The 71829-nt window shown below is 37.0% G+C and overlaps 5 protein-coding genes and 1 non-coding gene across 13 annotated transcripts in view; 2 read left to right on the forward strand and 4 right to left on the reverse strand.

Moving 5' to 3' along the window:
* Positions 1–1123, forward strand: part of LOC128536351 (dr1-associated corepressor) — a 2181-nt gene extending 1058 nt beyond the window's left edge. The window contains exons 4-6 of one of the 4 annotated variants that reach the window (XM_053510569.1): positions 1–77; positions 175–233; positions 355–1119. The exon at positions 1–77 is cut by the window's left edge and continues 107 nt beyond it. In XM_053510569.1, the coding sequence (XP_053366544.1) occupies positions 1–77; positions 175–216 (119 nt within the window). In that variant the 3' untranslated portion in view covers positions 217–233; positions 355–1119. Of the gene's footprint in view, positions 78–174; positions 234–354 lie in introns of all 4 variants that reach the window. The other 3 variants (XM_053510571.1, XM_053510572.1, XM_053510570.1) reach the window with 3 other exon arrangements.
* On the reverse strand, positions 1111–7946 carry ahsa1b (AHA1, activator of heat shock protein ATPase homolog 1b). The gene is made up of 9 exons (XM_053510568.1): positions 7750–7946; positions 6061–6251; positions 5363–5445; positions 5003–5120; positions 3796–3884; positions 3510–3635; positions 3281–3382; positions 2643–2694; positions 1111–2052 (listed from the first exon to the last, which is right to left on the reverse strand). The coding sequence occupies exons 1-9, from the start codon at positions 7827–7829 to the stop codon at positions 1880–1882; spliced, it is 1014 nt and encodes a 337-aa protein (XP_053366543.1). The 5' UTR covers positions 7830–7946; the 3' UTR covers positions 1111–1879.
* Positions 7947–9608: 1662 nt separating this feature from the next.
* Positions 9609–18585, forward strand: gpr132a (G protein-coupled receptor 132a). Of its 3 annotated transcripts, XM_053509932.1 has the most exons (3): positions 9633–9718; positions 12224–12475; positions 14691–18585. In XM_053509932.1, the coding sequence occupies exon 3, from the start codon at positions 14745–14747 to the stop codon at positions 15786–15788; it is 1044 nt and encodes a 347-aa protein (XP_053365907.1). In that variant the 5' UTR covers positions 9633–9718; positions 12224–12475; positions 14691–14744; the 3' UTR covers positions 15789–18585. The 3 variants fall into 3 exon arrangements, with proteins under 3 accessions (XP_053365906.1, XP_053365907.1, XP_053365905.1); XM_053509931.1 differs by lacking the exon at positions 12224–12475 and having other exon boundaries at positions 9609–9718; positions 14740–18585; XM_053509930.1 differs by lacking the exon at positions 12224–12475 and having other exon boundaries at positions 9647–9718.
* Positions 18586–18694: 109 nt separating this feature from the next.
* Positions 18695–26464, reverse strand: si:dkey-229e3.2 (uncharacterized). Of its 3 annotated transcripts, none has more exons than XM_053509934.1 (6): positions 26386–26464; positions 25148–25772; positions 23303–23454; positions 22525–22657; positions 22225–22293; positions 18695–21315 (listed from the first exon to the last, which is right to left on the reverse strand). In XM_053509934.1, the coding sequence occupies exons 2-6, from the start codon at positions 25349–25351 to the stop codon at positions 21196–21198; spliced, it is 678 nt and encodes a 225-aa protein (XP_053365909.1). In that variant the 5' UTR covers positions 25352–25772; positions 26386–26464; the 3' UTR covers positions 18695–21195. The 3 variants fall into 3 exon arrangements, with proteins under 3 accessions (XP_053365909.1, XP_053365910.1, XP_053365908.1); XM_053509935.1 differs by having other exon boundaries at positions 18695–21673; positions 25148–25819; XM_053509933.1 differs by having other exon boundaries at positions 25148–25819; positions 26386–26463.
* A 3637-nt stretch (positions 26465–30101) lies between these two features.
* eprs1 (glutamyl-prolyl-tRNA synthetase 1) lies at positions 30102–57295 on the reverse strand. Its single transcript, XM_053509830.1, has 35 exons — positions 57167–57295; positions 55095–55179; positions 54787–54886; positions 51975–52131; positions 51703–51845; positions 51384–51484; positions 51136–51262; positions 50790–50982; positions 50492–50663; positions 49453–49686; positions 49255–49339; positions 49111–49170; positions 46565–46675; positions 44461–44597; positions 44159–44366; positions 42588–42700; positions 42258–42375; positions 42029–42160; positions 41709–41921; positions 40487–40729; positions 39215–39454; positions 38723–38956; positions 37088–37356; positions 34935–34986; positions 34616–34825; positions 34444–34516; positions 34279–34358; positions 32285–32386; positions 32035–32190; positions 31694–31891; positions 31426–31599; positions 31159–31319; positions 30936–31014; positions 30769–30833; positions 30102–30675 (listed from the first exon to the last, which is right to left on the reverse strand). Exons 1-35 carry the CDS (start codon positions 57207–57209, stop codon positions 30525–30527), a joined length of 5019 nt encoding a protein of 1672 aa, XP_053365805.1. The 5' UTR covers positions 57210–57295; the 3' UTR covers positions 30102–30524.
* Positions 36827–36959, reverse strand: LOC128540272 (small nucleolar RNA SNORA47). Its single transcript, XR_008365451.1, has one exon. It is a non-coding gene; the product is annotated as a small nucleolar RNA SNORA47 (small nucleolar RNA).
* Positions 57296–71829: the final 14534 nt, after the last annotated feature.

Consider the following 71829-nt stretch of genomic DNA (forward strand, 5'->3'; position numbering starts at 1 on the left):
TGCAATTCCTTTTCCAAAACTATTTGTCAAGTATTGAGCTTTGTGCAACACAGTTACAACAACCCGTCTCTGCCACTGTGAGCTCGATGTTCCCATGTGCATAAGTTCTAATTCACAATTCAGTGCGAGTGCATTTTCATTTTTCTTATGCTTGATTCCGCTCCCATTTGCCAGGAGTCTGAGCTTGTCATCTGCTTGGAGACACAATCACCTTGATAACAGCTGCTAAAATAGTGAGTCTCACTTAAAATTCATTCATTCACTCGAAAGCTAAGAGGAGAAAATGGTCTAAAGATGCTTTACAATGCATTTTCTGTATTATTGTTCAAATGTCATTGTTGTTTACTCTTCCAGCTTGCTCTGTAGCTCACTTCAGTGGAAACTGCAGCAATATTTATGAAGATCCAACAAGTTTTTCTTTTATTATTTCCCTAAAAAAAATTTTAATTTGAATTTTTTTGTTTGCAAAAGCAGAATTAAAATTTAAAGATAGAAAACATGAAAGCTTAAAATTTAATAAAACAAAAGTCTATATATTTGTGGAAAATGTTAATGCAAATATTCTTGAGTAAGTTTTAAATCCTTATAAGGAAAATTACTTTGTGTTAATTCTATAAGAAGGAGATATATCTATTTTTTTTTCTATAAGCACTACTGCTACTTTTTCTGTTCCTCTGTTGGATTCATAACTGTTGAACCTGTGATTCCTAAAGTGCTAATGAACTATCAATTCTATCGACATACAACACTGTTCCTTAACCAGTTTTCACTTACTATTGATGTTATGTGAAAGGCTTTGTTAGAATGCACATAAGTAGAGGTATTTTATAGCTACAACAATAATGTTTTAAGGTTTTCACTAAAGATATTCTGTGGATGTTACATCATTTTTGAAAGCCATTTTGCTGTTTGTACTTAATATTTAACAAACATGCGTATACATGCAGGCAGAGGAAGAACAGCATTGAGTATTGGATGGTGATAAAATGTGTTTTTATGTTAAAAAGTGAATGAAACAGTTTAAAATTGTGATGCTAAGGTAAAATAAATAAAAATCAGATTTCTATAAACTGCACATTTCCTTATTTAAAACAAGACTTTTTCAATCAATTGACAATTTTTCTGTGGTTATCTTCTGCATGATGTCTCATTTAAATGACGTGAGATACATAGTACAGACAAAATCTTCTGGGAAAATTAATACAGTACTTAACTGAATACAAAAGCAGGGAAAAAAATGCCAACTTGCACATTCACACAAATTCTAATACATAGCCTGCTGTACATACAAGCCTCGGTCCTTTTCTGGGAATGAATGTCGGCAAATCCGTTTTTTTTTTATAATGGCATATATGTTGACAAACGTTTATAGAAATCAAGATATTTCTACTGTTTTTGTCATATCCAATCAAAAGATAGCAGATTAGTGGTTTGACAGTTTATTCTGCTTTTTTCAGTCCTACAAGACGCAAGTCTTTGCTGTAAATCCATAAATTAAACTCTTATTCCAAAGAAGGCACTAGTCAAGTCTGCCCCTGTCCAGACAAGGTCAGGAGGTGAGAGTGCCACATGTAGATCTTACTGCGCTACAATAAAAACATTTCTTATACACATATGCAGATGATACATGAAAAGCAGGACTTAACTTTCCCTTTTTCTTGCTCCAGGTCAATTATATAATATGCATTCATTTTCTTTTCTGATTTTTGGATTTTTTTTTTTTAAAACACAGATACCAAAACCAGAAAGGTAGAACGTGGTGCAATGTTAAGTCTGTTTTTCAGTAGAGTCACATTCCTGGTGCTCATTTGTACATATGGAAAAAGAAAAACAACAACAAAAGAAAATCTGCCAAAATAGTGATGGTTGAAGCTGCAGCTCAGCAGAGTCGTGCACCGAAGCCAAATGTCTGTTTGATGGCCTGGCAGTAGTACCTCTGCCAGCCTTCTCGTGTGCGGTCCTCTTCGCTTTCTGGCACGGCTCGACACTCGATTTTCAGCTCTGTCTCGTTGCCCTTGTCTATAAAGTTCAGAGTCACTGTCGCATAGTGCTCTACATCCCGGCGTAGATATGGACACACAAAAAAAAAGGTGAAATGAAAAAAGGCTTAACTCAAATTTGAATCACAACTGAAGCCCTATATTTAGGCTAATATCACAAAAAAGGAGATTAATAAACAGGCTGACTTACACATACAACAAAATACTTATTTAGGTAAAACAATTTGCATTTCTCTCATTGCACATAAAGCTGATTGTTAACGTAGAATTATTGCTAGCTGGGCAAAGACTTGCCCTTTTTTGGAACTGGTCAGCCAACAGGGACATAAACATGCCCTAACTTTTTCTTCAACACTTTCACAAAAGAATTAAAGAACAGATTGGATCTGAATAAAAGTACATTGTTTTTTCTTTCAACAAATTAAAAATTTGAGATAATAGGTTAGTATGTGCAATGCCAACCTCTGTCTTACAATTTTCAATATCTCCATTACCAAATTCAAGAAATCATTAAAATACATGATGAACCAGTGTTCTTTACTGATTTGACTAAATATTTATAAAAAAATATAAATGAATATAAATGGTACTATTGTAAGGAATGAACAGAATTTGTAAGTTTAGTTAAAATGTATCTCTTACCACTTGGCCACGTGTTGTACCTCCATTTCATGACTATTTTCTCCTCAGGAACCTGTGGAAACCCCAGATAGATATTATCCACCTATCCATTGTCTATACAGCTTACACTGTGTGGCATTGCAGGGAGCTTATAATATGTACCAGCCTACTGCAGGGCACATACACACCCCCCAGTCATACACTGTGGGCAATTTGGAAATGCCCATCATTCAGTTCATGCCTTTAGACTGTAGGAGGAAAATGGATTTTCTTAAAGAAAACTAAGCATAAGGAGAGCATGCAATCTCCAGGTACACCGAGAGAAGGAGGGATTCAGTCCACAAAGTAATCATGCCTTTTAGTCACTATCTATACATGGCTTTACATAGTTTCAAGATAGTAGATATAAAGCATGTGGCATTCTAATTAATGCTGTTTAAGTCTATCAAGCTAAAGATTTTCCACAAGAGTTCAGATTAACCAACACTAAGAAAATCTCACAAATGCATACATAATTGAATTGTACACTTTTAGGACTGATGCCACTCTAAGATTCAACCTTAAGCTTTCACAGTAGTTGAAACTATTAGCTTCTTCTCATCTTTAACCCATTTATTACTTAGTAGATGTACTTTTAATATGAATTAGCAGATTCTCACCAGCTCCTGGAACTCGCCGAATACATTTCCGTCTAACAGGCGGAACTTTCCTCCTTTCTCTGGGTCAACCACAGCTGCGGTGTGTGTAAACGCCTGCACCATCTACAGCCACAAACACACACGCCCAACCACGTGTTACTACTTTTTAGTGAATTCATTCACTGCATTATTATAAATAGAATATACTGAAGTGAGCACTTTGTGTGTTAAGATATGGGACTATACTGACCTCCTGGTTCAGGAAAACTCTGTAAAGCTCCTCTGGAGATGTAAGGAAAGTGTCTTTCAGCATGAACTTGCAAGTAGGGATCTTTACTCCTGTGCAGGAAGGAGGAGCTGTGTTTCTTGAGCCAATCTGTTTACAAAAAGGCGGACACAATTCATAAAAATTCAAGACCCTATCCTGCACAATCTTCTAGTTAAAAAAAATTAAAAACATTACTGAAAAATGAACTGGAATAACTAAATACAATTTGTACAATTAGTGTGTCCCATCAGCAAATATCCATGCCTACCCTGGTATCGTTCATCTTGACTTTTGATTGAGAGGTCGGCTGTTTGGTCACACCATTGGCTGTCGGTAAGATCATCCCCTGCGTGAACTCTGTGCAAATGAGAGGTTAGACAAATTAATCTCACAGCTACACAAATACTAATAAGATATTTATTTATGTGATATTTGTGGAGCAGGTCATTTCACCCTAAAAAATAAAGAAAAAAGTCTTCTTTTTTTCACAGTCCCTGTCTATTTTGTTTCTTATCGGCCCATTCCCTGACATTTCAGTTTATCACTACCTGGCCAAAAAGATTTCAAAATGATTATGATGATCTAACCATTTGAGTACTGGAATATGAGGTGATGACCTGGAAAAGCTCCATGGGTGTGACACACTTGTCATTTAGTATATGCAGGTCATCAGCTGACTTTATTTCCACATTACATTGAGTCTATGCCTGACCAACTGAAGAAACCACAGATAACACTGCTTCCAGGTTTGTACAGTGTCCAATAAGCATGATTAGTGAATCACTTTACAAACGTTTTACTCTGACATGCCCTTCACTGTAAAACAGGGTCAATTTTAACCTATCAGACCACATGACCTTCTTCCATGGCCTTAACATCAAATCTTTATGCTCCCTAGTAAATCAAAGGGTTGTTTTTGATTGATCTCAATACCTAGTGGTTTCCTTATAGACACATGGCTGTTTTGTCCCAATCCTGAGTTCTCTTCACATTGTGTGTGGAAATGCTCCTATTTCCTTTATTAAATACAGCTGTGATTTCTACTGTCAGTTTTCATAAAGCAAAATCAAATTTAAAGTGACATGTATAAGTTTAGCACCATCCTTCATTTTTTACATCCAGTTTCAGTCATTTAAAAAATTCCTTAGTTGTTTTATTTGCTTGATAAATAATTTGTTCCTTTTAAAATTTTCAACTTTTTCGCCCAGCCCATGCATAACATTCAAATCTAACTCTGCTTTTCCCTGCTGACCTCTAGTGTTTACTCTCTACAACTGCACCATACTACTGTCCAGCACTAACAGAAGCCAACTCTGAACCAGCATGCCACACCTTGTTTGAAGACCATTCATACATCTGTCATCAGATGTAATGCAGTTTTCTCTTGTAATAATTAAATTCAGGGTAATGGGTTGCTAGTACTTTTCTGGAATATTAAAAATCAGGCCGTCACAAGCTATGTAAGAATGTCTGACCTGTTTTGAGAAGCTCGATGTAGCTGCTCAGTGCCTCGCGGACTTTCTCTGCCCCTTCCTTTCTCATCAGAGTAAACAGTGGCGTGTCAGGCTCATCTTTGCAAAGGGACACACTGATCTGTATTTTCCCCACCAAGAAATAAATGGCAATTATTAAACAGTTTAATAAGAGACAGCATGCAAAAAAACAGTTAAGAACAGTAAGAATTATTTTAACTAATGGATATGAATAATGAAAATAATTAAGAGGGCAGGGTAAAAATCTTACACACATAACACACCCCACATGGATGCACACAATGTGCTCGTCAGGGGGCAAAAAAAAATGTGTAAATGTTTTTGGGCACTAGGATTACTTACATCAAGGTCCTCCTTATCATTTTCATCAGAAAGGTTTGGAACGTCAATTTCGCCTTTATATTTGATTCCTGATTTCGAGGTCCCTATAAAAAGAAGAATAAACATAAGGCTTAAACGGTGAAAAAAAAAAAAATGTAGTCTTCAAGGAGTTTTTCTAACCAGGCTGGAAAACACTGATACACAAAACATTGCTTTGAATAAATCCAAACTTTACTGATGAAAAACAAGATATTCCTTTATACCAGTTTTTAAAATGCTTAAAGATAGGTACTTATGTGCTTATCATTTAATTCATCACTACACAATTGCTTCACATTCATAAAAGCAAAGAATGGGAAAAACTGTTGCTTTCCCAAGGAGAAAATATGATATTATAAAATGTACAGTCTCAAATCAGCATCAGTTTGTCAATGATATTTAACTTTTTCCTAAATTCATTCTTTATCCACAGCTGTTCTTCATGTAGAATTCTTATTATTCTAATCTCTTATTTATATTAGCTCCAACATGAACCCAAAATAGCGTTCTGCTCCCTTAAAGCACTCACTACATAAGGAGATTTGATGACCAGAAAGCCAATTAAGGTTCAAGTAACTGACACCCTTGTGTTCATTATTCAAATATTTTAATTTGCCAAAATATCCCATAATAACTGTGACTACATGTCGGTGCATGCTTTATGATGAACGTGTCCTCACCTCTCCACTTGGCCTTTAGGTTCCACTCGTAAAAGAAGATGAGCTTCCCTTTCCGGTTGTTGATCGAAGCCTCTCCTTCCAACTTGCTGACCTCTGTAATTTCACACTTGCCTTCGTCATTTTCTACTTGCAAGCCCATCAGAAGCTCTTTCAACTTCTCAGATGACCAGTTTGTGGCATCCCTCTCCGTCCTAACAAAAAAAAACAAAAAAACATGTCAACTTGATGAAAAAACATCCAAAATCACACATATAGGGATTTAGCAAGATTTATATCAGGACTTTAAGTGTGGAGAACATCATCTGCAGTCCTCGAGAAAAATCACTTGCACACACTATCAAACATGCTGTTCCATTTTCTTTGTAGACAACAGACCTAATGCCAAATGAAAAAAAAAGAAAGAAAATAAACTGCAGGACTTTATTTAATTTAGCTCTTGCGTCCCTGGGTAATTTGTGTTATTGTTTGCGTTTCACCCGTGTGTATGATGTCCTTTAAATGTATTCCTCACACTCACAACAGGCTCCGGATCGACCATAAGTAATATTGTTAAAAGCATACATCATAATCGACCAAAGCAACCTCAGATACCAAATTTTGTTGCTGGTCGCGCCGAGGGCTTGCCACAGCGGACCATCTGATCCACACACAACCTGGAATGGTTTTACGCTGGATGCCCTTCCAGAAGCAACGGTCCCAATTTATCTGGACTTAGGACCGGCACTGCATCCAAATGCATGGCTAGGGTTTGGGCATTGGGTGGGAACTGAACCTGGGCCTTCCACATGGCCGGCAAAAAACCTCCCACTAAGTCACCAGTGCCCTATGCTGCAGGAGCCAAATGAGTTAACTTAATTTGAAATTGTAATTGTGGTATTCTTGTGGAAATGCAAGAGTGATTTAAAAACAGTTGTAAAACCAGTCCTAAGAGCCTCCATACAATGGGAACATTATTTAAGTATACTTAAGCGATTACATGCAGAACACAAGTATGTTAACACGAGTTTATCATAAGTGGAAGCAACGAATGCGTGTGTTTTTACTGAGAATCTGTATGTTTCAGGGAGGAAACAGCATGCTTATTGAATACAACATTAACATTTTATTAACGCGTTAATTTCCCGCAGTGTACGGAGACTTTTGGGAGAAAGTCTAAAAGTCTAGATTGTACAAGCAAGAGTCGTCACTGGTGTTTCAGTGTTCGAGGCGTTTCTGCTGCACTATCGCTGATTTTTTTCTAGACCATTCTCTCATGAGGAGAAAACGAGCAAAGACCAAACCAGATCAGAACAAAAAGCATCTGCCCAAAGGAAAGCACTTCTTTCTTTATAGGCAACATCTTGCCAGAACCCTTCGCATAGATATGGATATATTTTATTATCTCGAATGTGGTCTACACGATCAGAAGCTCTGGAGTGTCTATACCAACTAGCTAACACAGCAATGCTACACTGCTGAAGCTAACCACCGGCGTCTATCACAATATACCCTGATCTCTCAGCGACTAAAGCGCTGAAAACCCCGATGTTTTATATATAATGGTTGCGAATTGTTTAAATATTAAAGATATAAATGAGACGTTAATGACGTTAGCGCCAGTGATGTTACACAGGCTAAGTCACCATGCTTAGCAAAGATGGCCATCAGCAGCCACACGCCGGTCGGCTCAGCGTCCTTCTCACATCTTACCAGTGCCAATTGTTGACATTTGTAGCATCTGCTCTTTCCTCCACGATCCACCGAGGGTCTCCTTCTCCCCACTTTGCCATGTTTCTTTTAAGTACACGAGGAATTAGATCTGCGAGCGAGCGGGCGGACAGACGAGTTAAACAGTCGGTCGGCAAACGACTTTCTGGAACACTCTTCAGGCAAGCCTCCGATTTTGTTGCTCGTAGAAATTACTGGAAACGGAATTACGCATCACATTTAAAAAGGTCCGTGTGAGCAACAAGGCTGGTGGAATGGTTCCGGTTTCTCTTTGCCGTATGACATCTTGTTTTTAGTAATTTTAGATTAATATATATTCATAAACATATATTTTTTAAGTTTAAAAAAATGTACATAATTTAATTTGGTTACTTCTACTTTATTATTTGTCTTTGTTTTTTCTTCAAAGTTAAAAAGAATCTTCTTTAATATTAATATTCATTTATTCATATATTCACTTACGTGTTTTATTTATTATTCTTGAAATTATTTATTTATTACTTTGAGTACATTTATTTATTTATTCATTTGTTTGTTTCTAGGGTAGTAAAGCTGTTTAGCATGATCCGTTCTTATACAGTCTATGATTATTTACCTGTGCATTACGGCCCCTAGTGGGAAGTGCTAGTATTGCTATTTTTAACTGTCAGTTTATAGTTTACGTTGGTGCAGACAGTGATAATAAATCATTTTACCTGATTCACACATTATTTGGAAAAAATGGTTCCTTTCTTTCTTTATTTATTTTAAAGAAATAAATAATTCTCGTTTAAATTATTTCCATAAGTATTCTGCCCTCCACTTCATCAAAACAGCCCCTCTGTACAAGATGTGCACCTGCATGTCAACAAAGAAAAAGAAAGCAAAGGAAGAGAAAAGAAAGAGACAAGCAGTTAAAAGTTTTCCCACACAAGCAGTCTCACACCTGATTCAGATCAAGAAACATGGCAGTTCGTATACAGTCATAACACTCCCATCTAATCACTGACAGATTTCAAGATATAAGTGGTTGCTGTATATCATTTCCTGTGAGAAAAAGCCATAAAACGCTTCCCAAGTCTCAGCGGTATTGGAAGGTTTTCCTGTTGGAAAGGATACTAGCAATGAGTTAATCATTACATTAAATTCATATAATTATTCATTCTATTAATTATTTATATATAATTATGACTGGTTATTTAAATGCCTACATTTTAAGTAGTTTGTGCATTTAATCAAACTTATATTTCTTACAGTTCAGTCAACCTGTATACTAAAAGCATTTACATTGCCTGGAAACAAAAAAGTGCATACTGAACTGCAATAATCTCCTTTTTTGTTTCTTTGACCAATATTTTGACCCTTCAAAAAAAAATTAAACACAAAGTGTTTTTTTAATCTTAGGGGGCAAAAAATATTGCAATTTTTATTATTTTTTTATTTATTAATTTATTTTTTGCTTATTTCTTTTATTAATGTAATTTATGGTTAGTATACATTCTATTTTTTTAAAAACTTTTTTTAAAGAGAAGTAAAGACCAGTACAAAAGCAAATGTGGTTGTACATTAGATATGATAAAAGGGGGCTTATTGGTTGACTGCCACATAGTCATGAGAAAGTGACAAAAAAGTGACATAGGACACGTTCTGTTCCTCTGCTGAGTTTAAAGACCAATGGAATAGATTTTATCCAACTTAAGCCTGTCTTATTTGTTCAACTGAAGTGATTTAGATTATTTTTATACGCCTTAGCTGACAAATGTTATCTGTACAGTAAGTGTTGATCATATTAGTGAGTAATCCAGCCTCTATCTCAGCCACTGCAAAGGAGGAGGGCGTAATGTGTTGCAGTGTGACGAATATGGAACTCAAAAACCACAGTTGTTCCTGGTTGTTGGTTTTTTTATTTAAAAAGCAGAGCAGACTATGTTTCGCAGCATGTGGTTAATTTTTCTGCGCTTGTTTTAGGCATGTAAGTATTATCATTATTTTTATCCATATCAGGCATATTAAAAAAAGCCAACCAAAAGGTAAACCTGATTGTTTAAATTCATGTGTGGTTTAAGACCTTTGTTAATGTTCATGCCTTAATAGGGCATGAAACGTTGAGTAGCATGCGTTAAGCAGTTCTTAACAATAACTTTACTACTACTGTAGGCTTAGTTACAAAATGGGCATCATACTTATTTTTTGTTAATCAAATTAAATTAAAGTTAGACAGGTTTTTCTTAACCTACATTCACCTGCACAAGAGGCAGATTTATGCTTTAGGCGACAGGGGCACCCACCCAGGGCGGCATCCTGTCGGGGGCGGCCCTGAGCGCGGGAAAAAGTAATACTATTTCAGAATGGTTATAAGATTTAGACAACCTGTTTTCTGTCGCTCGTCTGTACGTTCACCGTGTGGAACCATTAACCAAACAGGCGGGCTGATTCTAGTGTGTGAGCGGGGGAGGGTACTGACTGGGAGGGTCTCTCACTCAGAGATACTGGACAAGCTGAGAAGAGAGGCACATCATCTCAGGTCTCCGAGGGCAGGAGGAAAACGCGCTCATCAAACTTTGTACAGAAATGCAATAGGTCAAATCAATCACACTGCGAAATGCTACTAAACAAACAAAACATGCATTTCATCCATAATACTGTACTGTACCAGGGTCGATTCTAGGATCAGAGCACTAATAGGGCTTAGCCCCTAATGAGTCTGCCAAATGCCAGTGCTAATGTGTTTCTATTAAAAGCAAATAAAATTTTATAAGTAATAACATTTCGTTATTTTAATATATTCTCGACACATTTTGATTAAAACCAATAATCAAAATAGTTAACATGATAAATAGATAAATAAATATTATAATTAACATTAGTTTTGTGCCACATTTTTTTTCTTGGGTTATCTTGCTTACTTTCTGTTCCTTCGCTCGTTCTCTCTCTCTTTGTGCGGCCAAAAAACAACCAATACAGAATTAATAATTAATAAAATGTATTCATGCAATTGGTCCATATCTATTCCTTTTTTTTTTTTTTATTATTATTATTATTATTATTATTATTATTTTCTATTTGGAAATTGCATTAATCTAGCCAATATAGAGAAGTAACATAAATTTAAACCTTAGTTTTCTCACCTGACCTGATCCTGGTTTTCTCCCCAAAATCTTTTGCAACCTTGTAATAATTACTTCTTCTTCTCCATAAACTATTAGCGTTAAGTACAGTGGGGCAAAAAGGTATTTAGTCAGCCACCAATTGTCAAGTTCAAGACGCCTGTAATTTTCATCATAGGGAGACAAAATAAGCAAAAAAACAAAAATCACAGAAAATCACAGGATTTTAAAAGAATTTGTTTGCAAATTAGGGTGAAAAATAAGTATTTGGTCAATAACAAAATTTCATCTCAATACTTGTTATATACCCTTTGTTGGCAATGACAGAGGTCTTCCATTTTCTAATAATTGCTCCCACAGTTGATTTCTTCACACTAAGCTGCTTACCTATTGCAGATTCAGTCTTCTTGGCCTGGTGCAGGTCTATAATTTTGTTTCTGGTGTCCTTTGACAGCTCTTTGGTCTTGGCCATAGTGGAGTTTGGAGTGTGACTGTTTGAGGTTGTAGACAGGTAACTTTTATACTGAGAACAGATGCCATTAATACAGGTAACGAGTGGAGGACAAGGGAGCCTCTTAAAGAAGTTGTTACAGGCCAGAAATCTTGCTTTGTAGGTGACCAAATCCTTATTTTCCACCATAATTTGCAAATAAACTCTTAAAACATCCTACAATGTGATTTTCTGAATTTTTATTTTGTCTCTCATAGTTGAGGTATACCTGTGATAAAAAATTACAGGCCTTTCTCATCCTTTTTAAGTGGGAGAACTTGCACAATTTAGGGTTGGCTAAATACTTTTTTCCCCACTGTAACTATTCCACCACTTACTATATCAGAGCATAACATCACTCCATCAAGAAAACTGGACATTAAACCCATAGCTAAACCTGTAACCTGTAATTAAACCTGTAACAGGAAAGAGAAGGGGAAAAAAGGAAAAAGATAAACATATGCAGCTATGTTAAAACTATATGTATAATACATTGCCTGGCCAAAAAGGTCATTATTTTAGGGTAGTCAAATTATTAGGCTACATCAAGCAAAGAAAACAACTAAGGTGATTAGTTTATTCATTTTTAATTGACTAAACTGTGTTGAGAACCCTTCAACAAATGATCAAAACCTGGAAGGATAGTGCTGAACCATCAACTTTGGTCAAGGAATGAGATTTAAAAAGATCATGAATAGAGATCACGTAAACACTTGGTGAAGCTGCAGGGTAAAAAAACCTCAACAATAAAAACCGTAGCTATATTTAATAGTGAAAGTTTCCATTTACACAGCATGTGAAGGGAACTCACAGCACTAAACAGTTGTGTGGCCATTAAAAAACACATGTTAATGAGACTAATCAGAAAATGTTTTTTTAGAGCGCATAAAGAAGCTTTGGAGCAATCGTAAAAGGTCTTGTGGATAGAGAGATGGGTGCATCAGGGTGAGAATGTAAGTACATGACGCAGGGCATTCTGCACGATAAGTGCATTGCTCTATGCACTTCCTTTCTTACCCTGGCACACCCAAGGAAGAAGTGTTACGATCAGGGTTGCTTCAGTTGGTCATGTCTAAGTTCAGCAACATTATGTAACAATAAAATTAAGTAAGCTAATGTACAGAATGACCAGGTAAATACATCAATGGAGTTTTTTCCCCTGAAGGCGTTGCCACATCTTAGTACCCAATTTGTAAAAGGGTGGTTCTGGGAGCATGATCAATCATTTTTACATATACTGTAAACTGACAACCACATTGCATGTTGTAATCAAAGCTTAATGTGATGTGATGGTCAGGCAGTATATAATGAATGTAATAAAATTGGCTAGTATAACACTTGTTAACCTATCTACCTACCACTGGATATAATTTTGCACTTATGGTAATACAATATCTATAGTAAAGCCATTGCAACCTAACTAGAGTACTGACTTGGATAACTTTCACTGAAATGACCTCATAAAAGTTTTGTGTGATAGTATTGAAGTCCTTGGCTCAGTCAGAGGTACGATATATGACTGTTCTGGGTTGAGAGCTGACTTTCCGTAGAAGTGGGGGTTTATTATTTAGCACGGACAGAAAGGGTCCTAATAGACAATTAGCATGTTTTTTTAAACCACATGTTGTTAATGGCACTAAATTTATACACTCAACAAAAATATAAACGCAACACCTTTGTTTCTGCTCCGATTTTTCATGAGATGGACTTAAAGATCTAAAATTCATTCCAGATACACAATATTACCATTTCTCTCAAACATTGTTCACAAATCAGTCTAAATGTGTGATAGTGAGCACTTCTGCTTTCCTGAGATAATCCATCCCACCTCACAGGTGTGCCACATCAAGATGCTGATCTGACATCATGAGTAGTGCACAGGTGTACCTTATACTGCCCACAATAAAAGGCCACCCTGGAATGTGCATTTTTTTGCTTTATTGGGGTCTGGGGACTCAGAACCGGTCAGTATCTGGTGTGACCACCATTTGCCTCATGCAGTGCAACACCCCTTTCTTCGCATAGAGTTTATCAGATTGTCAATTGTGGCCTGTGGAATGTTGGTCCACTCCTCTTCAATGGCTGTGCGAAGTTGTTGGATATTAGTGGGATCTGGTACACGCTGTCGTATACGCCGGTCAAGCACATCCCAAACATGCTCAACGGGTGACATGTCCGGTGAGTATGCTGGCCATGCAAGAACTGGGACATTTTCAGCTTCCAAGAACTGTGTACAGATCCTTGCAACATGGGGCCGTGCATTATCTTGCTGAAACATGAGGTGATGTTCATGGATGTATGGCACAACAATGGGCCTCAGGATCTCATCACGGTATCTCTGCGCATTCAAAATGCCATCAACAAAATGTACCTGTGTTCTTCGTCCATAATAGATGCCTGCCCATACCATAACCCCACCACCACCATGGGCCACTCGATCCACAACATTGACATCAGCAAAGCGCTCACCCACATGAAGCCACACACGCTGCCACACACGCTGCCATCTGCCCTGAACAATGTAAACCGAGATTCATCCGTGAAGAGAACACCTCTCCAACGTGCCAGACGCCATAGAATGTGAGCATTTGGCCACTCAAGTCTGTTACGGCGACGAGCTGGAGTCAGGTCAAGACCCCGGTGAGGACGACGAGCATGCAGTTGAGCTTCCCTGAGACAGTTTCTGACAGTTTGTTTGGTTATGCAAACCAATTGTTTCAGCAGCTGTCTGAGTGCCTGGTCTCAGACGATCTTGGAGGTGAACCTGCTGGATGTGGAGGTCCTGGGGTGGTGTGGTTACACGTGGTCTGCGGTTATGAGGCCGGTTGGATGTACTGCCATATTCTCTAAAACGCCTTTGGAGACGGCTTATGGTGGAGAAATGAACATTTAATGCAGGAGCAACAGATCTGGTTGACATTCCTGATGTCAGCATGCCAATTGCACGCTTCCTCAATGCTTGTGGCATCTGTGGCATTTTGCTGTGAGACAAAACTGCACATCCCAGGGTGGCCTTTTATTGTGGGCAGTATAAGGTACACCTGTGCACTACTCATGATGTCAGATCAGCATCTTGATGTGGCACACCTGTGGGGTGGGATGGATTATCTCAGCAAAGCAGAAGTGCTCACTATCACACATTTAGACTGATTTGTGAACAATGTTTTAGAGAAATGGTAATATTGTGTATCTGGAATGAATTTTAGATCTTTAAGTCCATCTCATGAAAAATCGGAGCAGAAACAAAGGTGTTGCATTTATATTTTTGTTGAGTGTAGATGACTTAGATCACACAGTGCCACTTAAAAATATACATTTTTAATAAAATTATATCTTTAACTTTACAGATTACTGATTCAGTCTCTGTCTCTTCATGACTGATATTTTCATGTTTAGCGATCATGGACAACGGAAGCCAGAATTCATCGTACAACTGCAGCCTTCCCTTTGACAATGACCGACTTCCACTTCTTATTCTGTATGGCATGGTTCTCACTGTGGGAGTACCTGCTAACCTTGTCACCGTCTATTTGACTTTCCTCGAGGTGCAAAAGAAGAATGTCTTGGGAATCTACCTGCTGAGTCTGTCTGTGTGTGATCTGATGTACTTAGGCACACTACCTACATGGGCCATTTACATAAACAGTAACCACAGCTGGCACTTCGGCTCTCTGGCTTGTAAGATGACAGGCTACATCTTCTTTAACAACATGTATGTTAGCATCTTCCTCTTATGCTGTGTGTCTGTGGACCGTTATATTGCTGTGGTATATTCATTGAAATCTCGAGGTTTGAGGCAGATGAGATCAGCTGTAATAGTCACCACAGTGATTGTAGTTTTAGTGGCACTGGGCCACATGCCGGTGTTTACCATGTCAGAGGGTGAAACAGAGACGAAACAGGAAAAGCGTTGCTTTGAGCCTGGACAGAACACAGCCACTGTGACTGCCTTTAACTACGCCCGCTTTTTTATCGGGTTCTTCATTCCACTGTGCATTCTGCTGGTCACCAACCGTGCCATTTTCTGTATAGTCAAAGCCAGTGATGGCTTGAGTCCTGATCAGAAGATTAAAGTCCGTTACCTCGTTCTGGCAGTAATATTGTTCTTTCTGGTCTGCTTCGCCCCCTATCACATTATTCTTTTGGTACGGGCCGTCAGTTTTCATTTCTCAGATAGGTCTTGTGCCTTTGACAGAACACTTTACACACCTTACAGCATCTCTCTGGGACTGTCCACACTTAACAGTGCTATGAATCCGATTCTGTATGTGCTGGCCAGTGACAACATGCGCAAGGAGATATGCAGAAGCGTGTGCTGCACGTGCAGTGGCCTCTTTTCTAGACAAGATACAGGAGCAGCACTGTCATCACCGGGGGAAGATCAGAGAAACTTTTCTGGGCTAAGGTCAAGTGGAGGGACACAGGAGCTTTTAGTGATCAGATGACATGTAGAATAATACCATGTGAACTATGCCTCTCTAAAGAAACTGTGATGGCCAATAAAGTTATGTACATTTAATAGGTTTTGTGTGTGTTCTTAAAGGGCCTTTTCTCGTATACATTGTGATATGCATCAGCTGTCATTAGTTTAACCAAAGTAGTAAAATTTGATATTTTCATTCTGAGAAAAAAAGTTTTAAACATTTAACAAGGTTTAGGGATATAATCATATAATATCAGAGAAACTGTTTGCGTCTCAGGTCTATATATTATATGGTCTAGCTGCTACACACAGTAAAAAAACGACAAATGTCTCGAACGGTTGTTAGATCTTGTCAAAACCACACTTCTTGTTTTAGCAGGAAATGGTCTGATGCACGTAAAGGGAACATTTTTTTTTTTTTTAGGTTCTTTTTACTTAACACGTGCATAGCATGAGCCGGCAAGAAATGGGAAATTAATTTTTGGAAATCCCACTACATATTTAACAAAACATTCTGCTTCTGGATCTATAACATTGTTGTATGGATGATTATTGAATTGTTATAGCCACAGTAGATACAGGTACCTGAATTTCTTCTGGTTTATCTTTTGACAAGATCTTTATAGGCCATTAATCTTAACGAATGTTATTATTATATTCTTATATTTATGTTTAAGCCATGCTGCAAAAAATACACTCAGTTTATATTTATCTATTTTTTATCTTAACTAAATATAATAATAAATAATAATAAATATTTAAATTAAGCCTGGTGCATAATGCTGCCCATTATGATATGCATCTTATCACTAAAGTGAAAAATGGCAGTTTTTGAACAGGCATTCCTGGAAAAGGCCAGACTGTTTTCCAATATACAACTTTGCAGTTACAGTAAGCATGTACCCTCAAATTCATTTTTGGTTAAATTCTTGGTGACCAGAATATAAACCAATAATGGGGAATCTGTGGTTGTAGTTCATCTACCTCAAGGTTCAACATAGAATGCTTTTCTTCACACTGGTGTGATTCTAAGAGCAGACCATTAGGGTGGCTCAGCTACAATGACAATGTAACATTTATAGTGTCTTGCTCTTAATACCTTGCTATTAATAGTAATTCTTATTTTATTATTAGTATTATTCTAATATGATTTTTTAAATATTTTAATTAACACAATATTAGTATTACTAGTGACCAGCATTATATTGTTGTTAAAAACTACTTTCCTACTAAAATAAATAGTATTGCCTGCAAAGTATTCAAACATTTTATTGTAATCTATTTTCGTGTATAATAATAATAATAATAATAATAATAATAATAATAATAATAATAATAATAATGTCATCAATACACAGCTTAGTTATGTGAAATCACTGTGGAGTCTACTGCAGTGAATACGGCCAAAACTAAAGCTGCGTGGGCATTAGGCCTTTTACTATGTACTGTAGTCTTCACACCTTTGTCATCTTGCTTACTTTTTCGCTTTCTGTTGTCTCCATCCTGCTCTCTCTCTCTCTCTCTCTCTCTCTCTCTCGCTCTCTCTCTCTCTCTCTCTCTATGTGTGCTGTCAACCAAAACTTAACAACCCAACAGAATGATTTATAATTAACTGTAAATACAGAATAAGGTACAAATTCTATCAGAACCAGAAACTGCCTTTTTTGGGCATTAACTTGAATGATTTACGAAATGATGCTGTCACTATGTTATATATTTTTGAGTGAAATGTAGCCTTTAGACCAGATGTTCTTGTCTTTTGCCTAGCAAGATTTGGTAATGTTAATGAGATATTAATGATAAGGTTGGCATCTATTCGGGTGCATGTATAAAAACAAAAGGATGTGTCTGAGGTGTCAAAGTTTGAGATGTACCGCATCGTTGAAGCCATTCTACTATTGACTGTTGATGTCACTCACACATTGCAATCACATCCTGTTTTGCACACTTTGGGAAGTTTTTGACATTAAAGAATTTCAAGTACAAGTTGTGCCCGTTCAGAAAGTCTGTGTTGACTGTACACTTCATCAGTGAGCTTAGTAGCCTTATTGCAAAGACTGGGGTTATTTGATGCCCAGTGAGTGGCTACCTTTTCCTAATAACCCTTTCAAAAAAAAAAAAATCACAGAAATTTTAGATGTGATTGGGAGATTACATATGCAAAATATAATGTTAAATCTAAAATTAACATGCAAATTATGTGATTATTCAGATGTAAATTTCATGCAACTTTTCTGTAATGGAAAACTTAAAGTAGTGTTTTTGCATATGAAGGCTTTGGTGTTATACTTAAACTATTATTTCCTATGTCTTATTTATACTTCATAAAAATATATTATAATGGTATAGTAGATTATAATATATTCAGACAAGCAGTTGAAATTTTAGAGTCTATTTAGGATCTTACCGCATGAAAGAGTTTTACTTCTCCAAATGTTTTGATTTCTTGTGATATTTGCATATTAAGTGGTTTGAATCTTTTATAATAGAATTGTACATTAATTTGCACAGGTGTTACTATTTTGGTGGTCAATGAGTGTACATTATCTCTCTGCCTAGCTTTTGTATCCTGTCTTCTGCTACAGTGTAAAAAAAAGTGGGCAAAAGTGAAAATAACAAGAGAGCTGGGAGAAAAAATAGACATGGGGCTTTTTTTTAAAAAGAGAACGGATGAGTGTAGATCGCATAATCTTTTTGCACTGTGTTATAGATGCCACGATGTGATAAATATAGAAATATGTGCCAAGTAGCTCACATAATACTGCAAAGAATATACCTGTTTCATGCTTATAGATTATGTAACACATATCAAAAAAGTATTTAGTCAGCCACTAATTGTGCAAGTTCTCCCACTTAAAGAAATGAGAGAAGCCTATAATTTTCATCATAGGTATACCTCAACCATGAGAGACAAAATAAGAAAACAAATCCAGAAAATTCTGGCCCATCCTTGTTGATGTTTTGGGGCTGTCGCTGGGCAACACAGACTTTCAACTCCCTCCAAAGATTTTTAATGGGGTTGGGACAATTTTGTTTCTGGTGTCCTTTGACAGCTCTTTGGTCTTGGCCATAGTGAAGTTTGGAGTGTGATTGTTTGAGGTTGTGGACGGATGACTTTTATACCGATAACAGATGCCATTAATACAGGTAACGAGTGAAGGACAGATGAGTCTCTTAAAGAAGAAGTTACAGGTCTGTGAGAGCCAGAAATCTTGCTTGTTTGTCCAGTAGGTGACCAAATCCTTATTTTCCACCATAATTTGCAAATAAATTTTTTAAAAATCCTACAATGTGATTTTCTGGATTTTATTTTCTCATTTTGTCTCTCGTAGTTAAGGTATACCTAAGATGAAAATTACAGGCCTCTCTCATCTTTTTAAATGGGAGAACTTGCACAATTGGTGGCTGACTGGTGGCTTTTCCCCACTGTAACTGTATTTTACCTGAATGAAAATGTATTCTTGTACAGTAAATGTTTAATGCTTTTGTATATACCAAAAAACCTACAGCCTATCAACCTTAACTTACAGTAAATATGTTAAGGTCTGGCATTATATATTAAAAATATAAATTTTACTCAGTTAAAGGAATATTGAAGTAAATATACATGAAGGAAATTTACTGAGCATCAATCAAGACTCTAATGCATCATTCTGGTAAAAAAAACATTTACATACAAAGTATACATTCAGTATGGTTAATGTGTTTAGTGTTTAATAAATATTACAGTATTTTAAAATGTACACAATGTGAAAAAACATTGCTTATATTATAGTTATATGAAATAAATACTTTAATATTAAAACAAACTATTTCGATCAGTTTATTTCTCTAACACTTTATACTGGGTGTGGTGCACAAAACCACTGACATCCTTTGAGGGATGTAATAAGCAGTGACTTCACAAAAACCATGTTGGAGCAAGAAGACATTAATAAAAACATAGCTTTAAACTAAATTATTTTAAAAGGCTATCCTTCATGCTGTAGGCTACTTTCTAGTGACTCTTTTTTTTAGTAAGGCTATAAAAGGCAGCTGAGAGTCAACAGCAAAACACATCCGGCAAACTATTTTAAAGACAAATGTTTTCTCACTTTGTTTAAGTAAATATATCGATAGCCAGGGTTGACAGGTTACAGTCATTTCTTTTTAACCCTGCATCTCACCGCCACTAAAAAAAAAAAAAATTTAAAAACAAACAAACAAAAAAACAATTATTGTCTCCTTGGAATTATTAAGTTATATCTGTTGGTCAGAATTGATTTACCCAGATGTTTTTTATTCTGTCACACAGATAGTACTGACCTGTCAATTTCATGGAATAAATGTTGTCCAAAAATTATGAATTATATTGTTCTGAGATAACTTAAATATTTGGTGAAGTCGCAGCATTAAAAAAAAATCTAAAGCATAAATCACTGCTATGTTTTATGATAAAGGTAAAAGCATTTTCACATGCACACTGTGACATGAACTCACAGGATTGGGACTAAACAGATGTGTGTCCATAAGAAATACTTAACTCTTAAATCATTAACCACTCCTTCTGGCCAATAAAAATAAATCAGCTGATGTACTGGAAAACTAGAATACCCCTTCAGTAAATTACTTTGTCCTTGATGGAAATAATAATAATAAATACAAGACCACACTTCATCAGTTTCACATATAACTTGGACATTAAAGGGTCCTGACTTTGATACAATAAAATATTATTTTATAGAGTTTTTCTCTTGGCTATGGATTGTATGATCAATAGAAATAGATATACAGAGCACAGCCACACTGTCAGCACAAATGGAGAAAATGGAAAACAAATAAATTGACTCATTCTGGGCTGGAGTCTAAAACAAAAAGTGTTATTACCTGTCTGTTTGCTGCTTCACATCCAATGAAACTGTCCATAGAGCAAACATGGAACTAAACAATGTTGGGGAAAATGGCTATGTGCATTATAAATTCAGTTTCTTTAAACAATTTTGTGATTTTGGAAAAACTTAAAAAAAAAAAAAAAAAAAAACACCAGAAAAAACAGAAAAAAAAGTTTTTTCTAAAATCACAAAATTGTTCAAATAAAACTGAATTTCAAAAAAACAAAAACATTTTTCTTTCTTGAAAATAGACCATGCCTATAAGCCATAAACGTAAAGCATCAGATCTTCATGGCAGATTTGTAGAAACCTACATTGTAAACACTTTGTTCACTGCCTTTTCCCACCTATTCTGGACATAATGTGGGTGTTTATTAGGATGCCTTGGGACCAAGTATAATGGATGCATACACAGAGTGAATTTAAATTTGTAACACCTACTTCCCACTATACAGTACATGGAAAAAATCCTTTTCTGTAAAATGTTTATATTCTTATCTGGATATCATCACAAAGATTTTGTGTACAGTGTTTGACTGTAGTAATATGTATGTTTCATTATAGTAAGTCCTTCTTGTCCTGTTGATTCTGTAGTCTTGGACTGTTCTGGCTGAGCCACTGGCGAGAGATCTGGTAGAAGAATCCAGGTGAATTTTGACACCACGTGGCTGCTGTAAGCTACACGATAAAACAGGACAAGTGTTTAGTAAACAAGTTGCAAATAGATTTTATATGTTGACTTTCAGGCAGACCTACAGTGGCCTAAATGAGGAAATCAAAACCAGAAAATAAAAGCAAAAGCAAATCAGAAAATACAACAGTAAAACCACAAACCCCATACGGAAATGCGATGTATTGCAAAGTACAGTGGTGGTCAAGCGTATTAAGACAACATATCCCATCTGTTCTGCCCTCAGCGGTATCTGGTTACAGAGTTGTGCTAATTTTCTGAAACACTAGTGAAAAACATTGACAATGATACTCAGCTTCTGGAGCCATGGCCTGTGTCATCTCCAGACGTAAAGCAGGTAGAAACCTGATGGACAATGGTGAAGAAGCCAGTAGTCATCAAGAAACCATTTTTTGCACATGATCTTTATGAAGCAATCAAACAGGCATGGAATGAGCGAGTGAAACCAGAGTACTGCAGATGTTTTTTTCGACTCTATGCCCAGCCAGATCCCACAGGTTTTTGAAGATTTAAGGACTTAAGACTTTAAAATTTAACTGAATATTAGTTTTGTAAAGCATTGCATAAAATGACAAATTATTTATATTAATTTGTTTCATTATTAAAAAGCAATTGAGAATGTCATTAAAACATTGAATTTCACTTTTGACTGAATATTTTTGCCCACCACTACATGTCCATATATCACATTTCTGTATGGGACCACACAACATCGGTTTTTATAGCTGTGTCTCTTGTTGTTTTTTTTTTTCTTTCAATTTCTAAATTCTGGTGTTGTTTGGTCTTAGTTTTGTTGTGGTGTTAACTATTTTACTATTGGATTTTAGTGCATTTATGTGTTTTGCACTTACATGCCATTGTTAGACCCATTTTATCTTTTTATAAAACAGACCTACCTTAGTTTGAATGAGTGCAGCAGGGACAATTTTAGGCTTCTCGATCCCAATATGAGGTAAATCAGTGTTCTGTAAATATAATGATCAAATTTTGCTTACTTCTGTTAATTTACTTGCATCTCCTACTGCTTTGAAATACTCTAGAAAAAAATTCTCTTTTAATACCATCAATTACAATCAAGATCCTTCATGTATCTTGTCTGTCATGTATCTTGTCTGGTCGTACTAGGTTGCATATTTGTCAAATTTGTCAAACTATTTAACCGTAGTAAACATTTATGTACTTTATTTTTTGTTTACCTGTAAAATGATAGATTGTTTGAGCTGTAGTGTGTCAGTGAGCTGCTGGTGGGAATGCAAGTTGAGTTTAGGACCAATGATTCTAGGAGACTTTGGCTCATGCAACAGCTCATGGTAAAAGCTGGAACCCTTTCTGGATGGAGAAAGAAGACAATAACAGAAATCACAAATCCAGTAATGTGCATAGTTTTTGATAGGTCTCAGGGCTTCCTGAAGGAGTGTTTGGGTCAAATTTATACCTGACCAGTTTATACCTGACCAGTTTATACCTTACCAGTTTCAGAGGAATCTATTTTTATTTGTTAGGCCACACAGTGAACCATGTGAACGAGTGAGGAACAGGTGCAGATGAAGACAGATGATGAGGCTGGTGATTAATATACTGGTAATGGTGACTGCTGAGTGGTTGTAACAGATGAGAGGGGAAATGAGGTTGCTGCTGAGGGTGTTACATAAACAACCAATTTTTTAATTTTAAATTGACATTGTATCTTTAGGCACTTTTGCTGCCAGTCGCAGTAAAAGATTTGTTACCATTTCTTCAGTTTAATCGTCATAATTTAATTTCAATTAATATGACAAAATGAGACATGTCTCATGCCTTTTGCATAGTACTGTATATGTCCTTTTGTGGTTTGTAAATAATCAAAGACTCTAATGTTTACACTAAATGCAACTTAGAATGGAAAATGTTTTGGCTAGAATTTTGTCTCAGATGGAACACAACATCCATTTCTGTATATATTTCAGCTTTCATGATACACTCATCATGTCTCACCTTGATAGTACTGCTGATGGATAAGGTGTATGTGTGGAGTTGTGCAGTAGCTGTGACAGTGGCAGGACATCCATCATGTCTGTGTCTCTCACAATCTCCTCAATGTGAAAGCAATCACAGATCACAGTCCAGGGATCATCACCTTGCTCTACCTGGACACGCACAAGTATTAAACATTCTTTCATGCACTTTGATTAAGGTCACTTCACATAAAGCAGCTTAAATTTAGTTAGTTTGTTTTATTCCAAATAGAGTTGAAATGAGTTTTAGATAGCGATAAAATATTCAATTTATTGGTGTTTTTATGGGCCTGACGAAATTTCCCCTTAGGTGTAGAAGTAGTGAATGAGCATTATTCTATTAAAAATGCTCAAACAATAAGGAAAACCGTCGTAACACATTGGAAAGATAATGGTTTCTAAATGGATTCTAAATGACTTCTAAATGGATTCTACTTTGAACCGTAATATCTTAATACACTAATGATGAATGAAACTTTCTGTTTTGTGCTGTCTATAATTTGCATTCTTCAAAGATTTTCCCCTTTCCAAGAATTACTACTGTGAATATAGAACATTGTGCTCATATTGTGCTGTACATTTTACACATAGTACTGTTATCCTTTCCTCTGAAAACATACTGTCTTACTTCTATTTTATCGCAAGATTGATATCAAGATTCAGCTTTAGGTTACAACAAAAATAAACCTTTCAGGGTGCATTTTAATATTTTCTTTTAAATTCTTTTAATAATAATAATAATATATATATATATATATATATATATATATATATATATATATATATATATATATATATATATATACACACACACACACACACACACACGAAGGAAGCATTTCAAGGTCCTGGAGTGGCCTAGCCAGTCTCCAGATCTGAACCCCATAGAAAATCTTTGTTTTGTTTAAAGTCTGTGTGGCCCAGTGACAGCCACTGCTGCAAAACATCACTGCTCTAGAGGAGATCTGCATGGAGGAATGAGCGAAAATACCAGCAACAGTGTGTAAAAACCTTGTGAAGACTTACAGAACATTTGACCTCCGTCATTGTCAACAAAGGGTATATATAACAAAGTATTGAGATAAAATGTTGTTATTGACCAAATACTTATTTTCCACCATAATTTGCAAATAAATTCTTTAAAAATCCTACAATGTGATTTTCTTATTTTGTGTCTTTTAGTTGAGGTATACCTATGATGAAAATTACAGGCCACTCTCATCTTATTAAGTGGGAGAACTTGCACAATTGGTGGCTGACTAAATACTTCCTTTTTACCCCACTGTATCCCATTTCACTACTTCTTGGAGACCATCATGGTGGAAATATTTCTCAGAATGCTGAAGCTGAAGTCTTCCGCAAGTGACAATTGTCAATTGTTTTTTCACCTTCATTCAAAGAAACTTTATCACAAGTCCTGGTTTGACTTGAACCTTTTGTACATTTTATTTTACGTTTTGCATCATCTATTTGATTTAAATGTTTAAAAGCAATGCTAGGACAAATATTAAAATAAGAAGGTATATACAGCTAAATCTATAACACACTCAACAGAATAAGAATGTAAAACAGCAACACTTCCATTCAAGGCATTGGGAAGAGCCCTTTTAAGATCTTTTTCTTTTTACCACTTGATTCTTCTTTTAAAACACCAAATTATCCACAGAACTCTTATTATTAATCTAAACATATTTGAAATAGTTTACCAAATCGATATGCTTGAAATGCACATTAAAAGGCATTTTGGTCTTAACCACAAAATAAAGAGCTTCCATTTAGTTGCTAAACATGTCACACATAATAGCTAAAGTGTAAAAGAAAATACCTTGTGTTCATGGCCAGAAATTTGTTCCTCCTGAGATGATAAGTCTGCAGAAGCACTCTCTTCACTGAGACCTTCATTAAAACTACCCCAATCCCCAAAGCCAGCGCTGTCCCTGTGATTCACATCCCAGTGTTCCGAGCTAAAGGTGGACCAGTCCGCAAACTGTTCACATCTCTCAAAGTCATTTTCAGTCAAGTCCTCCATTACTGCACACACACACTTCACAGATTCACCTCTCTCATCTAATCTGTGCAGTAAAGATGTAATGCACAGATTAAAAGAGGTTAAAGTATCCACTGGGGTCTTGTAGTAGCAGCTGACGTTATCATATGTCCTTCCTCATAGTCCTTTTAATCTTTCAGCACGACCATCAACAATTCCTTCGTGATTAGTAGGTGCCTCCTGTTTTCAATCAAAGCTCCTCATTGCAATGGCTGTCTTTTTTTTAAAACCCACTTCTTTATATTTTCAGTGACTATATATGTGTGAGATGTTGTGGGAAGTTGTTTCAAATAGAAACAAAACAGGAAGTTGCCATTGTGCTTCATGTGAGTACATGAAGCCAAACACTTGCTTCCTCTGACTGCATGAGCTCCTGCAATGCTGTTTCTGTGTTAGGGTTGAACTTCCAGGAATAGAAGATAAAAGAAGATGAAGGCAGTGAAGGACATGCTAGAGTATAATGAAATCATTTTATACATACACAGAAATTATGAACATAATAATAGTATAATAATATTTATATAACACTTATATAGAGAGTATATATATATATATATATATATATATATATATATATATATATATATATATATATATATAAAAGAGTTTTTGAGTAAATCTATTAAAATTTGACTTGGAAATAAACTCAGCTCAGTAAATTTGTTTAAAGAAAATGCAGAAAGAGACATGCGCAATCATACCCCTGAGTGATACCTGGTAACTAATCTGTTTACTTTCAGTAGAACCATTTGTTCTTATGTTCTGTTAAATCTTGATTTGTAGTATAATATTGAAACAGGTTATGTCTTGCTTCTGAGCACCAGGTTTTTTCTGTACTCATACAAGCTGTAATTCATGATCAGTGCATTATTATTCTCCAAGAAACTGGAACTCTAAAGGCAAGTATCAGTTCCTATGAGAATCTATAGTCAGGCAATCATCACTAATCAACTGCTATCATATAAAAGAGGCTAATGCCACATTTATGAAAACGTAGAAAGAAATAGTATACATACTTTTTGTTTTTGCCGGTAAGGAATAACACTCAGGTGTGAGTAAACGCTTCCGCACTGCTGGGGCTCTGACGCAAACAGGAGGAGCAAGGGGTGAGTGCAAATCTGTCTTTGTCTCTCTGTCACACACACCTAGCACAGGTATGTGAATAGTCAACTCCCTCTTTAAGTTCACTGACATTTTCCAAATAGCAGGCGGCACACATAATATGGGGTACCGATACAATTTATTATTACCTAGTATTTGGGGAGATGTTTGAATTTCCAGAAACAGAAATGTGTAAGCAAACAGAATTTCTCCGTTTAAAATATTTTTTAATCCGATCCTTCATTTTCAGTATCTGCTTGATCTGGAAACATATAGTCTAAGTCTTGGCCACACCCATACAGTAAATGGACCTTCCTTAAAATGTCCCCATTAAATTGGAGGCACACAATTACTGTCCATTATACACATACAGGAAGTATATGATGTTTTTGTATGACTTAGCATTTCACTTTCCAGAATGACCCAGTGAAAGATGAGTAAAGACATGGTTTGTTAAGGTGGGACAGCCCTAACCTAAATCCCATTGAAGACCTTGAGAACGACTGTGAACACCTCCTTGCACAACACCAGTTACATTCTTCTGTCTGAATGGATACAATCCCTGCAGTGACGCTTCGGAATTCACTGAAAAACTTCTTCAGATGAGTGGAGATTACTGTAGAAGAAAATAGATCTTTAAAAGGGCGTTCAAAAAAGCATACAGTACCATGCAACAGTCTTGAGCCACCCCTCATTTCTTTATATGAAATGAAATTAAATGATGTAGATTCAATTAAAGAAATGAAAACGTATGTTTTATTGTCACAGGCTGCAAGATGCAATTAAAAAATGTAATTTTTATGTAACAACCTCAGCAGCAACCTCACTGCAATCTGAACCGAGTTCATGCCTTTGTGTGGTTAACAAAACAACACTATTTCCTCCAAAACTGGTCAGGTACAGGAACAGGATTAAAAATGAGAGCCAACAAAGTCCTCCATGGAGCCTGGAAAATGATCCCTTAAGATGACATATAAAAGCACAACAATGTCTGGCTCATTGGAAGCAAAACATGAAGAAACAAGGGGTGGCTTAAGACTTTTGCACAGTTCTGTATATAATTGTGAAGGTTGGGTATCTACAAATATATGGTCATGTGGTCTGTCTTTGAGAGAAATCAGGAGAACCTGGAAGAATCCCACACGGATATGGAGAGAACATGCCAAACCCTGTACAGACATTAACCTGATCTCAGGATTGAACTTGGAGCTGTGCAGTGACGATGCAGGTGACTATACCACAATGCCACACACCACACATTATAGGACCAAACAATACTTAGATTGAGTAAGAACACACTATGAACAAGAGTCGTACAATAATCATAAATATCATATAAATACTATATTTAGTACATCACATGTAACTTTATATATAATAATATATATATATATATATAAAATAATATATATATATATATATATATATATATATATATATATATATATATATATATATATATATATATATATATACGATTACAGTTCTGTATATAATTGTGATGGTTGGGTATCTACAAATATATGGTCATTTGGTCTGTCTTTGAGAGATTACATCAATGATTCTTATGTAAGTCATCGTCACCAAACATCTTTTCAACTGATGGAATAAGAAAAGTACCTAAAATCTCAATGAGAACATGTGCATTTATTTAAGATGTAATAACTGTAATCTCCCCTGTAACTTTACCTGACATGCAAAACCATATCATCAATGATTGTGGAAATTTGCATGTTTTTTTTTTTCAGGCAGTTGTCTTTCATTGGAACGACACCAAACAAAAGTTCCAGCATTCTCTATCACTCTGCCTGATGCAGATTCATGACCAAATATCACTTCATTCAGTCATCCACAGTCCATGATTGCTTTTATTTAGCCCATTGTGTAACCTCATTTTTTCTGTTTAGGTGTCAATGATGGTTTTTGTTTTGCTTTTCTGTATGTAAATCCCATTTCCTTTAGGTGAAGTTTCACAGTTCGGTCACAGACAGTGACTCCAGTTTCCACCCATTTGTTCCTTATTTGTTTAGTTGTGCATTTTCTGTTATTCTGCATATTGCTTTAAATTTTCTACAGTATGTCGACACTTTGATGTCTTTCTTGGTCTATCAGTACGCTTCCCTTTAACAACCTTGCCATTTGATTTGTACTTGGTCCAGATTTTAGACACATCTGATTAGGAACATCATCTACCTTCTTGAGCAAGTTTTATTTTATATAGTTTTAACTTACATGTTTTTTTTGTTGGAGTCATGATTTATGTCAATCAGCTTGGTGCAACAGCTCACCAAGGTGTGAAAGCACACTTTTAAAAAAAAAAAACTGCAGATCAATTACAGTAGCAGATGTAATCTGATAGAGTGTTTGTTTTAAAACAGCAAAGTACATGGTGATTCCATATTTTGCTTGATCTGCATATTGTCTTTTTTATTTTATTTTATATTATTAAGTGTTTCTTAAAGCCAGAAGGTTAGAATGTTAAATTAAAAGTTTTGTGGCATGTCCGTACTGCATTGAATGCACAGGACCCTCTTGTTTTGCTAAGTATTATTATATTTCCCCCCTTTTTGGGGGTCTTAGCATGCTCAAAAACAAATGAAAATTTTCAGACAGGTTGGAATTTGCTGCCATTAGGATGCCTGAGGGTCGCGTGGCCCAAGGCCACCAGGGGCCCCCACACAAGATTTAGCTGGATAGCTGACACACACTTTCACTTAACACATGAAACTCGGTACACATTTAGAGCTCATTTAGCCGAACAACTTTCGCATGTCATGGACTCAACTCAACAGGAGGCTGGCTATTTTGGGTCGTTCACAAAAATGCATCTGATGGATTTTCATATACTCCTCCTAGGGAATTTATATGATCGTCACCAAACCGCGGGCCGATGTGATCTAAAGACATTGAGGACGCAAAATTGTAGAGGGATTTTTGATCTCAAACGGGTCAGCTGTGATAATGTCTTAAACTTACACTGAAAAATGATTAATAACTTTCTGTGTGGCATTATATTGAGTGCCATTATATTCAGTGACACGTTCAGTGACATCACATTGAGTAACATCATAGTGTGGTGCTTACTTTCCAGGATCTGCGGCCTATTGAACATACATACACATCACAAACCTTAACACTAGCACAAACAAACACACTCATACAGCACACACATAACAAATGTTAACACTCGCACACAAACTCATGTATATCACAGATCACAAATTTTAACACTCACATCTGTCTTCACATGCCTGCACTCAGAAATACACAACCACACACACTAACAAGTCACATGTGTGACACACACATCACACACATACTACCACAATCACTAGTGTTAACACACACTCACCTGGCCCTGAAGTGTGCAAGTGTTTGTACCATGTGATGGATTCCTGTGTTCTAGAGAATGTGCGACAGAGATGAGCGTCCCCACGGAGGGAAATTCTACAGACATTCTAAAGAATTGTGCTATTTAAATTTTGCGGTAACCTTGCGGAAGGCCCACTTATGGGTCTGATGGTCAGGTGTACACAACGTTTTGACATATTGTGTACATATGGATACAAGGTATTCACAATGTCTTTTAAGTTTAAAATGTTGACAAACATCACAATAAAGCCACAAAACATCATATGATTATGTCTTTATTACAGGCAAGCTCTGAATTTTATGAAGAAGCAGAATGATACATATTATGAAAAAAAAAAAAAACTAAGTCAAACATGTAGAGGGGTTTAATATTTTAGTATTATAGGTTTTGCCACAGAAACCAGACAAAAGTCTCTTTCTCAAAATCTGATAGCAGATCAGTACAGGTGCACCGTCAATGCCTTACAGATAATTGTCCTGAGATTTACCAGAGTTAAGAGAATCTTTACTCAAGGAGAATCAACTGACTCCAGCATGATTATGACTAGGGGTTAACGTATGGAAAAAAAAAAAAAAAAAGTTTTTTTCTGAAATTCAGGTTAGTACATTTGTCAAATTTAAGTTGCTTTAGACTCTAATGTGTCTTGCAGTCATGTATGGATGTTTTAAAGAAACCATTCTCTTAGTAACTGCGACCGAATAAGGTGTAGTACTGGGCTGGCTCTTTGCCGCTGATGCACATCTGCCCTGGCTGCAGAGTCTTTAGTGGTTGGAAAGGGATGCAAAGGCTCTTGGCTCCCATTGACGGTGCACCTGGCTCCAGATCCTGATCCCTGTGGGCAGCGAACAGAGGGATGTTGGTGTTAATTAATTACATTACATTCTCTGTAATATAATGGGAAAATTGTTTGAGATTAGGCTCTTACTTCGCAGTGGTCTTCTTTATCCAGTCCTCACAGTCAATGCCTCCGCAGAATGGGATCTGCACAATCTGTGAACCATAAATAAAACACATTGTTAGGGAACACTACACAGTTTTGACCATTGCTTTTGCATATACTAGATAACAGACAGTTCTGAATGAAATGCGCACCTTCCCCTGGTCCAACTCTTTCTGGAACTGCTCCATAGTGTCAACTGCCACCATGTGTGATTTCATCTCAGCAGAAGCTCTTGATAAATATACAGATTAAGTGTTTTAAATTTCAATAAAAAGGCCTTATTGCTCTTAATATATTATGGTGGTAGTATGTATGTTAGTAATACACAGATTAATTCTGGTAATTAGTTCTACATTTATGCATACAGGTGTGTACCGTTTAAAAAGGTTATCCTGAATCTCCTCGAGCAAGTGGGTAATCTTCTTTTCGACATCCCCATCGGAAAGGACGATCTTCTCTCCTGTGTCTCTCCTGACTACCACACATTGTTTCTGCTTCAGATCCTTAGGGCCAACCTCCAAGCGAATCGGGACACCCTGGATAGATGAAATAAATAATTTGCAAATTCAACATTAAAAAACAATTAACTATTAGATTAGTATGGAGAAAGCTAACGATCACCTAAAGACAACATATCTTTACCTTCAACTCCCAATGATTAAACTTCCAGCCTGGTGAGTAGTTGTCACGAAGGTCAGACTTCACCCTGACTTCTGCCTTTTGTAGCCTGGAGAGATACTTGGCGCACTGAGACATCAGGAGCTCCTTCTCAGCCTCGGGCAGAGTGGCTGTGATACCACAAGGAATGATGATCACCTGACAAAAACAACAAGTGAACATGTGAGAAACTGAAGTTCAGAGGTGCCGAGAGAAGTTCAGAGGTGCTGAGATAAAAGTCAGTAGTTCTTACCTGCAGACAGGCCACTCTGGGTGGCAGCACAAGGCCCATGTTGTCTCCGTGCACCATGGTCAGAACTCCAATGGTGCGGGTGGTTAAACCCCATGAGTTCTGATAGGCTAGCTGTTTCTCACCAGGTTTCTTCGGGTCTTCAAACATGATCTCAAACATTCTGGAGAAGTTCTGGCCCAGGTGATGTGATGTAGCACCCTGAGAGCATACAAAGCAAAATAATTAATCTCAAATTCTCTAATGGTTCAAAGACACCATCACTAAAAAGCTGTTCATTTAACAATAGATAACAAAATTGGTCTTATTTCAATTTTGATGTTACCAGAAGAGTAAACACTGACCTGAATGGCTCTTCCACTAGCTGAGATAAAGGCCTCAATGGTTGTAGTGTAGTCTCCTCCTGCAAATTTCTCTTTCTCGGTTTTCCTTCCTTTAACCACCGGGATGGCCATGAGCTCCTCATACACTCGTGCATACAAATCCAAAATCTGTAGAACCTGCCCTCACAAAAAAAGCATACACATTTACACACTGCAGGAAGTTTTGTTTATAAAGATAACACAAGAGTAGCACTATAGACTCGTGTCTGACCTCTTCTGCAGCCTCCTCTTTGGTGGCGAAGGCCGTGTGTCCCTCCTGCCAGAGGAACTCTCTGGTCCTGAGGAAGGGCTGGGGGTGCTTGAACTCCCACCGCTAATCAAAAGAGATAAAAAAAAGAATTTTAGCAGGTTGATTTAAGTGTGGACCAGCATATAAAGCCCATGCATGGCATCATAATTCTCTTTTTAGTAATCTAGGAACAAATCTAAACTATTGCATCATATACAGCTTTATTAAGATTGTACAGCTGATAAATATTTTAGGGTAAATAATTACATTTTTGTAAAGTTTTATAATACGATGCAAACTTTTCCATGCCTCTACATACATTTTATGTAATATACATTTAAACAGCTTGTGTCTGCTGGATCCCCTTTGTTTAACTGGAAAATGCAAATGTGTTTCCTATCGTCTTTCTATGGGTCTTTCCATCACTTACATGTTATATATCTGGTTCTTTTGATGTGTGGGATGCATGTGATGTACGTGTATGTGATTTATGTAAGCTTAAATATGCTATCGCTGCTGATAATAAACAGAGATCTTCAGAAAAATCATAATAAATCACAAGTGTGTGCATGTGTGTGTGTGTGTGTGTGTGTGTGTGTGTGTGTGTTTGTCCATCCTAAAATTGGGTGCCTGGCCAATAAGTGTATTGTGGTGCGGCAGACACAACAAGCCAAAATTCTTCTTCATTTTCTTCAAAGTTAATAATTCAGACAATCAAACCTTTTTTAAACGGAATTATTTCTTGACTTTAAATGTTTGATATTTGCGATATTAATGTAAATGGCACAAAAACCCATGAATGTATATTTTTATATATATGTATATAAGGACAACATGTCCTTCTTAAACTTTTATGAATTTTATCATTTTTTAACTTTGCGATTAAAAACAATAATGTGTTGAGATGCTGGCATTTTTTTTTTGCATATGCTGTCCAATATAATCCATTGTAATTTATCTTAAGTGAACTAAAGGTACTGTGGGTGAAAATGCATGGAACTTCTTCTTTTGTTTTTTTACTCACTACTGTTTAAACATGTCAAGATGATCGGAATGCACCCTATTTGAAGTATCCTGCAAAGTATACTGCACAGGGTATTCAGCCATGTAAAGTGTGTGACCACAGTGAGCGAAACTGCTCAGTTCAAAGGGAACTGTGAATGATGCAGAGAACAAATGAACAATGGGTCTTTAAAAAAATTTCCATCAGTCATTGTGCCTCGCTGGAGCATGAAAACTTAAAAAGGGATTTATATATACTGTATCTATCATCATTATTGTAAAAAACAAGATAATATTAATATGACAATTTATTTAATTTAAATCGATAAATCCTTACTATAATATATAATATACTATATATAATATAGGCTAGCAATTTGTAAAAAACTACAAAAAAAAAAAAAAAAAAAAAAAAACTGACTCTCTATAGATCTTTTAAATTAATCAAATTCGTTTACCCCCCATTTTTTGTTTCGAAAAGTATTTAATATTTAACTTCTGTAGTCTAAAATTTCCAGCACAGCAGCACCAGGAATCAGATGTGCTTATGTTACCAGTATACGCCTGGAGGAAGTGACCTCTGTGCTGGTGATGTAGCAGGGTGTTTCGAGCGATGGAATTTTGTTGAGGGAAGTTCCCTTAAGTGACACGGAGCAGGGAGTACTGAATACACTGTGGAATGGAACGCAGCCTCATATTTTCCCCTATTGTGACCTCATACTGGAGAACACCCTGCCCTGGCTTGTTGTTCAGCTCTGCTGGTGTGTGTGTGGTTCAGCAGATCTCATTTACATAGACAATTAAATGGAGTGTTCTTGGAAGGGAAGTGAAACGAGACATTTGGGTATGAATAAATGCATTACAATTTATGGGACCTATGCTTAACTTGTTAAAAAAAAAAAAAAAGTACAATATGGGAACTTGTGTGTTTTTATGTTGCACAAAACAACTGAAGGATTTTGATTTCAACTCACCACAACGTTACACCACTGGTTAAGTTTTATTGGCAGATCTCTGTGGGACTGGACCCATTTAGCATAGGCAGGGTACATTACTGAAAAAGAAGCCGAAAAAACAATGCATTAAAGTATTCCATCTGATATCATTCTAGGTCTCGTAAAGGCTATTTTGTGCCTCACCTGTCTCACTAGTGGGACGCACAGCAATAGGCTCTGCGAGCTCAGTCTTCCCTGATCTCGTCACCCATGCAACCTAGATAGAGATCAGAATGTATGGCTTTTCTTTATAAAAAAAAAAAAAAATAAATAATATAAAAATCATTTTAGACTTTCAGAAAAAACTCGTCCATACCTCCGGGGCAAAATCAGCAATGTGAGTTTTCTCCTTCTCCAGAGCTGCCTGAGAGACGAACATGGGGAAGTAGCAGTTCTCTACTCCTAGCTTCTTGATTTCACGGTCAAAGAATTCTTTGATACTCTCCCAGATCGCAAAAGCCCACGGCCTCAGCACGTAACAACCACTAACATCATAATACTCAATCATCTCTGACTTGGTAATAACCTGAAAACACAGCACAATTGGTTAAGCATGACCATTTCAGGAAACATTTTAGTTCTGCATGATAACACGCATCTCTAAATGACATAATATAAAAATCACAGCACAGTACCTGAGAGTACCAGTCAGCCAGATTTTCCTCTTTCTTTGCCTCAAGTCCTAACCTAAAATGTGATAATGATATACAGCAGATAATGTCAGCGTACTGATTAAGCAATATTGAGAAAAAAAAATGCAAGTACAGTACAAGATGACCCTGAATGATACAATATCAGTGAGCATTTAAATACAGCATGAAGCTTCTCTGATGCTGATCATCATAATTCATAATGTAAATATGATTTCTGAGCACTTTATTAGAAAGAGTAAAAGGAGACTTGCAGCATGAAAACACACCTGAAAAATCTGTAGGAATTGCGTAATGCATGTAATCATGACAACAAGGGCCGGAATCCCCAAGAACGTTTCCAACTATCCATGCCAAGAAGAAAAATGCTGGTTTGTGAGCAAACAGAAGCCCTAACCAGTAAAGCCTGGTTTATGCTTCTGTGAAACGTCTATGAGACAGCAGGATGGGCATCTCCTCAGAAATGCAACTGCATGTTGCGACAATGCAGACGGAAACAAATGTAACATGAAAATGTGAAATGTGACTTGTCTGTATTGCATATTTCAGCTTCTTCCTCAATGTGTCCATTTTGAAAGCTGAATGAACACAGAGCAAATTAAGTACGGACTAATCTAAATAATAATAACTAATAAACACACAATTGATGATGTTTTGTACGATTTGTATTCTTCAGTCTGATTTGTATTCACCACACTACAAAAACTGCCAGATGGCAACCAATTCTTGGCGAGAGATAGCTACAAACATTTGATGAGGGCATCTCATTTGCCACTGTTTGTGGCGAGACTCTGCACAGCGGCATAGAAATCCCACTGCCGACATTACTGATTATGTTGATTGTGTATATGCACAAAGAGTGCACAGGGGCATCGAAACATTTAGGTTCATCCTCTTAGACTTTATCCTTAAAAATCTGAACCCTGTTAGATTAATTCTTTAAGCAGAGACCTAATATGCTGGTGGTGTTCATGCTGCATAGCGCTGAAATTCACACCACCAACTAATTTGCATGAGCATCGCCGAAGAAAACACCTGTTGCTCCCTGACCTCAAAACGATGAAGCAGCAGCCTAAATATGTATTACAGTCTGCGTCGTTGCTGGGGTCAGTGCCTGGGAGTCCCTGGGCTCCTATTTGTTGGGTTTCATACAAGAATTGACCGGCTGTTTCTTTGGAGCAGATGCTTACAGATACTCTGGTAATGCTGCTTTCCAGCAGTTTAGCAGGTTGTAAGCAGTTTGTTTATGCACATAGAGACCTAGAACTAAACCATGTGTAGACTTTCATTACCATCACGTTGAAAATCGGTGCTTTACTAGTTGGTACTCACTACTGAAGCAAATCATACTCAACACACTAAAACTCTACTTATGAGAAATTAATCAAAATGAAGTATACATCTTTCATTATTAGACCTGCACTGGATAAATCTGAACTTTTAGAATGGATGAGCCTTTTTAAGAGAAATACAGTTTATATTATTTTTTAAAAATAAATCACCGGATGCAAAGCTGAGCAAAGTTTTTTTTTTTAGTAAGATCTTTTGTTTCTATATAAATTTTGTCAATCCTTGGCATTTATGTAAAGAAACTGTTATTTGTAAAAAAATATATATATATTTATATGTTATGTTCATATTTAAAAATAAGTAAAAAAAAATTACTCATCTAAATTATTCGTATTTACCTGTAATCTAATAAAAGGACTAATCAATGATCCGGAAAATCATCCCTAGATTAATTGTGAAAACAATTACACTAATAAAAAAAAAAAAAACATCCAAAAGATTAGTTGATTATAAATAAATTCATACATAAGATGTTAGTTGCTGTTTTAGTGTGGTGTTTCTATTAAAGTGCTCAAAAATAATCCTTACAAATGTCCTTAATCACAGCGCATAATCTGAGATGAAGAATCAGACATAAATGCAGTGATTAAGATTTAGTCTTGGAGGTTATAACCAGTTATGGAAGTACTGCAACAACATCCAAACTTTCTCAAGCCTCCAGTGATGTAACCAGTCTCAAGATCTAAATTTCTTCAGAATTTTAGATAATGTAAAATTCCTCAGAACATACAGAATGTAGATTCCCACAAAATCGCTACTTAGTACTTCCATGGTTTTAGGCATCATACCGTGTTTGTTTCTTCGGTCCTTGACCATCTCCTGCTCCTCCTGCCCCACTCTCCTGACCCTGCTGAGGTTTTTCTCCTCCTTTCTGTGGCTTGCGGCCTCCTCCTCCTTGTTTCTCAGAAGTGTTCTCACGCTCCTTTCGGCTCTTGTCCTCTGATCCTGTGTTCCCCGTACCCCCTGCAGCACTCACTGGCTTGTACTCCTGTCCAGTGAGAGCTTTGTATTGGCCCTTAAGCTCCAGCAGAGTCTTCACTGCCATTTCGACCTGATCCTATTTAAAGAAAGAAAAAGAAGAATGAAGTAAACACTGACCAACTCTTTTATTGTTGAACTGTAGCATTGTGCAGCTGGGGAATTGTAGCAAGAATCAGTATCGAGCACCAATCCCATAATAATGCACTAATCTAGCAGTGTCAGCCCTGTGTCGCATATCGTTTAACTGTGCAATGAATTTTATTCTGCAGAAAGTCAATTTTAGGGTTTATGCACTAGCAAAGCAATAACCGGTGTTTTTTGGGGTTCCTAAAAAGTTCTCTTAAATGTTTTCTGGGACAACAAGAAAGTACTGGTATCGGCACTCTGTATTGGCACATACTCAAACAGAAGTACTTGTACTCGGCATGAGAAAAAAAAAGTGATTATAATAGTTAGACTCCCCGAAAACATACAGTGCACTTGAGAAGGCTGGCTATCCATGGTAAAATGGCAAGTGATATATGTATATTAAAAAAAAGTAAATAAAAAGAAATAATAAGTGAAATGGGAACCTGCAAAAGTGAAATGAAAACCACGCACACAAAGCTCATAGTGTGCAGAGCCGTAAACAAACACTTTGCTGAGCCACTTTCTGTTACATCATTTTATTATGTCTATCCAGAGAAGTGTCTAGCAAATTATTTGAACATCTTGGCTTAGCGTTCTCTTCAAGCCAGTACACAAACTTCCACCCAGATTCAGGTCTGAGATTTCCCTGGGCCGTTCCTTACTATGGATCTACTTTTAATGGAGCGGTTTCTTTGAACATTTGGATGTTTTATTTTGGTTGTTGTGCTTAAATCTGAAATGACTTAATCATCTGCTTTCTTTCAGATGGCTGATGGTTTTGAAAATTCCCTCCACTTAGAAAAAAGCCCCAACTTAAATCATGAGGCATGATGCTGCCGTCACCATGCTTCATTGTTGTGATTCTGAGAGTTTTTTTTTTTAAGTGATGTCTTGTGTTTTGGAATTATTTCCAACCTCTGTGATTCCCCTTGTTGATTGTTAACTTTTACTTGGGATTTACTAGAGTCATTGTTATTGATGAAACTTGCACTCTAACTGCTACTAAAAATGAGTTTGAAAACAACAGCATGTAAACACTTATGAAAACTAGTTATTTTCAAAAATTTAAAATCCTTTTTTTTTCCTTCTGATTTTTGTTTTATTATTATTATAGGTTGAAATTTACATTAAAAGGTGCAAAAAAAAAAAAATCGCCAACATGATTTAATCACTACTGCCTATAACAGAATGCTTCTTGTTAAAGCAAACATATAATAAATATATATATATGAATATAACCTGAATTTATATATAAAATACAAAAATAAAACTGCACAAATAATCACAGACTAAATATAAAGGTGTAATAGTACCTTAGGGGCTTTCTCTGATTTGAGCTTTCTCACTTGCTCCCCCTGCTGGGAGACCTGAGCATACAGAGCCTGAGCCTGAGGAGAAGAGCTGGACGGAGGAGGTGCAGCAGGGCTGGCTTGTGCAGGCGTGGGAGCAGTGCTGGGAGCCTGGCCTGGTTTATATTCTTTTCCAGTTTGCTGCTTGTATTCAGCCTTAAGTTCCAGCAGCTGTTTCACAGCAGCATCCACTTGGTCCTGGAATAGGAGGAAATCATGACTTGTTAATTTGAAAACTATAGCATTGTACCATCGTGGTGTCAATGCTGCAGCAGCTATAGGTATCAACCAATGATTAGATGTTTTTGAGTAGCCGCCAGGAGGCGTCATTTGAATCCTCAAAGGTTCAACTCGGCGTCCAAGGTGAGTTATTTCTACATCATTTCAGACAAAGCAACCTGCCAAATCAGGAATGTCATTAGAAATGTATTACTCCAAAGGCAGAAAGACGCAAACCTTCGGTGCCTTCTCCGTTTTCAGTTTCCTCACAAGGTCACCCTGCTGTGACACGCGCTGGTAAATGTCCACAGGTTCTTTGTTGAGGCATGCGGGTGCTGAGGAAACTGGTGTTGCGGTGGTTGATGGAGTGGAGGCTGATGAAGCAGGGGCCGCTCCTGGCTTGTAGTCCTGACCTGTCACCTTCTTATACTCTTCCTTCAAAGCAAGCAGTTGTTTCACAGCCACATCGATTTGCTCCTGGGGAGGAAAGCATGAGAATAGACATTAAAAAAGAAAACATTATAGACTGCACCTAACAGAGTTAAAAAGCAGGCAACCCTAACTAAGAAGGTCTACTCAGGTAGTGGCATTTCATAAAAAAATAAGTTTGGAAGTGTGGGTTACAGCTACTTTGAAACAAACAAAAAACAAACAAACAAAAAAAAAATAATAAAACTCCTCGAATTTGCTCTGCACAAAAACGCTTATGTGAGCCATGCTTTGCCAAAAGGAGCTCTCGGAGGAACTATGATTAGGTATTGCTGATTTACATAAAGCTGAAAAGGGTTAAAGTAATTTCAAAGACTTTGTAAATTTACCAGTTTACAGTTGACAATATAGGATACTTAATGTGGCTACTTAACCAAAAAGTGGAACCAAGTCAAACTGACTCAAAGAGCACAATGAAGACTCAGCAATGAGGTAAAGAAACAACCTGAGGAACAGCCAAAGATTTGAAGGCATAATTGGAACTGGCTAACATGTGTTGAGTCCACAGATGTGCTCAATAAAACACTGAACAAGTAGGTTGTTCATGACAGGACACCACAAAGGAATCCACAGCTTATGAAAAAGAACATTGCTGCCTGGCTGAAGTTTGTGAAAGACCACGTGAACGCTCCATAGCGGTATTGGCAAAATGTTTTGTGCACTGGTGAAATTAGGATTGTTTTATTTGGAAAGAACACGCATGCACTACATGCACACACATGCACTACATCTGATGTAAAAAAAGATCATCATTAAAACATCATCCCAACTGTCAAATATGATGGAAACATCTGATTGGACGTGTTTTTCTGCATCAGTTTCACTGCCCCCCAAAATATTACCAGTTTCCAACATATGTTTTTTTTGCATATAAAAACAATCAAAACTCACTTAAGGAAGAAAACATGACTTGTGAATTCAAATCCACGGCAATCTACCGTCTGTTGGCACACTTTGGTCCACAGTCATTTGTAAGTAATTTGTGTAAAAACAACCTGCCAAATCAATGAGAACACAAACCTTCGGCGCTTTCTCAGTTTTCAGTTTCCTCACAAGGTCACCCTGCTGTGTCACACGCTGGTAAATGTCCACAGGGTCTTTGTTGTGGCATGCGGGTGCTGAGGAAACTGATGTTGCGGTGGTTGATGGAGTAGAGGCTGATGGTGCTGCAGGGGCAGCTCCTGGCTTGTAGTCTTGACCTGTCACCTTCTTATACGCTTCCTTCAAAGCAAGCAGTTGCTTCACAGCCGCATCGATTTGCTCCTGGGGAGGAAAGCATGAAAATAAACAGAGTTAAAAAGCAGGCAACCCTCACTGAAAAAGTCTACTCAGATAGTAATTTAACATTTCACTACAAACAACAAATTTTCTTAAAATATTTGTTGCATTTAGAAAAAGAGATCCTGATCACGTACACATACGTAAATACACTAAACTATATGTCCCTGAACAGCCTCAACATATAATTAATTGCATGCACTATTTTTTTTCAGATACAGTTAAACCTTGGATTGCGAGCATAGTTAATTCCAGAAGCGTCTGTAAATCAAAAAACTCGTATATCGAAGCAGTTTTCCCTATAAGAAATAATAGACTTGGATGATTTATTCCACCAACCAAAAAAAATAATAATTTATTTTCTATATATATATAATTGATACAAAATATAGAGTAAAAAATAAAACAGATTAACCTGCACTTTACACGTTTAAAAAGAATCCCGACAGAGCAGGGTTACCGTTAGTGTTTGTGTGAACCCGTGCAAATGTATGTTTCTCTCTATAATCCTACAGGTGGTATGCTGCAACCTATTTACACATTGGCAAACAGCATTGTGTGGTTTTATCTGCTATGCTTGTTTAAAATAGTAATATTATTATTATTATTTACGTTATAATAATGTATATTAAATTGTAATATTTATAGAATTGTGATCCTTGTAAAATTGCAGTACAAATTAAATCAGTATCTAGGTATTGCAATAGTTTTAAACTAGGTCATCCATAGGTTTTTTTTATATACTTTGTGTATGTATTTAGGCATGTTTAAGACTACTCCACCAAGATTCATAACGTAGAATTGCGCACAAAATGATTATAGTTCCACACTTTTTTCCCCTATCCTAATGTGTAAATAACAGCAGTTTATTTATTAGTAGTAGTATTCAATTTAATTGATAAATTATTTAATAAAACACTGTAAATTTAATGCATTATCATCACCATCATCTCCAGAGCCTCACCTTTGCTGCTTTCTCTGTTTTAAGTTTCCTGACCAACTCCCCTTGTGCTGCAACCTGTGAATAGAGGTCAGCAGGGCAGGAGCTCGGTGATGGAGCAGGTTGTGCTGGTGCTGCAGATGGAGCAGCCATGCCTGGTTTATAATCCTGACCGGTGAGCTGCTTGAACTCAGTTTTTAAAGCCAAAAGCTCCTTTACAGCTGCATCGATTTTGTCCTATAAAAGACAAAAGAGGGGAAAAAAAGACATTTCCATTAAAATAAAAAGAAACATGATCTGTTTAATTTATGATAATAGCAGACTATTAGTATCTATTGACTCACCTTGGGTGCTTTCTCGGCCTTCAGCTTTCTCACCACCTCACCTTGCTCAGCTACACGTGTGTAAGGGCAGGCTGAGGACATGCTTAGGCTTTTGGATGCAGGTGTTGAAGATTCTTCTTTCTTATCACTTACCTTAGGATAAATGGATATAAACAGATTCTTTACTTCCATAAAACAACAAATGAAAAGGAAAGCATTAGAAATATGAATCGGTAAATGCTGCACTCACTGGTTTAGTGATCGGCTGGCTCTTGTTTTTGTCCTTGGAGCCAGATGTGGGCATTTCCTTGGTATGGCCATCTGGGATATATAGCAGGATACACGGGCTCTCCTTGCAGCTATGAGGACTGGACAAGTAGATCAAATATACAGTTTCGTTCAGCATTTGAATTTCAGCATTTTGTAGTAATTAATTACAAAGATAAATGTAAGGGGTCAAGCGTCTGATTTATTATACCAGTTATTTTCATCAACCAATCATATACCAGCAGCTTTATCAGCCAGAAAGAACTATTAAAACATGCCAGGATATAATTTCTGTCCAGCAAACCATACCAACCTGACTGGCTCGTAAGGTTGATCACAGATATAGAAGCCCCTCCTCTGCAGCTGGATTATATCTCCTTTCTTTAGGTCCTTCAGGCATGGGTCGCCAATCATGATCTCCTCGATCTTTAAAACACAGACAGACAAACTTGATGTTAGCATATTCTTTACATATAAAAAGGGGGGGTGAATCTAATTTTGTCAAGAGAAATAAACCGGCTAGTAACCGGATGGTACTGTAGTTACCCCTTTGATGGGAGAGTGCACTAACAGTGAAGAGAGGAAATTGGTGTTGCACACAATTGTGCAAAGGTGCACAGTTTCCTAACACCACTTAATTGATGCATGTATATTGCTTCATTTAAGTGGTGTTAAGAAACTGTGCACTTTTGCCCAACTGTGTGCAACACGTTGCACTAAGGAAGAAGAGTGGAAATTGGTTTTCTTCCACCAATGTGACAACCACCAGCTAGTAGGGTTGACTATCACATGCTTCCTCCAAGACAGGACACCATTCGACCACATATTTTTCGAACTGCTGCTTATGCACCCCTGGGGACATCGTCCAACAAGCTTGCAGTTTCCCAATAGTTGGCTAGTGTGATGCTGCAAGTGCACAGGTGTAATCGCCAACATGACCAATCAGCTCTCCAGATTCCATGCAAAAGATGGCTGTAGCTTCCCCCCAGGAGAACTACTGATGCAAACAACTTTTGAACTGCTCCTGGATGTACGTGTAACCCGGTTGGCATTAGTTCATTTACTTGCTGAAAATGCTCTGTAATTTTCTTTAAGGAAGGGCATTGTTACACCATGTTCCCCTGTATTTGTTTTTTTTATTTGCCTTATTTGATTACATCACTCAAACCTGGTATTAATAAACATGGGTGCTGAGGAAAAGAACATACTTCTTCCAAATACATTTCTTCAATCTGGTATTTTTTGATTGTGTTTAAGTTGTTTTGTATTGCTTAGGGTTTAAACAAGCCAATTAGACCCCCCCCCCCTGTGGCACAGCAGAAGCTTATTTCCATGGACACTGATGTGGTTATTTGACTAACACAGACATATCCATGACCTTTATGTAAAGTCTCTTGTCCAAAGTGCTCAGCTCATTCAGTCTAAAGTGGTTATCAACTCCACACCACCTGTCCTGCACATCTTAGTGTTTTCTCAGCTTCCAGCACACATGATTTACCTAATCATATAATTAACAGGCTTTTCTGTTCTCGCCTTTTTAAGTAGTTATGAACATAACATATCTCAGTGCTAAAACACCATAGCTGTAATCGCTATAAGAATATAGAATGAGCTGAGATTTTGCCCACAATTAACAGATCCCATGACATGACATCTATGTCAATTATGTTTGTAAGCATAAAACAGTGAAACTGGTGTTTAACTGCTATAACTCACGCACAGATTTTAAAGCATGCCAATCAAGCCAATTAGGCCAAGACACATTAGTTTTCTTTTGGTCCTTGTATTTGCTAGATCAAAAGAAACCCTATTACAATCTAAAAAATAATAATAAAAAATAAATGTTACAGCATTTTACCATGCTCCAACAGCCTCAGCACTCACCTTGCTCTTCGGGTTAATGTAGTCTTTGAAATTGTCATCTTTGCCCAGCACAGGTTTGGTAATGAGGTGCTGGTAGTTGATACACACAGTAGGGGTGAAGGGAGCTTTGGGGGTGTCAGTTAGCCAAGTTATTTTGGTAGTCTTCTTATAGTCTGTGTTCTCCAGGTTTAGACGGCCTTCTAGGGATGTCACAGCTCCACTGTGGTCTCTAAAGCAGCAAAAAAAAAATAATGATTTGTCTTGCATTCAATAAAAAGATGTATTGAATGTCAATTAGCTGTCAGATACCAGAAGAAATTTACTTGTGAATTTTAGTAATGATGATATTGCCCCAGTTAATGAAGGTAACAGTCTCTCCCTCAGTAAAGGTCGCAGCATCCGCCCCCTCAACAAACACCTTTGGGCCATACCACACTTGCTTCATCCCCACATCTGCGTTCTAAAAAATAAACAAACAAACCAAAACAAAAAGCACCTAAATTCTCTTGATTTTTAAATGATTCTGCAGTAATGCACAGCGGCCCATTAAAAACAGCTTAAGAGCACCTGTCTATATAATCATTTTACAATTCAGCTGTCTAATGCTCACAGGACAGACTTTTTTTTTTTTTTTTGCTGCTGCTGAGAGGTAAGCGGGGGAGAGTGCAGGTCAAAAGGAAAACACAGCATAATATCACTGTTAATAAATTAGACCATGTGACATGGCCTATTTAAACTTTTTGGTTAAATCTTTTTTTTTTCCTTAAAAATTAAAAAAATTCGTACTTTCCCAGATTGATTCGAAAAGATAAATTAGATAAGGGCTGCTGGAAAAACAAATAAACATAAAACATTGCACGCACACACACGCACGCACACGCAGTATCTGACAAAATTAACTAAACTACTTTGTTATATGTTCTCAAGGGACAATACTATAAAAATTAAAACTGAATAAACTTTAGAGTAGTCAATGCGCAGCTTGTACAGCAGTACAGATTTACTGTCCTCTAACAATAACTCAACATGTAGACATTATAGTACAAATAACTATAATCTAGACAACAAAAATGATTACACTACGTGAGTCCATCATTCTTAACTGTAGGCAAGAGACGATTCTCTTGGTACTCTTAACCAGGGCGTCACCACACATGCTGGACATGGCTGACCCAAAGAAGTTTATCTTAGTCTCATCAGACCAAAGGACATAGTTCTAGTAATTCATGCTTTTGGACAAGTTGTCTTCAGCAAACTGTTTGCAGGCTTTCTTGTGAGCCAGCTTCAGAAGAGGCTTTCTTCTGAGATGACAGCCATGCGGACCATCTTGTTGCAGTGTGTGGCATATAGTCTGAGCGCTGACAAGCTAACCTCCCGCTTCTGCAACCTCCAAAGCAATGCTGGCAGCACTTATGCGTCTGTTTTTTCTGCACCTGACACGTAGCAGGAGAACTCAACTTCTTTGATCCACCCTTGCGAGGCCTATTCTGAGTGGAACCTGTCTTGCAAAACCTCTCTATGACCCTGGCCACTGGACTGTAAGTCAGTTCCAGGGTGTTACCGATCATCTTGTAACCTAACCCATCTTTATGGAGAGTAACATATCCGATTTCTCAAACCCTTTGAGAGTTCTTTGCCAAGCGGTGTCATGTTGATCATCCAGTGGTCAGTATGAGTGAATTGTACTCAAAGCACTGCAATTTAAATGCTCTGATATAAGGAACAAATTCATATGGTCCTATCAAGGTGACAAACACATGAACAGAATAAATAGGAAATGTGACTTTGCATGGCTAAATCTATACTGTTATACAAGCTGCACATTAACTACTTTAAACTATATCCAAGTTTAATTTCTATAGCATGGTTTTTTGAGAAGATATACAATACTAAAATGTTAACTGAAATTAGAAGGGTGTACTCACTTTAGTGAGTGTATATATAAATTATGAACTAACTACTATTAAATGTAAAATTTTGTATTAAAGCTTATTTTTCTAGGCTAACAATAAATACTTGAACGAATTATCTTATTAAGAGGATGCCAATATTTATTACCTTAAAATTATATATACAGTATTATATATATATATATATACACACCATAATTTTAATAAACTTATAACCTTGAATGTGGGTCAAGAGTGTGCAGACGAGTGTTAGGGAACACAAATCATTTCAGATTAAAATGTCAGTTGGTTCATCAGTTGTTTTATTGAGAAGGGGGGGACAAAAAAACAAAAAAAAAACAAAAAAAAACTGCCCTTGGCATATTCTTAAGTGATAAATCATACTAGTGTAACCTTTCTTAATGTCTACCATGAGACCTGGGAGCATGTGTGTGTCAGAGCTGGATTACATGGTAGTGAAGGCATTACAGAAGGGATGGTAATATCTATCAGTAATAAATTAGCACTTGGCATTTACCTTGGGATGTTTGGCCACCTCCTTCATTTCCTCCTTGGCATCGGAAAGGGTGATGGGAACAACCTGGGAGCTTAGCAGGGCACTGTACCTAGGAGCTACTGGGTCAATGACCTACAGCAGAGAGAGAGAGAGAGAGAGAGAGAGAGAGAGAGAGAGAGAGAGAGAGAGAGAGAGATGAGACTACAATAAAGATAACAGATCAGGGAAAAAAAAAATGCTGCAATTGCAAGAGCCCAAAAAGGTAACAAAAAGGAACATATGATGGAGGAGAGACAGATGAAGTGTGCAAGGAAAGCTGAACTATTGTGTATTTTCCAAAAATGTTAAGCTACAACCCAAAGCAATAGATCAAAATAGAGTTTTCCACGGTACATCAGTAACGCAGAGTGAGTACTACAGGATCCCAAAACCACTGCATAAAGGAAATTGTTTTGTTTTTTTTCAGCATTATAACTGAATGTATCTAGGAGTCATGAAGTGAAATACTATGGTGCAAGGAATCTGCCAGAAGCTGTATGAAGGGAAAGGAGCCATAAGGAAGCAAATATGCAGTGAGAAAGCGAGGAGTGGTGATGGTTTCAGGTCCCATCACAGAAAAACAGTTAGAACATACGGATAAGCTGTATTAGCTCCAAAATCTTCATAAAAAGCTCTTTTGACAAAATAAATAAATAAATATTATGCACAATAGACATGAGTTCTGGCCAAAATGACACTTTTGCCTTCTGTGACAGATGGCCTGGGGAGGGGGGAGACAGAATGAGAGAGAGAGAGAGAGAGAGAGAGAGAGAACTATAAATACTGAATAGAAAGGACAGAGGAGTGAGAAGGGAAAACATGAGGGGAATGCAGACAAGGACAAAGAGGAGGAGTACCTTTGTACAGCTAACTGGCAGCTTGGAAACAGAAGAGTGAGATGCATTTTAATGCAGAACACAGGACAGAGTTCAAGAGGTCAGACAGTTCAGGTCAGACAGAATGGGAAATGTTTTGAGGTGCTTTCTCCTTGCTCCTATCATTCAGTAACACCTGAAGGATGTGTAATTATCCTCCACCTGTGCCTCCTCCAGTTTTTTTTTTTTTTATCGGAATGATGTAGAGGACTGTACGATGCAGTCAGATCAAAGTCAAAAGACCAAATTGCATGGCTAACCTGCTATACAAACAAAAAGCATGTAATAAACAAAAACGTTAACTGTACACTAAGGCAAAGTGATAAGAGAAAGGGAGCACTAATTAAAGAGCCAAGCAATGTCTTCCAGACTGCAACCAGGACAAGATGATGTTTATTGCATGTTACAGGTTTAAGCGCAAATAGTTTAAGCCGATAGCACGCTTACGGTTGAGAAAAGATGAAGATGATGCAAAACATCATACAAAATGTGCAACTGACAGGTAATGCTCTCCAAGGGTTTGAATTAGACAGGCGGCACAGACGATATGCCGTCTTCATAACGTAATTAAAGAGGTATGGTTTCAAAAGAGAAGCTGCCAAAACAAAACACCTTGAACAAAATAAGCGCGGTGGAGGGGTGATGGAGGTGTCCAGATTTGACAAACAGCAAATCTAAAATTAGTACAAGGCAGTATGTGAAACAGGATGATGAAAAACAAAAGCATGAAGGAAAAAAAGACAAGGATAGAAGTTAGAGCCATGCTTGGACAAAGCTGGGAACAAGGTTACGCAACCGACTTAGGAATACAGAGCCCTCCTTAATGAGCGACGAGCAAATCTAGGTTAGACAAGCAAGAGAGCTGTGAATCATGGGTAGACCGTCAATTCAATTCAACACAACACGATTTCTGGGCATTATGATTTTCAGTAAGATTAAACGGCACTAATGTTTACTGTTTAATTTGACGTGAGCAGCTATTATACTTATAGGTTTTGAAGTATTAAAATCTAAAACTAAAATTAATTTAATAAGCATTGGATTGCTGTTTACCTTGTGTTGCTTGTTTTAATGTCATGTCTCGGACAAAGCAAGAATCTTTTTCCCCTTACAGTATTTTACTCTAGTCCTATAGGTGGAATGTAACAGATGCTAAAAACTCTGTGATACTCTCACATAACGTGAGTATTTGCAAAAGATGTGGTTTGAAATGGTTTGAATTCCGTCCGTGCCATTTTATTTTATTTTTTTAAAGAGTTCACGTTTTTAGAGTAGTGAATCACCTATGATTTGAAAACGTACCTATCGATCCAATTTATTAAACTGACCAACAAAAGAATGATTGAATTACATATTCAATTAAATTGTAGCGCTGTAGCAAGCAGCATATGCTAGAAACAAAAAATAAATGAATCCTTTAATAAGAAAAAGTAAAACATTATATCAGAGCCCAGTGTAGGTAATCAATCTACTGGCTACCATCAGATATCCGAGTCATGCATCAAGCTTCCAGCTTACTTCAGAGTGCTTTCTAAAGTCATTTAGAAGCACTTTTGCAACTCGTATTTTACATCAGCATGCTTGCTGAGAAATGAGACACTACTGACCACAGATGCTGTCAAACTGAACGCCATGTAAGGCTTGTGTCTTTACCTTTTTGTTGAAGGACCATATCTTATCCCACTCCATGTTGACCACAGACCTGGATCCACCCTGTGTAAGAAAATGTAAAGAAATAAAGGCAAGACACACATGACACACAGTTAAAAATGCACATATGCATAAACTGTCTCGTACCTGGGCAGCAATGAATTGTTTGAGCCCTTCAACGGTCATTCCCCTGCGCAGGACTCCTCTGACTGTAGGGAATCGTGGGTCATCCCTGGCAGAAAAGACAAACACCATTAATAAAACTTTATATATTTGGCTACGCAATTTAACTTTCTCAATCCCAATCCTTTGTCACCCCAATGTATGGCAAAACAAAACACTCACCAGCCATCCACATAGCCCTGATCCACAAACCAGGTGAGTTTCCTCTTCGAGAGTACGGTGTTATTGAGATTGAGCCGAGCGTACTCCCAGATGTAAGGCTTCCGCAGTCGCAGGGCGTTTATTACCCAGTAGAACTGCTCATCTCGGTCGTGGTACTCTGTGGTGCGGAGAGCGTGGGTCACACCCTCAATGCTGTCTACGATTGGGCAGGCGAAGTCGTATGTGGGGTAAACCCTGGAGCGTGGGAGCAGGAAACGTCAAATTTTAATCACTAGAACCAATAAATCAAAAAGTCCAAAAATCTGAGATATTATGAAGACATCTAAATAAAGACAGAAAAACTAGAGCAATATTTTTGTAAATGTTGGTTTAAACCATTTGGGCTTTAGTAGTTTGTTTTGTGCAACTAATCTGTTGAAATTATGCAATTACAACTTATAAAATAAAATTGGAATTGAGGAAATCATGTAATGTTAGCTATGATAGTTAAACGATTTAAGTGTCCAACCTTTGGAAAATTTAGCAACCCTAATATGTTACATTGATAGTTATGGATGCATAAATAACTGGTACCATTTGTGTGGTTATCTGTTACCATAACAACCGACACAAGCAAAAGTCTTTCCTAATGATGTGTGTGTTCCGACCATAAACCACGCGTACCAGCTGAAGCCAAACATGAACACGAGAAATGACAGGATCTCTGCTTGCCTTCTATACAAGAAACAACTCTTAAGTCTTTAGTCAAAACTGAAAATCTACAGAAAGTAAAAGACTTGGAGGTGATGCCTTGTTAAAATAAACCGTTTGTGAAAATGTAAAAAAAACAATAATAATAATAAAAAAAAAATAGCCAGTGGTTTAATAGTCACTGAGTGTTTAGACAAAACATTTTCCCCTTCAGTTCACCAGTTCACAGCGTGTTGAGTTGCAGAGACCAGAGTTCCTTCGGTGTGCAAATCCACTTTAAAACGCAGCCACATAATAACCTCCCTGTACAAAACATTTAAGGTGTGTGTGTGTGTGTTTATACACGCACTTGTACGTGTCACCAGTGCGGGGATGTGGGGCGTTTTTGCAGCGATACAGCGTAGGGTCACGCAGGCAGCCGTTGTTTGAGCTCATATCGATCTTAGCCCTCATACAGCAGGTCTGCCCGTACTCTGTGCCTGCCTTCATCTCCTCCCACATCTTCAAGTTCTTCTCCACAGCTGGAGAGAGAGAAAGAAAGAAAGAAAGAAAGAAACAAAAGAACGGGAATATTTAGAAATGTTAACTGTTATCATTTGTCTTAATTTGTGCCGTAAGTTTTGCACAAAGCATGAGCGGGGACTCACAATTGTTGCGGTGGCATGACTCGATCCTCTGCTCTCTCTCCTGCTTCATGGTGTCAGGGGGCGTGTCGTCAATGTAGGCCTTGCCTTCCCGAAGCAGCTGCTCACCCAGACGCTGGATAGTGGGGAAGTGGTCACTTGTGTAGGTAAACTGATCTGGCTTAATTTGCAGCATGGCAACATCCTCCAAGATCACCTGCAAGAAAAAAAAAAAAACTGCATCTTACCTTGGAAACTACATAACAGTCCTAAAAGTCATCCTTTAAAAAAGAAGAAAAAAAAAGGACAGAAGGAAAAGAAATTTTCTTGTTGAAATAGGAATTGTGGGGAAGAAAGAAATGCTACATACCTTCTCAAAGTCCTCCTTCTCCTTCTCAGGGTTTGTGTCATCAAAGCGCATGATCAGCTTGCCCTTGAAGTTAACCTGGTAGTGCTGGTTGAGAAGGGCGGCCTTGGCATGGCCAATGTGCAGGTACCTGCAGACATTAGCGTGCTATTAAGGAACTTTCGATCTACTACCCGCATGTGATCACACTGAGAAGCATGGCTCAGCAGTTTTAAACCACTTTGTCCTACACAAGCTTTGGTGCAACATACCCACTGGCCTCTGGGGGGAATCGCACAACAACTTTGCCCATTTCAGCACCAGGCAGCTCCACAAACTTCCCAACATCCTGCTTCTTCTCCTTCGCACCAGACTGAAACAGAAATGACATTAAACAGACATATAGGATGTATGTAATTTCAACATGGAGGATTTGGTGCACCAAATGGAGGCTTCTTAATGGTACAAATTATCATAGCAACATAATCATTGTGTGATTGAGGGCCTTAGGTCTAATGTCAATCTAAAAAAAAAATAATAATAATAAAAAAAAAAAAATAATAATAATAATAATAAACAAACCAAACTTACAGCAGGCTGGTTTGCAGAAAGTTTGCTGGCCCACTTGGTGCCCACCTCACTGAATGGCATCTGAGAGCTCAGGAAAGAGAACCAGCGGCACACATGAGGAAATGTGCCGGGTTTAGCCTGCACAGATTGCCACTCTCCACTTCCTGTAGACAACAGGGAATACAAACGTCTACAGTATATCTCACAATTGCTTGATTTGAATGTTGACCAAGTGGACTTTTGGTTAAAGCCAGGTTTGTGCTATTAGGGAATGATCAAGTACACTGGTTCACCTTTGAGGGCAGCCCACACACAGAGATCAGCCAGTGTCAGGGTGTGGCCGACCAGAAATGTGCGCAGTGACAGAGCTGCATCCAACTCTGCAAGAGCAGGAGCCAGGTCTGACTGTCCACTCAGCTTCCGTGCGCTGAACTCCAGCCAGTGGTCCACCTACAGATACACAGAACAGCTTGTACAGCAGTTCCAACAGCATTACCAATCAATTTATGGCAATTGTACAAAATCATTAACAGCAAAACAAAACTGCATTTCTAATATTCTCAGGAAGATTTTAGGGATGATGAAACACAGCCTGAATTGAATGAATTGCTTGTGAAGGGATAATGAAATTTTTTTTTTTTAAAGCTTTAAATATCGAGTCATACTGAGAAGTAATACCCCTATCTCACCTATGCGGTTTGACTCGCGGTGAGATGCGGTGTTAGGCACCGTTCAAAGTTCTGCAAGGTCGACAAGCTTCCGCGGGGAGCGGCAAAAAAATTAAACATGTTTAAACATGTTTAATTTTTCCCACGAAAAGATGGAAACGTATTCACAGCGCCAAAACTCGCGGTGAATAATGATGAACCGTACTTACAGCCACCGCGTAAAACCGCATAGGTGAGATAGGGGTCTAACAGATAGTCAGAATACATTTCATAAGCGTGTAACATGCTCAGAACTTTTTGTCATTGGTAGGAAAAATGTTTACACATTGCAAAAAAGGAAGATAGCAAGATAGTCCTTGAGAGACTGGACTAACTATTTTCTGAGAATTGTGCATATTTTATTTTAGACATCCAAGTTTCAGTTCATTTAAATTTACCGAAACACAGAACTGGACTGCTAATTAGAACGTGACATCCTCAACACTGCCAGTCTTCCGCGAAATTAGCAGATGCTGATCTTCTGAACTCTACCACACCACTACCATAGCTCAAAGCAGGAAGGCAGGCTAGAAGGGACATCATGATATTGTAGAGATGGGAGAAAAAAATGTTTCCGCAATGTATCTTCACTGTTTTCTGTGATTTAATTCTTGTATCATTAAACTGACTGCAAAATAATTTTTTTTAAATATATTTTATAAATATATTTTTATTGATTTTAAACTGCTGTTTTAAGGAATGTTTATGTTTACCCACTACCTCAACACCATATTTTATGTTCTGTTATGTCGTGGTTGCGCACTGTCACTTTGTTGTTGCTCTTTTGCACATTTGCACGTGCACTTTATGTTGTCTATAAAAATGTTACTTAGCTAGTTAGTTATTGTTAATTTATGTTGTAATTTATGTTAGGTCTCTCTGTCCTGTCTCTGCTAGCCAGTTAACTAGGCCTCTTGGTTAGCTAGTTTAGTGTCTCTGTTAATTTATGTTGTAAATTTATGTTGCATGTAGCACCTTGGTCCTGGAGGAACGTTGTTTCGTTTCACTGTGTACTAACTGTATATGGTTGTAATGACAATAAAGCCTACTTGAACTTGAACTTGGAACTTGGATATAACCGGGTAAACGTTTTAATACAGGTTTTATAACCCCCTTACAAACCCTATAGCACCCACCCCACCCCTCCCTGACTCCAAGCCTGTTTTACATGCATAAGAAAGGGAATATGGAGCTGGAAGATTTTGGTTCTGCATGCAAAAAAAAGGAATAAAAAGGGAAAAGGAAACAAACAAACAAATAATTAAATAAGAAGGGGACTAACTATAAATGTAAAGGAAAAAAGCAAAGGAAGGGCTCCCACACCTGTTGAAATTTCAAGTCTGCATAACGGATTAAGTAGTGAATCTAAAATAAATTTCTTAAAATGTATATATGCTTGCATTCCCACTAGAATCCTACAGGTGCTCTAAACTATTCACACAATTGCAGGAAGAGCAGCATTGTGTGGTAAAAGGGAACTGCTTGAAAAGATCGCTTAGAATTTTAACAAAATCTAAAATTATTATAGAATCTGGATATTTATAAAATAATAGAATTGTCACCCATGTATCATGATAAAATCATATCGCCTGACCATGGTGATTTCCATCCCTATTATATTGTATCCAAAATATATATATAAAAACAGAAATTCAATTTGTTTGGTGAGCGGTGTTTGCACAGGAAATCCCGTCGCAGGCGTGTCACGCGAAAGTCACAGTAGACAACACTAGGGCTGAGACGATTCCTCAAATAACTCAAGTAATCCGATTAGGAAAAAAAAATATCAAGGCAAAATCTTCTGCCTCAAGCTTCTTTTAGTTAAGTTTAAAAGCTTACATTATGTTTTTGCGCAATTATTTGTTTGGCGTGACACAAATTTAAGCCGCCAGTAAACACAGATGAAGAAGAAGCGCTTACGTCACCCACAAAGCAGAAGGAGACGCAAACAGTTAGCTGTGATTTGAGGGAGTGTTCTGTTGCGGGTTACAAAATGGGAGGGAGCAATAAAATTTAATTAAAATTTCTTTTAATGTGTGCCTTAGTTTTTTGATACTTAAAGTCATTTAAAATACCTTTTTTTTTGTTTGTTTTTGCATCTGAGATAAGGCTTAGAAGGAAGATGTAAGAATTTAATGGCACTGTAATACACTTAATTCATCTCAGTCAACTTTAAGCTATTCCTTGTATTGTGAATAATGACCAGGATTATTTTTGATAAAATGCTGTATGCATTTAAAAAATAAAAGTTGATTTTTGTAAAAAGAATACCAATCTTTTTTTTTCTTTTATATATTTTACATTGCTGTTTAATTAAGCAAAAGTAAACTTGAATCCGATTACTCGATTAAATTTTTGGTAAAATATAACTCGATTACTAAAATAAAAAATTTCTGACCTCAGTTTGTTCCAGCATGTTGGAGCCATACAGACCCAGACTGGGTGCTACACGTGCAAGGTAACGTGTAATGGAGTTCACGTCACTGAACTGCACCTGACTAAAAAAAGAAGACCAAATGAGAGCATTGTTTTGTGTTTTTAGAATGAATTCCAAACTTCCAAGATTCAACATTCCGACCACAACCATTTATTCACTTATTTAAATCATGGAATGCAAGTCCATTCAAAGCCCCATGCACACACTTACACTGAACAAAGATGTGAATGTGTATGTTTTACAGTATGCAAACTCATAAGAACACTCACTCAGAGACTTGCAGCTTGGTGTCTTTGCCTTCCTCCACAGAGACACTGACGCTGCCCTTCACATGTTCTGCTGCTAACAGCGCCCCTGTAGTCACACAGTGATAACAGGTTTATTTGTGGTCTTAACATGCGACATACACATAAGGAGAAACAGAAGTTTGTAGCATATCAAAGCCAGAGTGTCCTGAAAAAGACAAACAGCTGCTGAACCTTCAGCCCAGCAGATCAGTGTGCAATATACAGCGGCATCAAACAATGCTTGCATACAAACCAGTCTCACCTAAGCCTGGGGGTTAAGTGATGGCAACCTGTATTTCAAGTGGTTTTATATTTCACCTTGCATCCAAAATGAAACTGCATTCAAATGAACAGGCTGTGCCTGTCAGTGTCTGTGCTTTCTTCCCATACAAATAAAGGCAGTGACACAAACAAAACAACTTACATCTACAAAGCAAGGGGAGACAATTAAACTTGATTTAAAAATCTATTGACACAATCCTACCAGCACCTCTAAAACACTGCACTAAAGCAGCAATTAATTTATATAAAATGCACTTCAATAATAACTGCACAAAGGCCAATCATGAATCTACATCATATATATATATATACACACTCTATTCCTCAGGCTGTTACAGATATACTTTGATGCCAAGGAACACGGCCCTGATTGACTGCCCGAGCATGACTCTCTTTCTATACGTTTTCCTAAATAATTTGTGGTTTATTAGTGTTGGTAAGATGACAGAATTAAGGATGATTATGTTGAATTTTTGGTATGTCTGAGATGAATGCCTGGATTCGATACCTGCTGTGGAGACCAACCTGCACTTGGTAATTGTGTGCACAAATTTTGCCCTGATGGGATTTCTTATAACAATCTGCCCTGACAGACTGCATTTTTTGTTTTTGATTAGTCACTCTGATTAGGTAATCTGCCAAAATGTTCTGTCTATTTAGGTAAAAAAAAAAAAGAAAAAAAAAAGCACTATATTGTGTTATTTGCACATGATTTGGTCTTCGAGTCTTGATTAGCATGATTTGGAGTGAGTCGGCCCAGAGTGTTTTGGGATTGAGTCGGCCCAGAGTGTGTCGGGCCCAAAGTGTGTCGGGAGTGAGTGGGCCCAGGGTCGAGACTGTGTCGGGAGTGAGTGGGCCCAGGGTCGAGACTGTGCCGGGAGTGAGTGGGCCCAGGGTCGAGACTGTGCCGGGAGTGAGTGGGCCCAGGGTCGAGACTGTGTCGGGAGTGAGTGGGCCCAGGGTCGAGACTGTGCCGGGAGTGAGTGGGCCCAGGGTCGAGACTGTGCCGGGAGTGAGTGGGCCCAGGGTCGAGACTGTGTCGGGAGTGAGTGGGGCCCAGGGTCGAGACTGTGTCGGGAGCGAGTGGGCCCGGGTCGAGACTGTGTCGGGAGTGAGTCTGTCCAGAGTCAAGAGTGTGGAAGTGTATAAGTGTGTGTTAGGCAGTTTAGCATCTTAATCAACACTGAAGGTCTAAAGAAACATGGTGAACATGGTATAAAAGCCTGCAGCCTGTATCACTTCTGCACTATAAAACATTCATACATGAAAGCAGAAATGTCGCTTTCGTTTTGATTGCATCAGCCAGTAATACCGGCTCTTAACAAACGGTGGCACCACTGGAGGTTAACGTTTCTGGACCACTGTGCCACACTGGCAAAACTGTGTGTACAGAGAGAAGGCTGATCATTATATACAAACACACTTTTAACACAAATAGGCCGCATGCGAGTTCCTCGAGTACAACTAATCAACCAGACTAACGGTGATATCGCCAGGTATTCATTCAGCAAATTACCCCAAACTTTAACAGTACTGAATGGATACAGAGAGACACACATCTGATCAGCTAATGTGCGATCTGATCATGCACTGAAGCATTTCCACTGCACACCGGTGAACTGCAGGTCATGTGTCTGTCTAGCTGTACATGTGTCTAGCTAGCGTACTCACTGTGCCACGACAGCACTGGCGCGTGTATCAAGAATCGAATGACAATAAAACTATCACCCGTGTCCTCCCACAAATATGCAATTTAATCTCTGCCGTCTTACCTAGCGGTGGGTTGCTGGGATTGACGGTGAGATTTAGAGCCATGCTGTTTCCTTCCTGACTGCCCCTGCCGCCTTTAACACGCTGCTAACCCGAAAGGCAGCTCTCTTCCCCAAGCGCCACGAAGTATCTGTGCTAGAGACCTATTTTTTGTCCTACCCGTATTTAGAAAACCCCGCCCCCGCAATATGATTCGTTAGGAGGTAAGTCATAAACACATTCCGCGATTTGATTGGATATGAGAACGAACGGCAAACCAATCATCCAACAGGCGGCGGGAACTGCAGCCGAGTACAGGCGAAAAAACAAATAAGGCGCCGGGTAAGACTTAAGGGGCTTTTGCTCGGAATGATGGGTAAATCGTGTCGAAATAAAAGTCCTTGACATGACAGTCACAGTAGGCCTGCTTCTGCAGCTTGGCCTTGACCCCCACACATAATCGCTATCAAAAATTATATTTTAGCATAATTTTACTTTATGCTAAAATATTTTTATATTATTATGGTAAGCCCTAGTCACGTGACAGCCGTCGATCCTATTATGCCGTCACTAATGAAATTTTGTCATTCTTTTGGGGCACATTTATTTTGCAGGGTTTTGTTATGCTGTTACACTTTTTTCGTTTACAGTCTTTTTTATTGGAAATATAAACAAGTTACATATATATACATACATTGTGCTCTTGTAAACTATTATTTTCTCCACCCATAACCCTCCCTCCACCTCACAGAAAAACACCAAACAAACAAAAAACATAAAAAAACAGCCAGTCAGCAGAAAAAAATGAGAAGTATTTTTTTACACATCAAACAAAAAGGAAAAGAAGGAAGTACTAGAAACAGAAACTAAAAAAAAAACAAATCTTTTATTACAGATCCACTTGATTTGCATCTATATTTTCAAAATATATGTAGAAAAATATATGTGGAAAGTTTAATTCCTGGGTTCAATTCCCGCCCAAACTCCAGCCACTGGATGCAGTACCGATCCCAAGCCTAGATAAAATAGGAGGGTTGTGTCAGGAAAGGCATCTGGAGTAAAACCTGTAAAACCCCTCAATGGGAGCAGCCAAAGGACTAGGAACAATATATGAACTATGACAAAATAAGATGATAAAATTAATCAAAAAACTGTGCTTGTGGCTTTATTTGTTTGCACAGGTAGTACTGTCACATGTGACATATACTGTTATGTCATTCTGTGAGAGTGTCACAGTCAGGCCTTGCCAAATGCAACTTTTGTAAATGCTGCCTAAAAAACGACATCTCAGACTGGCCACTTCAAAGTATTGGGTGGCCGGTGTAGCAAGTGTCCCTCACAGTAGGCAGTAGGCAGTGTCATCTTTAGCTTTTAGTGCCAAAGCACTATGACATCACTACAGTGACATCATGGTTATGATGTCATCGTTATTGCTACAGTATGATAGTGCTGATGTCTAAAAGTGCTGATGTCATTGTGTAAAAATTATTATTTGTTTTTTTGAGCATACAGGGCTTTTTGGGCATCTTTACATGCTCAAAAAGTCATGAAAATCAGGTGCCATTAGGATGCCTAAGTGGTTCCTATGTAAGATTTTGCTGCATACAGTAGCTCATACACACTTGCACATATGTACTGTATGCAAAAACCCATACACATTAAGAGCTCTTTGAGCTGAACCAATTTCATGTTGCATGTCTTTAGCTCCACTCAACATGAAGTCAGTTATGTCGGGTTGTTGTTAACACACAGACTCATACACACACACACACACACACACACACACACACACACACACACACAAACATGCACAAACACATTTGCTCATCACACACAGACTGACAAACCCACACCTCTCTCTCTTTCTCTCTCTCTCTCTCTCTCACACACACACACACACACACACACACACACACACACACTCACTAACGCACTCACATGACACATACAAACACACTAACACACCTAGGTCACACACAGACTAAACAGAAGCATGGTCAAATATCACACAAGTTGTGTGGTGATAAGTAATATCACACTGAGTGACATCACATTTAGTGACATCATAGTGTGATGATTTTTTTTCTAGCATCTGGGGCATTTTGAAGGTCTAGACATAAAATTCATATTGCTATAAAACCTCTAAATGCATGTGTCCAGTGTGCCCATTGTCTTTCTGGTGCCCCGGGACGGCGATGGCATAGAGTGCTTGGTGTGCAGAGGGCCCACTCATTGTTGCTTGCAACCATATTTTTTAAAAGTTTTTTTTTTGTTTTTTTTTTGCACATTTTATTTATTTGCATGGTTAATGTAAAAGTGTACTAATGGATTGATAACTTAAATCAACATGTCAAAAACTACTTTCAGTGTTAAAGCAATGAGCACTATATTTTGATAAGGTTAAAAACAACATGTTACAAAGTCCTCCCAGTATGTCAGGAAATGCTACCTCAGATAAAACTGTGCTATATTTTGTGCAGCACTATTAAAACTATAGGTAGGAGATACTGAGAAATGAGCACAGACTCATATAACTATTTAATGATTTTTTCCTACCCTGCCAGAAATTCCTACCAGTAGCATAAATTTATAGTCCATTCTACTTTTTCAACATATTGTACCAGTAGTTTTGAATGGTTGTTGCAGTGCAAAAATATAGTATTTATTGAAGGTAACATTTCCTCACATACTTATAGCACTTTGTGACATTTTTAAAGTTATCGGAATATAATTCCTATTGCTTTAAGACTAGTAGCAATATTTGACAAGCATTGACGATTTAACATTATCTGTCAAGCCACTAGTCTATTGAGCAACTAACCACAAAAATAAAACAAAATATGCAAAAACACACACACAATCATACACACAAAAAAAATCATTACTTAATATAAACCTACAAGTTCCTTTAAGTAGTAGCATGGAGTTATAGATGGGGGGCTAAAGTCGCATAACATGACATATTGATGAACTTGCACATTTGAGAGATTGATGGGTAGAACACATTTATAGCACAGGTATTCAATTATTTTCATTTTTATCCTTCCAGGAATTCCCACCAGTTGCAGTAATTTATAGTTATCATATCAGTAGTTTTGACTGGTTGTAACACTGAAAAAATATAGTACAGTTTTATCCAAGTTAGCATTTCTTGACATACCAGTTTGCACTTTGTATTTTGAGATATTTTTGGTCTGCACAGAAGAGATTAGTGGGTAGGATGAATTTATATAACCCCTGGCCTAAATTAAAGGTTGGACAAATTTTGCATAATTTGGGTCGGCATTTTACATAGTTATTTGCACATCACTAGGAAACTGTGTAATTAAAATGAGATAACAGTATATAAGAAGAAAAAAGGTACTTTATATACTTCATAACTTACAATACTAACAACATAACTTATAATGCCTTGTTAAATAACATAGAATTATCTACTTGATACTACTGTAGATAAACATTTATTTTATGATTTTGTCATTTTATGATTTTGTCATGATCCATAGCAAACCTGCAGGCGCTCAATTCCAGTATTAGCTGAGACAGCGTACATAAAAAGGGTGAGTTTTGAAGAAAAGAATGAAAAGTGGAAGAAATCCAACATTATTTGATTTAAATCAAGACTGTATATTGGTACCACTTTCAGAAGATTGAGAGAAGTGAACAAGCAGTATAATTGAGGTAAAGGGGAATAATGTATAAAAAAAAAATCAATAAAGAGCACTTATAAGTGGACATATAAATTCTACATGCATATACATAAACTGCCATATCTATCTATCTATCTATCTATCTATCTATCTATCTATCTATCTATCTATCTATTATTATATAGTATCTGGTCATTTTGGCAGGTAGATGGTTCAGGTACTATATAATAAATGCATGAAAAACCAGATGAGGGCTACTTAATCCTTAATTGTCAGGTAATTGTGCACTGTGCTCTGTGTAAAAGGTCTGCTATACTATTCTGGAAGTAAGTGAGCAAACAACCCCACAGTTTAACAAAGAAACTCTTATTCCTTTATTGAATTGAGCTTGAACTGAAAATTCTCCACACCACTGGGTAATAGTGGGAGGTCTGGGCTTAATCCACTGCAAGTAATAAAAGTTTGAACAATATTTCTTTGCTGAAGGGTTGTTAACAGGAGATTATCAATAGACAAATTAAAGATTAACAAGCCTGGGTTAAAAAAATAATAAAAATTATGTACTTGTGAGAGACCTTCCCAAAAGCTGTATAACAGAGAGCACTACTAGATACAGGGTGAGTAAGACCAGCCCTTATCCTTACACTCATAGGGGGGAGATGCGAGGATAGAAATGATTAAGAAATCAAAGTGTTTGTTGTCTGGCAGTATATTTTCTTTGATTACTACATCACAACATTTATGTCCAGAGTCATGTTAATTTCTCTCCAAGATCTTGTGTTAATGATGGGAAAGTTTGATCCTAAAGATTCTCAATGGCATTAAGGTCTGGCATTAAGGTGGTTGCCAATCATGTCTCATGCTCCCTGTCCCTGAACCACTCTGCCTGATGAATCCTGGCATTGTGATCTCGCCCTTACCATGAGTGAAAAAAAAACATTGATGGAAAAACTTAGTCTTTCAGTATGTTCAGGTTGTCAGCTGACCTAATCTTTTTGGGAACATAACATTGCTGAACCTAAACCTGACCAAAAAGTAACCCCAGATCATAAGACTGGACCCACAGGATTGTACATTAGGCGTAATGAGTACATCACTTCATCTGCCTCTCTTCTTAACCTGATGCGCTCATCACACTGGAACATCATCTGGACTCAACAAAAACCATGATCTTTATTCTATGCGCCACAGTCAATTCTTTATGCTCCCTAACAAACTGAAGGCTTTTGAAATTTTTTTTAATTTTATTTGCGTCACCGATAAGTGAGGCTACACAGGCTACACAGGTGTAACAGGCTATACATTTGTTTAGTCCCAACCCCTTGAGTTCTCTTCACATTGTGCATGTGTAAATGCGCTTACTTTCACTATTAAACATAGCCATGAGTTCTACTCTTGTTTATTTTTTTGAAATTTTTTAAATTACTTGATTTAAAGTGCCCATGTGATCTCCCATCATGCTCATTCAGGTTATTTTTCCAATCACATTTCTTCCTTGAAGATGATGGTTCACCACTATCCTTAAAGGTTTTAATGATGCATTTTGCAATTCTTCTCCTTAGTTGTTTTCTTTTCTTGATACAGGGTGATAATTTGATCATTCTAAAACAGAGTAACATCTTTGCCATGAAGACAAGATATGTCTTCTCACATGGTTGTGTATGAAATGAGAAGCTACTCACTGCACCATTTAGGGTTAAATATCATTTTGCTATCTTAGTCAAATTAATCACTGCCAATGGAAGGCTTTTGGCTATTTAGTTAGTTAAATCTATGTGGTGACTTTTTTCCAGTGTACTGTATTTTTGTAGGATGGGATGCAAAACAGAGAGAAAGCCCTTCATACTTGAAGTGAAGAAATATCATTGACAACAAGACCAATCAAGAAAAGACAGGGGAAATTGCTAGGCATTAGTATGGCCCCTTAGACCAGAATCAGGAAACTTTTTAAACAATCTGATACAAAACCTGCATGGCAAGCCCTGGAGTATAACAAAAAGTTAAGCAAACCAAAACCCTTCTTCTCCTTTGTCACTTGGAGAGTCTTAAATTTGAGTTGTGTATTCTTACCATGAGAAATAAACTTGGAGATAGCATTTTCAATAGCAGAGAAGACAGACTTACTAATTCTCTAGAGGAGCATTTGCATTGGGCATAAAATCCTTGGTAGGACATTTATCTTAATCAGGCTGACTCTAACCAACCTTGACAGTGGCAGATCGGACTTTCTAAGTAAATTATGCTTAATTATACCGATAGTTCCAAATCCATATGCCCATAGTGCCAAATTAAGCTTGTATAGATTATTTAGGTTTGCAGAAAATTTTATTCCCAAATATGTGAACTCACTGTCCACCCAATTACAAGGAAAACTGGTAAATGTGCACTGTTCCCAGAGAAAGGCTTCCGATTTATCATAGTTTATTTTGGAGAATGAGAACCTGCTGAGGGCATCTCTGGTAGAGATCAAAGCAGGAACTGAGGTTATAGCCCTAGACAGGAAAAGAATAACAGTGTCCATATAGAGTGCCATCTTGTGGACAACTCCCAGGATATTCACTTCAGTGTATATTTTTTCTTGACACCTTTTGTTCTCCATCAGAGGGTCAGTGCCAGGTCAGGCTTTCTGGAAGCACTTTATATAAAAAAATAAAAAAATGAATAAAATAAAATAAATTAAAAACATCTGTTAGCATCTGTGCTGTGAGATAAAACTGTTTATTATAGCTGTCTTCAAGATAGACCACTGTGATTCATGGTTTCTTGTGACAAACTGCAATTTTTAAAAATTATTAGCTTTAGAGTAAGAAAGGCTTTCTATACCTGTTATAAGTATAAATTGTAATTTGTTTTGTGGATGTTCCAACGAATGTAACTGTAAACTGGTAAAAATGTTTCTGTTCTTAAATAAATATAAAACATTGTTAACTGAGGTACAAACAAAATAATTAACAATCCTAACATGTTGAGTAAAAAAAACCTCTCATAGTTTTTTAGTTCATTTCTATACTAATTTAACTATTTTAGTGACTCCATTGTGTTTATGGTCCTCGGTTCCTCAGTAGCAAGATAACTATACAGTATATGAGGCTCTTTGGTAGATTATATTATTGGTATGAATGAAAATTAAAAGGCTGAGCCACTGCCTGTAGAGGTCAGAGGAAAATAATTGGAACAATTAGAATGATCAGATGAAAATTGAGAATTAATTAGTTTAAATATTTAATTAATTTAACTTGCTTATTTACTTGCTTGCGAACTTGCTTACATTTGAGTTTATTAGTAATTATATTTCAAGAGGACCCTGTCCAAGCATGACCTTAATAACTTTAATTAGATAAGCTATGATTTGTTTAAATTTAAAAGGCGGCTCAGGCGATATGTTAAATGATAGTGCAGAAAATTGGATGAATTTTAAATTTAAAAACTGTTCCCACATTCAGCAATAAGGCCTCTAATAAACTTTAATTAGTAAACTTCCATTTGTATGGACTAGCTGAAAAAGCTAAAGTGCCAACTTAATAATAGGAATTTGTTATTATTATTATTATTATTATTATTATTATTATTATACTAATAATAATAATAAATAACAATGGTATTGTCTTTATTCAATCAGTCAGATCTACACACACAAACACACATACTGGACATTTATGTTTAGCTATAATTTTTACAGATGACCTTGCCATTTTAGCTTTATCCAGAATAGGTTTAATTGAGCATAATAAATGGCATGGGATTAAGATTAATATTGTTCAATAAAACATGACAACTCATCTTGCAAAAAGTCTGAATTTATAATAATTTAGTCTGAGTAGGAATAATCAATTATAAGCTTATGCAAAACTGGTTTCATGATAATATACAATGTACAGTAATGTACTGTATCTTAACCTACAGGCTTGACTTCCTGCCCTAGTCATTTTATAGTAACCTACCAGAGCTATAAGTGTTGCATTTATTTTGGTATTCCAGATTGTTGCGTTAGTTCCTTTTAATGGTGTGTTATGGGATAAGGACATAAAAAGCCACAATTATCTCTTTGTGTTGTAAGCCAGTATTTTAATGAAATTGTCTCTTACAAAGCTTCTTGCTATGCCAGTCATGGCAGGCTTCCAGATTTGGTAGCGCATTAGCATTCAGCTCGAAATAAGAGTGGCACTCAGATGCCACATTATATTTATCTCTTCAAAAGGCAGATACATAAAACCTAATAATGCCTGACGCTTCAGTAGGTACACCTCAGTCTGATGAAATATGGAAATGCGGCTTGTTGTTCCAATGATGTCTGCAGTTGGAACTGACATTTTCACACATTAACCAAGTGTAAGCCATTATTTTGGAAACGATTTTTGTATGTAAAAAAAACAAAACACAAAGGCAGTGGAGTGGAAATGATTTTTACAGAAAGTTGTGTAAAATAAATGCGCTTGGTTTGTCTTGCTCTCCTTTTGCAGTATATTCCTGTTCCATTTCAGTATAATTATTCAATGTGTCAATTCTGTTTGGAACAATTCTGTAGAGCTTTTGCATTTCCTTTGTTGTTTCTTTTTGAACATACGACAGAGCTCTTCCTGAAAGGAATCAGACATGAGAGGACTCATGAGAGGAACCGTAAACTGTGAAAATAAATTAACTGATGATGTTTTATCACTTAATTTGATGCAGCTTGTAACTAAAATGTCATTATGTCATTTGTAACATCTCTATTTATTTAAAAGTACATAATAACCTTATGGATTTTTAAACCTTATGGATTTTTAAACAGTTTGTCATTCTGTCCCAGTTCAACACAATAGGACCTGTCCATATCTTAATTACCCATCATGTCAGTTATATAATTGTAGAAAAAAAAAGAGAAAGGTCTTGCACTCGATCAATCTCTGTGTTGTAATTGTCTTGTCACCTTACTGAGATGGGAGTTCTTGGTGAGAGGCAAAAGAAATTGCTTTGGACATTTACACTTTGACATAGTCTCATCTGGGGATAATGGATTCAATTGAAGAAAATTACGACATCATACTTGTTCTCAGCGGCACTGCTTTAAAGACAGAAAAAAGTCTCATTTACAGGGTTAAATCTTCCTATGAAGAAATGGAATAAGTGATGTATGAATAAACACCATGAACACTGTGACCAGCAGATGGAGATGTGAATCTACAGAGTGTTGGTTTCGCTCTGCTTAAAGTGAAGTGAATCAACAAAAGCACAACAGTGTAAGAAGCAATGCAGAACAAAAAACTTAATGTGTGAGTGGTCAATTCTTTTGTTTTTGCTATAGATGGAAGACATTTAGGTTTGAGATGAAAAAAAATATGAGATTATAGATTAGATTTTCAGCTTTTATTATACCTGATATTCACATCTAGATGTTTAACAATTTAAAACATGGTGGCTTTGATGGCAGATTACCCATCTTTAGGTGAGCAAAAGTTTTGGAACAGTAAATTAAAACAAATAACATAGAATATTTGGTTTTATATCACTTGCTTGCAATAATTGCATCAGGTTGGTGATCCACTGTCATTTTCTGTGATGCTTTTCTGGACTTATAATACAGCATCTTTTAGTCGGTTTTTGATATGGGGATTTCTATTTTCTGTCTTCTGTTCAGGAGGTGAAAGGGTTAGGTTCAGTTCTGAATATTGACTTGAATAGTCTAAAACATCTACTTTGTTTCCCTAATGAAGTTCTTAGTTGTAATTGCAGTGTTGGGTTATTGTCTTCATTCATTCTTTCTGTTTTTAGTGTCATGAGTTACATCTTCACAAAAGAAGCAGCCATGCAAATCCAAACCATGACACTCCACAACCACCTCCATCTGCAAGCTTGACCAGTTCGTGGTATGTTTTGGATCATGAGCAGATCTGTCTCTTTTTGCACTTTTCATAACTTTGATGAAGATTACTCATGATTATGTAACTGTGGATTGTCTTTGTATTTTTTTGTGAATCCCAGTCTGTCCTTCTAATTCTTACTGATGATGAGTGTTTTACATCTGGTGGTATGGCCTTTATATTTCTTTATATTAGGATGATTTTGTGGTATTGTTTACAGCTCTTACAATATTCTTTAGCTCGTGCTGCTTACTTTGGGTGACCGATTTTTGACTGCCGGTTCTTAGTACACCAAATTTCAGTTGCTTTCTTTTTTTAGGACTGTACTGTACTGTACTGATCCCCCCCCCCCTTTTTTTTCCTAGCTTCAAAATGGTTTGCTTCTCCCCTGTAGTCACCTTTCTGTTTTGATTTATCATTTTTAACAGCAAATAAAGACAGGCAAAACCAATCACTTAAAACAAGCAGACGGTTCTTGAAGTAGACATTTAGAAAAACAATCAATTTAACAGGGAACACATGAGCAGCAAAAAACAATCAATTGTTAAAATATTTTGATCTCTTAAAATTGGGTGGGTTCAAACAAATGTCATTAAACAATAAATATAAAAAACAATTAAAATATAGATGCAAATATAATTAATTTAAAGGTAAAAATCCAATCTGTTGTGTCTATTCATGACAATTGTCTTGTAAATAGTAAAACAAAAGCATTGGCCTTGTAGCACATTTAAGGGGGACTATATACTGCTAGATATACTGTATGAGTAATGCATTACAGTATCTATATAAATAAAAAAAATGTTTTTTTCTGTACATTGGTCAGAACTCGCTCTTTTTTCAGTCTCCGGAAAATGTCTAACTGCATGTCTACATGTCTGTCCAGCCAATTTTTGTCACAGCCTCGCGCAAAATTGGCCCAACCTAATTAAATGAAACTTTATCAGTCTTTTGGTATAAGTTAAATCTGCACCCAAATTATGAGTATAAGGGATGTTAAGGGCAGTTTTGTGCCAGATTGACTTACAGCAGCTTACCATACTTTTTTGGATGAATACCGTGCTTTTGCCCTCAAATTAGACGTGGCTATACGCGTCATCAACAGATCCAATCAACGAGATACCGTATCATAAATACACAGAGTATGATGAGGACACAGAAACAACCACAATGCCGCAAAGCTGGCTGTCAAACACAAACAAACGCGTGATTTAGCATGGCTCAGTCCAAAAAAGTTATGTAACTTTTGAATATTGAATCCTCAAAGAGGTATAGACAGATCAATGTATGTTCATTCTTCCTGCGGGAAGTTTAAATCAGTTTGTCATCTGTTGTGAGGAGATACAGTACGATGAGATAAAACATGGGTCCTTAGAGCAAACATACCCGCAGCAGTCAGAGGTAAGGGCATGTAAAATATCTGAACTGAGAAATGTTAAGTAAAAGGGATGTTATAAACAGACATGTGCCAGATGTAATAACATACTTTAAATAGGGAGTGTATTTGGCTGATGATGAACAAAAAAATACAACTTATCGTAAATAAGGTGTAAGATACTCAACCTTACAAAGTTGTATATCCTTCTATTAACAAGTTAAGCAGAGAGTTCTGCCGTACATAAAGACAGGCAGACATGTAAATGGGATTTAACCTGAAATAATAATATTACTGATTACATTAAATCTGATCAGCTTATTTTTTTTTAGCTGTAGCCTTTTAACTCTTTCTGATTAATGATTATATACATAATCATATAAATGCTAAGTATTTAACAGTTTTATCAATACAAAGTCCTTTATGCAATGTAATAAACAGTGCTTTTCTTCGATTTTCTGGGAGAGTGAGCAGCTTTAGTTTCTCTGCAGAAAGCAAACAAAAAAGCTCTTAAAGGACACAGTAGCCCACTTGGCATAGGTTTAAAAATATCAAGCTGATCTCATTGCCAGCCTTACTATACCTGAGCCTTCTTGAAAAAGGCTGTGCAGCCAGTCTTTGCTGCTGTTCTTACTGTTTCACATATGTGTTAATGTGTTTTTAGTCAAGTTATAAAAAAGATTAGCCAAATCAGAGGTTTGTCATCGGCACTGGGAAAACTGCATGTGAGGCTGGAATATACCTTGGCTGTGATGTCAGTCCAGCATAGGGATCTCTCTCACACACACACACGCACACACACACTCCATATTTCTAGGAGGAGAATGAACAAAATTAAGTTTAACTGGGGAGTCTGCGGCTACGAGGCAACAACACTAATTTCTGTGCCAAAAACAGAAATAGTGAAGAGAAATTACAACGCACAACAGTATTGTTATAGTTAAGCATGGTTCCCTGTGATGGGCTGATCTATCATCCAATGTGTATTACTGGCAGATCCTACACAACACTGAATCATTAAATTTGATCTTAAAGTAAGGCTATGGCTAACTTTAAATTTAAATCTACATAATCCTCAGAGGTTGTGTTGTTGCCAATTAACACCCTCCCATATGGCACGAGAGCTAGCATGTGTCAGTTAGCAATCATTGCTTTTCATACTGTTGCTCATGCAGTGTTACTGGGCAGCTAGAAAAAAGATCTCTCAACTATACTCATCTGTATACGTACACTTACAGATGGCCCAAATTGACTAGTGTTGTTCTGATTGACAGAGGATAAACAAATGGCATCCATTTGTGAGATGGACCAATTTTCTTCTTTTGGCCTTCGCACTACAGATGGCTTTGGCTTCTTCAAGATTCAAACTTGCAGTCTTCCAAATACAGAAAGAACACATTGGCCATTTCAACGAATGGGGAGCCTTAACGGGATTCACATGCCTTATGTAAAATCACTTCATATAGTCACAAGAAATGCGAGAGGAGGATTTTCTAGTTTTGTAACTGACTACTAAAGGGCTGAATTTTCTGTCTGTGATAGTTGTTTAGCATAGATAGAATTACTTTGGAACTGCTAAGGGTTAATATTTATTATCCATACCTCTTTCTGTTTTCCCAAAAGCCACATTTCTAAACATTTTGACCTTTTTTCTTCTGGAAAATAGTGTGTATCTTATTGTTTTTCATGTCTAATTTGTGATCTTGATGGTCCACACACAATTGAAACAAATATATTTTGTGATACTGTATATATAGTGCAAAATAATCAAATGGAGGAAAAATGTAATTTAACAGAAATTGAAATGAGCAGCACTCAAAATAATTTGTGTAAAAATGCTAATGCTATAAATAATAAAACTCTACTAATGATTTATTGTGCTAGAAAATGTATTTAATAATATTATAAATTATTACATTATTTTACATATTTAATATTTATATTATAATTATTAAATGGTTACAAATTTGTTGTAAACATTCCTTCATATAAGACTTTCAACCTTTATTATAACTGCTGTTTTAAAAAACCCTACAGACCATGCAGTATGTGTGAATGCAGAATCCACCAGCTTATCTTGTCATGTGTCTGTCAAACACTGCAATCTTACCTGATATTCCCAACTCAGATTTTTCTCTTGAATATGTGGGGCAATTGGGGCTGAATGTCTGTTATTAAAAAAACATTAAATGAGATCAATTGAAATTTTGTCAGGTTAATGCAGTGTTATTAATTTTTTCCCATCAGAGACATCGTTAATGTGAGGGCTTAGTTGCCCCCTGTTGAACTCTTTAACACCAGAGATGATTTCAGAGAGGAAGGATATTTGTTTTCCTACATTGTTGTGGGCCTTTTGAGCATCAGTGCAATATATTCTATTGACATGAAACCATAGAGCATATTTTTCAGCCATGTCACTTTCACAATTGCCTGTCTACATACAAGATGAATGCAATACCTTGACTGAGTCGCTAAGCAATATAGAAAATATAGAATACAAATAAGTACAGTCATTCTAAGTACAGTCCAAGCACCCCAGTGATTCAATATTCACGGGATGATTTTTTCTGATGCCAGGCATGTGTGGGCAGGAGATATTTTGTGAATGAGTGTATCCCATACAGAATGAGTTGCTTTCCACAATAGGCTCCATATTCACCACCCTAAGCGGGATAAATTGATTACTGGAGATAAATCAACAAATTAATTATTAAAATGACAGAGGAACCATTTCCCAGCAAGAAAGAAAAATCTATATGTTTGTTAAATTCTGATTGCTGTCAGAATTAAAATTTGATTCGACTCATCCTAAATCTCCAACCTCATGCATGAATCATATAACCTCCAGGCAAATCGGCACTGTGAGTAACAAACAAAGAAAATGGGAAAACAATAGATTCTTCACAAAACACATTCTTATGACAGGTATTACTGAACTGTAAATCTTTTCCAGAGTGTTTTGCCACAGTCATTAGTAGGCTGCACTGTAGCACAACACAAAAGGCAGTCAATTTTTGACAAGACTATATTTGCTGAGTGGAGTGCAAAATGAGATGTGAAATAATAGTTTCGATTGTGGATACTGTCGTAATAAAACCTTCACTGGAGACATGGGCAGTGGAGTTCTCCTGAGCGGTCTCGCTCAGATCAATCATTTGCAATGAAGCCACTTTTTTTGAGCAGAGCAAATGAGCTGGACACTTTTACTGACATGCACTTTCAGCCCACCTGCTCTAACACAGCCAAGGCAATCGCTGTCCGCTTTCAAAGCCTTTATTCTCAAGCCAGGAGAGATGAAACACATATTTAAATATTTGGCAAGTTCAGAATACATGTGTTTAGAGAAATGATAAATGTAGCAACATACAGTATTTCAATTAAATCAAACAAAGCTTAATAATGGTAAATCATGGTAAAATTAGTATAGTAAACTCACCAATAAATTAAGTAACTATTTATATAATTTATATTATTATCATTATAATGTATGTATATTCTTGAAATGCACAAGTGCACACTAGTACTAAATTAATAATGGCACACAAGGTAAAAGATCCTCATCCACTGTCCAATTAGGTTATTTGATATGATGATGTGTGCAAACAAAAAAAAACCCAGATTTGCTATGATTTTACTTATTCTGGCAAAGCCAGGGTTCTTTACGTAATGTGACATTCAGCCTTGAATTTCTCTCTTTTGCGTCATCTGCGTCAACATCATTTTTTTGGTTCTTAATGTCTAGGAAAAAAGAATTTGTAGTTTAATAAATATGAGAGAGAAAGAGAGAGAGAGAGAGAGAGAGAGAGAGAGAAAGATTTCAG

The sequence above is a fragment of the Clarias gariepinus genome, chromosome 13 (genome assembly GCF_024256425.1).
Source record: "Clarias gariepinus isolate MV-2021 ecotype Netherlands chromosome 13, CGAR_prim_01v2, whole genome shotgun sequence".
Lineage (NCBI taxonomy): Eukaryota > Metazoa > Chordata > Actinopteri > Siluriformes > Clariidae > Clarias > Clarias gariepinus.

What these genes read in the sequence shown, in the direction of transcription:
- ahsa1b (XM_053510568.1), bottom strand. Translation starts at nt 7,829, where the DNA reads ATGGCAAAGTGGGGAGAAGGAGACCCTCGGTGGATCGTGGAGGAAAGA. An exon ending in ATGATAAGGAGGACCTTGAT is followed by an intron (nt 5,121 to 5,362) that starts GTAAGTAATCCT and finishes GGGAAAATACAG; the next exon opens with ATCAGTGTGTCCCTTTGCAA. An exon ending in GTACAACACGTGGCCAAGTG is followed by an intron (nt 2,053 to 2,642) that starts GTAAGAGATACA and finishes GCCGGGATGTAG; the next exon opens with AGCACTATGCGACAGTGACT.
- gpr132a (XM_053509931.1), top strand. Translation starts at nt 14,745, where the DNA reads ATGGACAACGGAAGCCAGAATTCATCGTACAACTGCAGCCTTCCCTTT.
- si:dkey-229e3.2 (XM_053509934.1), bottom strand. Translation starts at nt 25,351, where the DNA reads ATGGAGGACTTGACTGAAAATGACTTTGAGAGATGTGAACAGTTTGCG. An exon ending in CCATCAGCAGTACTATCAAG is followed by an intron (nt 22,658 to 23,302) that starts GTGAGACATGAT and finishes TTCTCCATCCAG; the next exon opens with AAAGGGTTCCAGCTTTTACC. An exon ending in AACAATCTATCATTTTACAG is followed by an intron (nt 22,294 to 22,524) that starts GTAAACAAAAAA and finishes TTATATTTACAG; the next exon opens with AACACTGATTTACCTCATAT.
- eprs1 (XM_053509830.1), bottom strand. Translation starts at nt 57,209, where the DNA reads ATGGCTCTAAATCTCACCGTCAATCCCAGCAACCCACCGCTAG. An exon ending in AAGAGGAGGCTGCAGAAGAG is followed by an intron (nt 32,191 to 32,284) that starts GTCAGACACGAG and finishes TTGTGAGGGCAG; the next exon opens with GTTCTACAGATTTTGGATTT. An exon ending in CCAGAGTGGCCTGTCTGCAG is followed by an intron (nt 31,600 to 31,693) that starts GTAAGAACTACT and finishes TGTTTTTGTCAG; the next exon opens with GTGATCATCATTCCTTGTGG.